This window comes from Arachis hypogaea, chromosome 11 (assembly GCF_003086295.3).
Source record: "Arachis hypogaea cultivar Tifrunner chromosome 11, arahy.Tifrunner.gnm2.J5K5, whole genome shotgun sequence".
Classification (NCBI taxonomy): domain Eukaryota; kingdom Viridiplantae; phylum Streptophyta; class Magnoliopsida; order Fabales; family Fabaceae; genus Arachis; species Arachis hypogaea.
Genome location: NC_092046.1, coordinates 105,843,655 through 105,915,743, shown reverse-complemented (window position 1 = coordinate 105,915,743; position 72,089 = coordinate 105,843,655). Strand labels below are relative to the sequence as shown.

The following is a 72,089-nucleotide window of genomic DNA, read 5'->3' as shown; positions in this document are numbered from 1 at the left end:
TATTACTTGGACGACCCAGTGCACTTGCTGGTCAGTTACACGGAGTTGTGAACCATGGTCTTGGCATCATGTTTTTGGCGCCATTACCAGGGAAAGAAAGAGCAATGAATTTTACATAATTAAAGTGTAATCATGATTCCGCGTACCAAGTTTTTGGCGCCGTTGCCGGGGATTGTTTGAGTATGGACAACTGACGGTTCATCTTGTTGCTCAGATTAGGTAATTTTCTTTTTATTTTATTTTCAAAAATTTTTTTCAAAAATATTTCTAAAATTTTCTCATCTGTTTTCGAAAATAATATAAAAATGTTTTCAAAAATTTTATTCAAAATTTTTAAGAATGAATTCGAGTGTTTCATGAAGCATGTTGAAGCCTGGCTTACAGCCATGTCTAAATCCTTTGGGAATGAGTATGTCAGGCGTGTCATGTCTGGATTACATGCTGAAGCTTGGCTGGCCATTGGCCATGTCTAGTGTTTTGGACCGGAGCTTTCATTGAAAGCTTGGCTGGCTCATGAGCCATGTCTAATTCCTGGACTGAAGCTTTAGACTAAGAATGCAAGATTCCTGGAATTCATGTTAAAAATTTTGGAATCCTTATTTTTTCTTTTTCATATAATTTTCGAAAAAATCCAAAAAAATTAGAAAATCATAAAAATCAAAAACATTTTTTGTGTTTCTTGTTTGAGTCATGAGTCATGTCATAAGTTTGGTGTCATTTGCATGTGCATCTTGCATTTTTCAAAAATTTCATGCATTCATAGTGTTCTTCATGATCTTCAAGTTGTTCTTGGTAAGTCTTCTTGTTTGATCTTGATGATTTTTTGTTTTGTGTCTTTTCATGTTTATCATATGCATTCTTGAATTCTTAGAGTCTAAACATGAAAGATTTCTAAGTTTGGTGTCTTACATGTTTTCTTTGCATCAAAAATTTTTCAAAATATGTTCTTGATGTTCATCTTGACATTCAAAGTGTTCTTGGTGTTCATCTTGACACTCATATCATTCATGCATGCATTCATTGTTTTGATTCAAAATTTTCATGCATTGAGTCTTTTTGTTGTTTTTCTCTCTCATCATAAAAAAATTCAAAAAAATCAAAAAAATATCTTTCCCTTTTTCTCTCATCAAATTCAAAAATTTGGATTGACTTTTTCAAAAATTTTAAAATCAAGTTGTTTCTTATGAGTCAAATCAAATTTTCAATTTGAAAATCTTATCTTTTTCAAAATCTTTTTTTTTCAAAAATCAAATCTTTTTCAAAATTCTTAGTTATTTTCGAAAATTCCAAAAATATTTTTCAAAAATATTTTTCTTATTTTTATATCAAATTTTCGAAAATAACATAATCAATTAATGTTTTGATTCAAAAATTTGAAGTTTGTTACTTACTTGTTAAGAAAGATTCAAACTTTAAGTTCTAGAATCATATCTTGTGATTTCTTGTGAATCAAGTCATTAATTGAGATTTTAAAAATCAAATCTTTTTCGAAAACTAATTTCTATCATATCTTTTCAAAAATATCTTCTTATCTTTTTCAAAAATTTGATTTTAAAATATCTTCTCTAACTTCCTAACTTCTTATCTTTTCAAAAGTGGTTTTCAAAATTTGTTTCAACCAACTAACTAACTTTTTGTTTGTTTCTTAACTTTTTCAAAACTACCTAACTAACTCTCTCTCTCTCATTTTCGAAAATATCTTCCCCCTTTTTCAAAATTTCTTTTTAATTTATTAATTATTTTAATTTTAAATTTTTAAATCTTAATTTTCAAAAATTACTAACATTTTTCAAAAACTATTTTCAAAAATCACTAACTCTTTTTCAAAAATCATTTTCGAAAATTCCTTCTCTCTCATCTTATTCTATTTATTTATTCATCTACTAACATCTCATCTCACATCTCTGCCATCCTCACAGTTGTGTTTCTTCCATTATATTACATTCTTTGTCTCCCCCTCTTCTTCTACTCACACAGGGATCCCTATACTGTGGTATAAAGGATCTCTATTATTATTATTATTTTTCTGTGCCCTCTTCTTTGTCATATGAGCAGGAGCAAGGATAAGAATATTCTTGTGGAAGCAGATCCAGAACCTGAAAGGACTCTGAAGAGAAAATTAAGAGAAGCTAAAATACAACAATCCAGAGATAACCTTTCAGAAACTTTCGAACAGGAAGAGGAGATGGCAGCCGAAAATAATAATAATGTAAGGAAGATGCTTGGTGACTTTGCTGCACCTAATTCAAATTTACATGGAAGAAGCATCTCCATTCCTGCCATTGGAGCAAACAACTTTGAGCTGAAACCTCAATTAGTTTCTCTGATGCAGCAGAACTGCAAGTTTCATGGACTTCCATCTGAAGATCCTTTTCAGTTCTTAACTGAATTCTTGCAGATATGTGATACTGTTAAGACTAATGGAGTAGATCCTGAAGTCTACAGGCTCATGCTTTTCCCTTTTGCTGTAAGAGACAGAGCTAGATTATGGTTGGATTCTCAACCCAAAGACAGCCTGAACTCTTGGGATAAGCTGGTCACGGCTTTCTTAGCCAAGTACTTTCCTCCTCAAAAGCTGAGCAAGCTTAGAGCTGATGTTCAAACCTTCAGACAGAAAGAAGGTGAATCCCTCTATGAAGCTTGGGAAAGATACAAACAGTTGACCAAAAAGTGTCCTTCTGACATGCTTTCAGAATGGACCATCCTGGATATATTCTATGATGGTTTATCTGAGCTATCAAAGATGTCACTGGACACTTCTGCAGGTGGATCCATTCACCTAAAGAAAACGCCTGCAGAAGCTCAAGAACTCATCGACATGGTTGCTAATAACCAGTTCATGTGCACTTCTGAAAGGAATCCTGTGAGTAATAAGACGCCTATGAAGAAGGGAGTTCTTGAAGTTGATACTCTGAATGCCATATTGGCTCAGAATAAAATATTGACTCAGCAAGTCAATATGATCTCTCAGAGTCTGCATGGAATGCAAGCTGCATCCAACAGTACTCAAGAGGCTTCTTATGAAGAAGAAGCTTATGATCCTGAGAATCCTGCAATAGCAGAGGTGAATTACTTAGGTGAACCTTATGGAAACACCTATAACTCATCATGGAGAAATCATCCAAATCTCTCATGGAAGGATCAAAAGCCTCAACAAGGCTTTAATAATGGTGGAAGAAACAGGTTTAGCAATAGCAAGCCTTTTCCATCATCCACTCAGCAACAGACAGAGAATTTTGAGCAGAATCCATCTAGCTTAGCAAACTTAGTCTCTGATCTCTCTAAGGCCACTATGAGTTTCATGAATGAAACAAGGTCTTCCATTAGAAATTTGGAAGCACAAGTGGGCCAGCTGAGTAAAAGGATCACTGAAATCCCTCCTAGTACTCTCCCAAGCAATACAGAAGAGAATCCAAAAGGAGAGTGCAAGGCCATTGACATAAGCACCATGGCCGAACCTGTAAGGGAAGGAGAGGACGTGAATCCCAAGGAGGAAGACCTCCTGGGACGTCCAGTGATCAATAAGGAGTTTCCCTCTGAGGAACCAAAGGACTCTAAGGCTCATCTAGAGACCATAGAGATTCCATTGAACCTCCTTATGCCCTTCATAAGCTCTGATGAGTATTCCTCTTCTGAAGAGAATGAGGATGTTACTGAAGAGCAAGCTGCCAAGTTCCTTGGTGCAATCATGAAGCTGAATGCCAAATTATTTGGTATTGATACTTGGAAAGTTGAACTTCCCTTGTTCATCAATGAACTAGGTGATCTGGATCAACTGACATTGCCTCAGAAGAGACAGGATCCTGGAAAGTTCATAATACCCTGTACCATAGGCACCATGATCTTTAAGGCTCTGTGTGACCTTGGTTCAGGAATAAACCTCATGCCCCTCTCTATAATAGAGAAACTGGGAATCTATGGGGTGCAAGCTGCTAGAATCTCATTAGAGATGGCAGATAATTCAAGAAAACAGGCTTATGGACAAGTAGAGGATGTGTTGGTAAAGGTTGAAGGCCTTTACATCCCTGCTGATTTCATAGTCCTGGATACTGGAAAGGAAGAGGATGAATCCATCATCCTAGGAAGACCTTTCCTGGCCACAGCAAGAGCTGTGATTGATGTTGACAGAGGTGAAATAGTCCTTCAATGGAATGAGAACTCCCTTGTGTTTAAAACTCAAGGATCTCCCTCTGCAACCATGGAGAGGAAGCAGAAAAGGCTTCTCTCAAAGCAGAGTCAACCTGAGCCCCCACAGTCAAACTCTAAGTTTGGTGTTGGGAGGCCACAACCAAACTCTAAGTTTGGTGTTGAACTCCCATATCCAAACTCTAAGTTTGGTGTTGGAGAGTTTCAACAAAGCTCTGCACATCTGTGAGGCTCCATGAGAGCCCACTGTCAAGCTATTGACATTAAAGAAGCGCTTGTTGGGAGGCAACCCAATTTTATTTATCTAACTATATTTTTCTTAGTTATATGTCTTTGTAGGTTCATGATCATGTGGAGTCACAAAATAAATATAAAAATTAAAAATGGAATCAAAAACAGCAGAAGAAAAATCACACCCTGGAGGAGCATCTGTCTGCGTTCAGCGCCAGAACAGAGCATGGTTCTAGCGCTGAACGCCCAAAATGGGCAGCTTCTGGGCGCTGAACGCCAGAACAGGCATGGTTCTGGCATTCAACGCCAGAAATGGCACACAAATGGGCGTTGAACGCCCAAAATGGCCACCAACCTGGCGCTGAACGCCCAAAGTTGGGTGCAAAGGCATTTTTACATGCCTAATGGGTGCAGGGATGTAAATCCTTGAACACCTCAGGATCTGTGGACCCCACAGGATCCACTCAGGACCTGTGGACCCCACAGGATCCCCACCTACCTCCACTCACTTCTTCTCACCACTTTCTTTCACACAACCACATAAACACTCTTCCCCAAAAACGCTTCACCAATCACCTCAAACTCTCTTCCCCATCACCTCTTCACCACTCACATCCATCCACTCTTCCCCATAAACCTACCTCATAAACCCCACCTACCTTCAAAATTCAAAACCAATTTCCCACCCAAACCCACCCATAAGGCCGAAACCTTCCCCCCTCCCTTCCCTATATAAAGACCTCCATTCTTCATCAAATTCACACAACACATCCCTCTACACTCCTCTTGGCCGAAACCACATCTCCCTCTCCCTCTCCATTTCTTCTTCTTCTTCATTTATTCTTTCTTTTATTGCTCGAGGGCGAGTAATATTCTAAGTTTGGTATGGTAAAAGCATAAGCTTTTTGTTTTTCCATTACCATTGATGGCACCTAAGACCGGAGAATCCTCTAGAAAGGGGAAGGGGAAGATAAAAGCTTCAACCTCCGAGTCATGGGAGATGGAAAAGTTCATCTCCAAAGCCCATCAAGACCACTTCTATGATGTTGTGGCCAAGAAGAAGGTGATCCCCGAGGTCCCTTTCAAACTCAAAAGAAATGAGTATCCGGAGATCCGACATGAAATTCAAAGAAGAGGTTGGGAAGTTCTAACAAATCCCATCCAACAAGTCGGCATCCTAATGGTTCAAGAGTTCTATGCCAATGCATGGATCACCAAGAACCATGATCAAAGTAAGAACCCGGATCCAAAGAACTATGTTACAATGGTTCGGGGGAAATACTTAGATTTTAGTCCGGAAAATGTGAGGGTGGTGTTCAACTTGCCAAACATGGAAGAGAACGCACGCCCCTACACAAGGAGAGTCAACTTTGATCAAAGGTTGGACCAAGTCCTTATGGACATATGTGTAGAAGGAGCTCAATGGAAGATTGACTCCAAAGGCAAGCCGGTTCAACTAAGAAGATTGGACCTCAAGCTTGTAGCTAGAGGATGGTTGGAGTTCATTCAATGCTCAATCATTCTCACTAGCAACCGGTCTGAAGTTACTATAGACCGGGCCATCATGATCCATAGCATCATGATTGGAGAAGAGGTGGAAGTTCATGAGATTATACCTCAAGAACTCTACAAGGTGGCTGACAAGTCCTCCACTATGGCAAGGTTAGCCTTTCCTCACCTCATCTGCCACCTATGCAATTCGGCTGGGATTGACATAGAGGGAGATATCCTCATTAAAGAGGACAAGCCCATCACTAAGAAGAAGATGGAGCAAGCAAGAGAGCCCATTCATGGAGCTCAAGAGGCGTATGAAGCTCATCACCATGAGATCCCGGAAATGCCTCAAATGCACTTTCCTCCACAAAACTATTGGGAGCAAATCAACACCTCCCTAGGAGAATTGAGTTCCAATATGGGACAACTAAGGGTGAAACATCAAGAGCACTCCATCATGCTTCATGAAATTAGAGAAGATCAAAAAGCAATGAGGGAGGAGCAACAAAGACAAGGAAGAGACATAGAAGAGCTCAAGGACATCATTGGTTCCTCAAAAAGGAAACGCCACCATCACTAAGGTGGATTCATTCCTTGTTCTTGTTTCTTCTGTTTTTCGTTTCTATGTTATGTGCTTATCTGTGTTTGTGTCTTCATTACATGATCATTAGTAGTTAGTAACTATGTCTTAAAAGTTATGAATGTCCTATGACTCCATCACCTCTCTTAAATAAAAAAATGTTTTAATTCAAAAGAACAAGAAGTACATGAGTTTCGAATTTATCCTTGAACTTAGCTTAATTATATTGATGTGGTGACAATGCTTCTTGTTTTCTGAATGTATGCTTGAACAGTGCATATGTCTTTTGAAGTTGTTGTTTAAGAATGTTAAATATGTTGGCTCTTGAAAGAATGATGACTAGGAGACATGTTATTTGATAATCTGAAAAATCATAAAAATGATTCTTGAAGCAAGAAAAAGCAGCAAAGAACAAAGCTTGCAGAAAAAAAAATAGGCGAAAAAAATAGAAAAAAAAAAAGAAAAAGCAAGCAGAAAAAGCCAAAAGCTCTTAAAACCAAGAGGCAAGAGCAAAAAGCCAATAACCCTTAAAACCAAAAGGCAAGGGCAATAAAAAGGATCCCAAGGCTTTGAGCATCAGTGGATAGGAGGGCCTAAAAGGAATAAAGTCCTGGTCTAAGCGGCTAAACCAAGCTGTCCCTAACCATGTGCTTGTGGCGTGAAGGTGTCAAGTGAAAACTTGAGACAGAGCGGTTAAAGTCAAGGTCCAAAGCAAAAACAAAGAGTGTGCTTAAGAACCCTGGACACCTCTAATTGGGGACTTTAGCAAAGCTAAGTCACAATCTGAAAAGGTTCACCCAATTATGTGTCTGTGGCATTTATGTATCCGGTGGTAATACTGGAAAACAAAGTGCTTAGGGCCACGGCCAAGACTCATAAAAAAGCTGTGTTCAAGAATCATCATACTGAACTAGGAGAATCAATAACACTATCTGAACCCTGAGTTCCTATAGATGCCAATCATTCTGAACCTCAATGGATAAAGTGAGATGCCAAAACTATTCAAGAGGCAAAAAGCTATAAGTCCCGCTCATATGATTGAAGCTCTGTTTCACTGATAGTTTGGAATTTATAGTATATTCTCTTCTTTTTATCCTATTTGATTTTCAGTTGCCTGGGGACAAGCAACAATTTAAGTTTGGTGTTGTGATGAGCGGATAATTTATACGCTTTTTGACATTGTTTTTAGTATGTTTTTAGTAGGATCTAGTTACTTTTAGGGATGTTTTCATTAGTTTTTATGTTAAATTCACATTTCTAGACTTTACTATGAGTTTGTGTGTTTTTCTGTGATTTCAGGTATTTTCTGGCTTAAATTGAGGGACTTGAGCAGAAATCAGATTCAGAGGTTGAAGAAGGACTGCTGATGCTGTTGGATTCTGACCTTCCTGCACTCAAAGTGGATTTTCTGGAGCTACAGAACTCGAAATGGCGCGCTTCCAATTGCGTTGGAAAGTAGACATCCAGGGCTTTCCAGAAATATATAATAGTCCATACTTTGGTTAAGAATAGACGACGTAAACTGGCGTTCAACGCCAGCTTTCTACCCAAATCTGGCGTCCAGCGCCAGAAAAGGAGCCAAAACCAAAGTTGAACGCCCAAACTGGCACAAAAGCTGGCGTTCAACTCCAAGAAGGACCTCTACACATGTAACACTTAAGCTCAGCCCAAGCACACACCAAGTGGGCCCCAAAAGTGGATTTATGCATCAATTACTTACTTCTGTAAACCCTAGTAGCTAGTTTATTATAAATAGGACCTTTCACTATTGTATTAGACGTCTTTTTGACCATCCTGGATCCTGGATTGTATTTTGATCCTGTGATCACGTTTTGGGGGCTGGCCATCTCGGCCATGCCTGGACCTTTCACTTATGTATTTTTAACGGTAGAGTTTCTACACTACATAGATTAAGGTGTGGAGCTCTGCTGTTCCTCAAAGATTAATGCAAAGTACTACTGTTTTCTATTCAATTCATCTTGTTTCACTTCTAAGATATCCATTCGCACCCAAGAACGTGATGAAGGTGATGATTATGTGTGACGCTCATCACCATTCTCCCCTATGAACACATGCCTGACAAACACTTCCGTTCTACATGCAACAAGCTAGAATGAATATCTCTTAGATCTCTTAACCAGAATCTTCGTGGCGTAAGCTAGAATGATGGCGGCATTCAAGAGAATCCAGAAGGTCTAAACCTTGTCTGTAGTATTCCGAGTAGGATTCAATGAATGAATGACTGTGACGAGCTCCAAACTCGCGATTGCAGGGCGTTAGTGACAGACGCAAAAGGATAGTAAATCCTATTCCAGCATGATCGAGAACCGACAGATGAATAGCCGTGCCGTGACAGGGTGCGTGAGCATATTATTCACTGAGAGGATAAGATGAAGCCATTGACAAGGGTGATGCCTCCAGACGATTAGCCGTGCCGTGACAGGGCATTGGATCATTTTCCCGAGAGATGACCGAAAGTAGCCATTGACAGTGGTGATGTATCACATAGAGCCAGCCATGGAAAGGAATAAGACTGACTGGATGAAGATAGCAGGAAAGCAGAGGTTCAGAGGAACGGAAGCATCTCCATTCGCTTATCTGAAATTCTCACCAAAGAATTACATAAGTATTTCTATCCCTATTCTATTATTTATTATTCGAAAACACCATTATCAATTTATATCTGCCTAACTGAGATTTGCAAGGTGACCATAGCTTGCTTCATACCGACAATCTCCGTGGGATTCGACCCTTACTCACGTAAGGTATTACTTGGACGACCCAGTGCACTTGCTGGTCAGTTACACGGAGTTGTGAACCATGGTCTTGGCATCATGTTTTTGGCGCCATTACCAGGGAAAGAAAGAGCAATGAATTTTACATAATTAAAGTGTAATCACGATTCCGCGTACCAACTTCTTCATCATTCTGCACAATCTTTTGCCTTGGGATGTTGCTGTGAATCACCTTGTTATTTTCTTCCTTTAACTGTGATTCTTCCTTGTCGAGTTCCGTATAGTCTTTCTTCTCATCACTAAACTGCGCTTCTGGTAATACTTTCAGAGTGACACTCTTATCATGCATTCTGAGAGTTAATTCTCCTTGCTCTACGTCTATGATAGCCCTGGCAGTGGCCAAGAACGGTCTCCTAAGTATGATGGAGTCACTTTCATCCTCATCTGAATCTAAAACTACAAAATCTGCAGGATATATGAATTTGTCCACCTTGACTAGAAGGTTTTCAATTACACCCCTGGGGTATACCATTGACTTATCTACCAGCTCTAGAGACATCTGTACCGGTTTAACTTCCTCTATACGCAGCTTTTTCACCAAAGAGGAGGGAATTAAGTTAATACTTGCTCCTAGATCGCACATTGCCTTAGTGATGGTTAATTCCCCAATGGTGCAGGGCAGCAAAAAGCTCCCAAGGTCTTTAAGCTTAAGAGGAAGCCCTTTTTGAATCAAAGCCCTGCATTCCTCAGTAAGCAGTATGGTCTCTTTCTCATCCCAACTTCTTTTCTTGTTGATAAGCTCCTTCAAAAACTTGGCATACAGAGGCATTTGCTCAAGTGCTTCAGCCAGGGGAATATTGATCTCAAGCTTTTTGAACGTCTCAAGGAACTTATGAAAATGTTGGTCCTTAGTCTCTTTGCTGAATCTCTGGGGATATGGCAGTAGAGGTGTGATGCTCTTTCTTATTTGCTGCCGTCCTTGAATCACTTCTTTTGAACTGTGTGTGTGTGGTTGGTTGTTCTTCTCTTTGAGTTTCTCAGTGCTCTTGTTTGGCATCACAACTTGATCCTTGGCTTCATCTGCCTTTGTTTCTTTTCATCTTCTATTGGTCTTTTGCTGCTCTCTACTTGCTTCTTTGTAGTGTCATTGTTGCTCATCAATGTTCTCCCACTCCTTAATTGTATTGCCTTGCATTCTTCCTTAGGATTTGGGATTGTGTCACTCGGCAGTGAGCTTGAAGGTCTCTCAACAGAAATCTGTTTGGAGATTTGCCCAATTTGCCTCTCTAGGCTCTTCATGGAGGCTTCATGGTTATTGGTTGTCATTTCTTGGTGTTTCCACATTTTGTCTATCAAGGTTTCCAAGTTGGTGAGTCTTTGAGATTCAGGTGATGCTTGTGGTGGGTTGTGAGATGTGGATGGTGGATGGTAGGCATTTTGGTTGGTGGGTTGGTTATTAGATTGGTAATGGTTGGGGTTAGGGTAGTTGTTTTGAGGTTTTCTGTAGGGGTTTTGGTTAGTTTGCTGCTGGTTGTGGTTTTGGTTGTTTCTTGAAGTGTTTTGGTTTGAATTCCTCTGCCATTGTTGTTGGTTTTGGGTGTGATTATCTCCCCATCTGAGGTTTGGGTGGTTCTTCCAGGATGGATTGTATGTATCACCATACACTTCATTTGGTCCTTGGTTGTGCATATACTGCACTTGCTCTTGTTGTTGTTCTTCTTGGTTCTCCTCATTCTGCCCCCATGTGGATGATGGTTGGCTTGTGTTAACTGCTGCAACTTGGAGGCTATCAATCCTCTTGGCCATCTGCTCAAATTGTTGTTGAATTTGCTGCTACATCATTTTGTTCTGAGCTAAAATTGAGTCCACTCCTTCCAACTCCATCACTCCCTTCCTCTGTGACGGTTGGCGTTGCCTTGGGTGAGCAAAGAAATATTGGTTGTTGGCCACCATATCAATGAGATTTTGGGCTTCCTCTGCTGTTTTCATCAATTGTAAAGAACCTCCTGCTGAATAATCCAAAGCCTCTTGAGATTTTAGTGTCAAACCCTCATAGAAATTCTGTAATCTGTCCCACTCATTGAACATTCCTGGTGGACACTTCCTGATTAGCGCTTTGTATCGTTCCCATGCCTCATACAAGGGTTCAGCATCCATTTGTGTGAATGTTTGCACTTCAGTCTTCAATCTAATAACCCTTTGAGGTGGGTAAAACTTGGCAAGGAACTTGGTTACTAGATCATCCCAATTGTTGATGCTGCCTCTTGGGAAGGATTCCAACCATTGAGTGGCCTTGTCTCTGAGAGAAAATGGAAATAACAGTAGCTTGTAATTGTCAGGGTGCACACCATTGGTTTTGACAGTGTCACAAATCCTTAGGAAGGTGGATAAGTGTTGGTTAGGGTCTTCAAGTGATCCTCCTCCATAGGAACAATTGTTTTGAACCAAGGTGATGAGTTGTGGCTTTAGTTCAAAGTTATTTGCATTAACATTTGGGGTAAGAATGCTACTCCCACAATGTCTAGGATCTGCACTTGTGTAGGAAGCCAAAACTCTTCTCTGTGGTGGATTATTGTTGTTATTGGCTGCTCCTTCAGGATTAGATGGATCTCCTTCCATCTCGTGATATTCTTCCTCAGATTCTTCCTCTCCAACAATATTTTTCCCTCTTTCAGCTCTTCTTAGCCTTCTAAGAGTTCTCTGGTCAGTTTCAGATAAAACAGAAGTGGTTCTCCCTGTACCTGACATACAAACAAAACAAAAGAAACACCACCAGTAACACTTCGATCTGTTGCTAGAATGAAGTTTTAGTTAGCTTAAGCAAAAATTCAAACAGTTAGTGGGTTAGTCCAAAGTTAGAGAAACAAAAAATAAAAAGTGCTTGATCTAGATCTCCACTTCACGTAATCATTGTCAATCTATTTCAATCCCCGGCAACGGCACCAAAAACTTGATGCGTATTTTCGGAAAACGAAAAATGAATTCCAAACACACAAAACTAACCGGCAAGTGCACCGGGTCGTATCAAGTAATAAAACTCATGGGAGTGAGGTCGATCCCACAGGGATTGAAGGATTGAGCAATTTTAGTTTAGTGGTTGATTTAGTCAAGCGAATCGAGAGTTGATTTGAGTGGTTTGTATTCGACAGAAGCTAAATTGCATGAAATTAAAAGGGAGAAGGGTAGATTGCAGAAAATTAAAGAGCAAAGAAAGTAAATAAGCTGAATCTTAAAGAACAAGTAATGTAAATTGCAGAAACTTAGATTGCAAGAAATGTAAATTGCAGAATCTTAAAGTGCAAGAAATGTAAATGGCTTGAATGGTAAAGGGAATTGGGAAGTGAATTTGCAGAAATTAAACAAAGAAAAGTAAATTGCATTAATCAGACAAGTAGAAAGTGACTTGAATTGAACCGGATCTCAAACGGAAATGTAAATGAACTTGAAAAGCTTTAAACAGAGAATTTAAAATGCAAACTCCAGATCTCAGGACCCAAGAGACTAGATAACCGAGTCTAGATCTCAATGCCTTCCTAGATCCAAATGTAGAATTCAATTGCAAGAAATTAAAGAACAAAACAGAAGAAAGCTTGAATGTAGATCTCAATTCTCCAATGGTGCAGTAAAAGAAACAGAAAGAGATCTCAAGGTGAGATTGAGACAGAATTTCCCCAATTCTAATCACCCAAGACTCAAGACAAGTGTAATTGAAATTGAAAACAAGAAAACTAAGAGGAAGAGAATTCAATTCTCCTCTCCGAAACTCAGAAACTCAAAATAATTCAAAACCAAAAGCTCTCCAAAAACTACTCAGCAAAACTAAAAGGAAAGCTCCCCCAAGGAAAAAAAACTTTCCTAAAACTTAAATCCTAAGCTATTTATACACTTTCTTCAAATGGTCTTCAAGCCTTGAATTGGGCCTTTGTTCTTGATGGAATTGGGTTGATAAAGGCCTTGGTTGATTGCTCTTGGAGTTGGAGAAAGATCCATTGTGAACCGGGTTGAAATCATAAAAGTTTGAGTAAAAGTTTGAGTAAAAGTTTGAGGCAAACTTTTTCTCAAACTTTTTATACCAGATGGCTTAAGCTTGCTGCTACCAACGTTTGAGCCAAAGTTTGAGGTCAAACTTTTGCTCAAACGTTGGCCCCCTTGTAAATGTGTGTGGCGCCAACGTTTGCCAAAAAGCTTGAGGCAAACGTTGGCGCAAACTTTTCTCCTCCAGGGTGTGCAAGTGTGGTGCCAACGTTTGCCAAAAAGTTTAAGGCAAACGTTGGCGCAAGCTTTTCTCCTCCAGGGTGTTGGTTTTGTGATGCCAACATTTGCCAAAAAGTTTGAGGCAAACGTTGGCTCAAGCTTTTCTCCCAAAAGTTTGAGCTAAAGTTTGAGGCAAACTTTTGCTCAAGCTTTTTTTCCTCTGGAGTGTTTTCAATTCTTCCAAAAGTTTGAGCTAAAGTTTGAGGCAAACTTTGGCTCAAGCTTTTTTCCTCTGGTATGTTTTCAACTCTTTTAAAAGTTTGAGCTAATGTTTGAGGCAAACTTTGGCTCAAACTTTTTGTTCTCTCTTGCTCCTAGCCATTCCTTCTTTCTTCAACCTTCTTCAAAACTCTTTTCACCTATCATCAATCAACCAAACACATCAAAGCTTTGCTCAAAATCATGAGTTTGTTATTCTTTCATATTATATGACAATTATAGCATAAAATCTCATGAAATTGCATTAATTCATCCATGGTTGATTAAATCAAAGGAAACATGGAAATCTACCCAATTGGCTTGCTTATGGCTCAAGAAAGTGCATAAATCAATTGAAAACAAAAGAAAAAGGCTAGTGAAACTAGGCTAAGATGACTTGTCATCAGTGGGTGCCCGAACGCTCCGTTCTCTAAATGAACGCTACGCTCTCCTGGAAGCTGCAACTCTGCTCAATTTGTCTGATTCCAAACCCAATTGAAAATTCAAAGCAAGTAGAGCCCAGTATCATCACTCAAAGGCACAAGAGATAGTTAGATTAGGAATTTCATTTGATTTGTAATATGTTTGAAATTTCATTTTCATTTTGTAAAGGTTATATAAAGGCATCAGTTTCATTTCATTAGGACGCGGATATTAGGATGCAGTAGTGGTAGGCAGCAGTAGGAGTAGGAGTAGGAGTAGAATAGAAGGCTATCTTTGATACACTTTTATTTTTCTGCACTTTCTATATTTCAGTGTTGTTTATGAAATTTCAGTTTTTGCAATCCTCTGCTACAATTTCCTTTTCTGCAATTTTACTTTCTGCAACTATACATTTGAGTTTGTTGTGATCTGAATTTACTTTTCATGCAATTTAATTATTCTGCAATTGTTTTAAGTTCTGATTTACTGCTTTTTTTAAATTCCCTGCACCCAATTCCCTTTACATTTACTGCAATTTATTTTTCTTGTTCTTTAAGCTTCTGGCAATTTACATTCTGCAATTTACAATTCTCTGCAATTTACTTTCTGTTGCTCCAATTTTCATTCAATTCATCAATGTCTGCTTGACTAAACTGACCATTCACTAAAGTTGCTTGATCCATCAATCCCTGTGGGATCGACCTCACTCTTGTGAGTTATTACTACTTGATGCGACTCGGTATACTTGCCGGTGAGTTTGTGTGGAAATTTGTTTTTCCCTCATCAATGACGCGTACGTGTGGATAGCAAAAAATGCCAAACGACGCGTACGCGTGACCCATTCGTACGCGTCGATGCTCGCATGTAACCTCATTAAAGTGAAAACGCTGGGGGTGATTTATGTGCTTCCCAAGCCCAAATCTAACTCATTTCTAAGCCTATTACATGCAGAAATCAAGAGGAGTCAAAGGGGGGGGGGGGAAGACATAGTTTAGTTTACACCATGCTTTAGTTAGTTTTTAGAGAGAGAAGCTCTCTCTTCTCTCTAGGATTAGGTTAGATGTAGATTAGGATTTTTTAGATCTAGGTTTAATTCATGCTTTGATTCATTTTTCCTTTATAAATTCTTGTTCTTCTACTCTTGCTTTCTTAGTTTTGTATTTCATTCCATGTATTTGGTTACTTTGTTGTTGATGCACTCTTGTTTCTCCTATTTTCCTTTTAATAAAATTTATGTTTGATTTCCTTTATTGTTGATTTGCTTTATTGTTGTAAATTTCCTTGCAATTAATAGTGTAGATTTATATTTCTTGCAATTTTATCTTGCTTTCCTTTTATGCCTTCCAAGTGTTTGATAAAATGCTTGGAAGGATGTTAGAGTAGATTCTTCTCCTCTTAGCTTTGGTTGAGTAATTAGAGACTCTTGAGTTATCAAACTCTTTTGTTGATTGATAATTGGAAATTACTAATTGATTTGAATGACACTGACTCTAATCTTTCCGTAGGATTTGACTAGGACTTGTGGACTCAAATTGATTATCTCTACTTGACTTTTCTTCATAGTTAGAGGTTAACTAAGTGGAGCAATGGACAATTCTCATTACAATTGATGATGATAATGAGGATAGGACTTCTAGTTCTCATCCCTTGCCAAGAGCTTTCTTAGTTGTTAGTTACTTTCTTGCAATTTATCTTTCATGTTTCTTATCCAAAACCCCAAAATACTTGTCCCATAACCAATAACAAGAATACTTCCCTGCAATTCCTTTGAGAGATGACCCGAGGTTTGAATATATACTTCGATTATTTTTATTGAGGTTTGTACTTGTGACAAACAATTTTTTGCATGAAAGTATTATTTGTTGGTTTATAAACTATACTTGCAATGAGAATTTATTTGTGAAATTCTAAACCACGAAAAATCCATTCATCAAAATGGCTTCGTTGCCGGGGAATTGCAAATATGTGCTTGTTATTGGTTATTGTATATATGTGAATATTATGAATATGTTTGCTTTTTGTCTCTTTGTTAGTTTTTGCTAGTTTTAGGATTTAGTTTTCTTTGTTTCTTATTTGCTTTTGTTTTCATTTGCTCTTGCTATCATGAATTCTCATCACTTTAGCTATGAGTTTGGTTACAATTATGTTGTAGGGAATGAAAGCTTCAATAAGGATATGCATTAAAGATGGAACAATCAAGGTTGGGAGGAGTCTCAAGCTTATGGTCAACCTTCTTGGCAACAACCTCCTTCGGTCTCTTATAGGTATAATTTCACTCCTAATGCATATCAATCCAACAGCTATGATAGATCTCCTTGTAGTTACTAACAAGCCCCACCATATGCTTATGAACCTCATCCTCAACAAAACCCTTAACCATACTCACAAGCCCCGTTTTACCAAACACCTTCATATGAACCTAATCCTTACCCACCATACCAACAACCATATGAGCCATATGAACCACACATAGACCCCCCTCCTCCATACTATTATCAAGATGAACCACCTCTAATGTATGCAAATTTTCACCCACAAGATGAATTTTTACTTCCCACCACAACCCTCCATGGAAGAATATTCATGTCCATCGATCCAAGAGCAACATGATCTTACTTATGCTAGAAATTTGGAACAAGAATCAAGAGATCGCCTTAAGGAAACAATGGACCGGCTTCAAGCATCTATCTGTCAAAAGATAGACTCATGCCACAAGCAAAACATGTTCAAGGATGATTGTGGAGGAGCAACCGTGGAGTGTGTTGTGCAACAAGTGCAAAAATTGGAGAGTGTTGAACCGTCACACCCCTATCAAGAAGAACCATCTTTCTATTATGAACCCTTTCTCCAAACTGATGAACCCTCCTATCCACCCCAAGGCCCAATGGATGATTATCTCACTTTGCTACGTCAAGGGCAAGAAGAAATGCAAAGGTAGGTGTTAGGATTCACGGCCGCTTAGATGAGGTAGTAAACCGATTAGCCTCCCAATGCTTTAACCCTCAAAGCACTCCCAAGGCCACATGTGGAGAATCAATTGAAGCACATAGCATGAAAAAGAGATTGGAAACTCCGGTGGAAAATGAAGAATGTTGCTTTGTGTTAGAATAATTGGAGGAAGCTATGATTGTTGAAGAAGAGGAAGAATTTGTTGAAGACTTAGGAGATGCGAAAACTCCATGAGAATCTAGAATCATAGAAAACCCCTCCAAGAAGATTGAATTTGACGTTGAGGAGGAAAGTGCATAACCTCCAAGGCATATTCCATATGAATAATTGGATGGGATAGAGCAAGAATTGAGTTCCCTTGGGGAGGAAGATCATGCATCAAATCTTAGTGGTGAAGAATCCTTTGAACTTAAAGAACCTTCTCCCGGTGAAGTAGAAAGCAAAGTGGAGTTAGACTTCTCTCATCCTCCCAATGATGGTTTTAATAAGGGAGAAGAGTTGGATGGAATTGATGAACAAAGGATTGAATTTGAAAACTCTTGTGGAGAAATGGAGGTCCTTAGTAAAAGGAGGACAGGAGTTGAATACGCTTTGTTAAGATCCTTGGAAGCTTCTTTAACTAGGTTGGCATCTACTCCTACATTTGAGTTGGTGAAATTCATTTCTATTAGCTTTATTGTCCCACTCGAATATGGCTTGCTTGAAACAGATGGTCAACTTAGGGAACTTCGTGGGATGAAGCGTAAAAAAAGGATGTTTCGTGGTTGGCGTTGCAAATCAAGGCTCATTTTGGTTGACATATCAAAGATGAGATACAAAGGTTGGATTAGTGCTCAATTAGAGGGGTCTAGAAGGATGTTTGGCACTTCTTCATCTTACTCACCACCCAGATAGACTAATGATGATCAACTTGAAGACGGGTGTCAAAACAAAGTGTGGGATCCCGGATCGCACAAGGATAATCAATTTTGGGAGTCATGGTTTGGGAAGAACTCCATCAAAGCTTGACGGCATTAATTTTGAAGAATGGAGCTTATTGGAGACTCAAGCATTGGTGGATGTTCAAGGATAGCTTCAAGAACAAGCCACCTTGATGAGGAGCTCCCCATAAGTCCAACTTAAAGACAATAAACAAAAGTGCTAGGTGGGAGACACCCCACCATGGTAACATCTTTCCTTTTTCTCTTTTGTAAATATTGGTAGAATTAGTTTAATTTCATGTTTTTATTGATTTTTTGAGTTTTGTTGATAGTCTAGTATGTTAAATAAGGTTTTATGGTGTTTTGGTAGCTGTTTGGAGGTTTGGAATGCTTGGTTTGGTGCAAGAACATAGAAAAATTTTGATAAACAGAACACCAACCCATGCGTACGCGTGCTCCATGCGCACGCGTGACCCAAGCTTTTTCAATCATCCACGCGCACGCGTCACCCACGCGTACGCATGGATTCAAAATTTTCACCTCCCAGCCGAAAACCTGAGAGTTGTGCGTGAAGTGTGCCAACTTTATGCCTTCACCCAAGCGTACACGTGACACACGCGTATGCGTCGCTCTCTAAATAACCCATCAATGTGCACGCGTGACCCACGCGTACGCGTCGCTTCCATTTCACCATTCCACGCGCACGTGTCGCTGCACGCACACGCATGGAAAGCCTTGCTTCACACACTTCTTTTCTTCTCTTCTTTCCATTTCTTTCCCTCTTCTGTCTTCTTCTCTTTTCTTCCCCTTCTCTTTCCATGATCCAACACTTCCAAACACCATTTATAACCATTCCTTTTAGATAATTAGTTGTTTAGTTAGTTTAATTTTTTTCAATTTTCTGTTTTTTATTATAAATGTTGGATTATTAATCTTATTTACTATCTCTTGCTGCTGATTGTTGATGCGATGTTAGTTTAACATCGTTGTTGTTATTTGTCATTGTTGGATTATTTGTTGAGGTTATAATTCATTGCTTAGTTTTGAATTTTTTCATGCTTAATGTTTGTGAACACCAAGTGAATGATATTACCTTCAAGCTTCTTGATCATTTTGAATTGCATGATTTGGCCACCATGTGATTTGAATTCTTTCCTTTGATTAGACAATTTCTTGATGGATGTTGAGCATTTACCTTAATGCGTTGTATTTCTTAATCATATGCATTCATATGTTTTTGGCTTGAATGCTTTCATGCTTCTTTATTGCTTGTTTGGTTATCTTAACCTACGAGTTTAGAGCATCTCAAGCACATTAGGATGAGTGAAGTGCATGTTCCTTTTTGTGTAAACGTGACATAGTTCTTTTTATGCTAGTGTGTGTTCTAGACCGCATGCATCTTTGAACTCACACACTTGTTTCATTAATGTCACACATTGGGTCACTCACTTGATTCTAGTGATTATTACCTCATTCCAACAATTTATGCTTCCTTGCTTTTGCATTTACTTGTTTTCTTATCTGATTTCTACTTTTCTGGAGGATGCACCATAAGCAAAAATGGAAGCGAAAAAAAAAAACACGCAGCAACCGGTTGATCCACCAGCTGAAGGTGGCTATCCGGCAAGTCGCCGTACCCCTTTGCTCATTGATAAACCACTATTTTATGGTTTATCTTGTGCTAAATTGAATGGTTTTTATCAATTCTTTGCACACTTATTCATATAATTTGCATGGTTTTACAAATCCTTCCTAATTCTGTGATATAGTTGAAAACATGTTTCCTATGCCTTTAAACTGTCAATTTTAATTACCCTTTATTACCATTTGATGCCGTGATCTGTGTTAATTGTTGTCAGGCTTTATAGGACAGGAATGGCTTGGAGGATGGAAAGGAAGCATAAAAAAGTGGAAAGAACATAAGAAAATGAAGTTTTGAGAAGCTGGCAGCGACGCGTACACGTGAGTAGTGCAGAAGACAAGCGACGCGTATGCGTGACTGATGCGTACGCGTGACAAAAAATTTTGCCAAGCGACGCGTACGCGTGACCAACGCGTACGCGTGACATGCGCCACGTGCAGAAATTGCAGAAAGCGCTGGGAGCGATTTCTGGGCTCCTTTTTGGCCTAATTCCAATCCTGAGAACACAGACTAGAGGCTGCAGAGTAGGGGAAAGCATTCATTCATTCATACAACATTGATTCACATAATTTTAGGTTTTAGATGTAGTTTTCTAGAGAGAGAGGAGAGATCTCTCCTCTCTCTAGGTTTTAGGATTCTTAGGTTTAGCTATTTTCAATTTTAAATTTCTACTTTGCTTTAATTTAGTTTCTCTTCTACTCTTATTTGTTCTAGCATCCTGGTTTATTTGGTTCCCTTATTGATTACTTTATGTTGCCACTTTAGTTTATGAATTCTCATGTTAGATTTGATTTTCTATTTAATGCAATTTGAGGTATTTCATATTTATTGCTTCTTCTATTACTTTTGAGCTATTGATGTTTGAAATTGGTTGTTTGGATTTAATATTCCTTGCTAGTTTTCTATGTTTTTATGTTATACCTTCCAAGTGTTTGACAAAATTCTTGGGAGGGTTTTAAGGTAGACTTTTATATTCTTGGCTTTGGTTGAGTAATTGGAGACTCTTGAGTTATCAAACTCCTTTGTTGATTGATAAATTAAAGTTGCTAGTTGATTTGGATCCCTCTAAAGTTAGTCTTTCCTTAGGAGTTGACTAGGACTTGAGGAATCAAATTGATTCATCTACTTGACTTTCCTCCATAGTTAGAGGTTAACTAAGTGGGAGCAATGGACAATTCTCATCACAATTGATAAGGATAACTAGGATAGGACTTCTAGTTCTCATACCTCGCCAAGAGCCTTTCTTAACTATTAGTTTATTTTCTTATCATTTACATTCCTTGTTCAACCTTTCAAAAACCCAAAAAGATACTTTTCCGTAACCAATAATAAATACACCTCCCTGCAATTCCTTGAGAGACGACCTGAGGTTTAAATACTTCGGTTTGATTTTATTGGGTTTGCTTTAGTGACAAACAAATTTTTGTATGAAAGGATTCTTTGTTGGTTTAGAAACTATACTAACAACGAGGATTTATTGTGAATTCTTGACTGGCAAAAATCCGTTCATCAGAATGGCGCCGTTGCTGGGGATATTGCAAACATGTGCCTTATTATTGATTATTGTGAATATTGTGAATAATTTTGCTTTTTCATTTCTTTGTTAGTTGTTTCTAGTTTTAGGAGTTTATTCTCATTATTTTCTTATTACTTTTCGTTTTTACTTTCTTTTGTTACTATGAATTCTCACCCCTTTGGCTATGTGTTTAGTTCAAATTATGTTGTAAGAAATGGAAGCTATAATGAGAACATACATCAAGGTTGGAATAATCAGAGATGGGAGGAGCCACAAGGATTCGATCAACCCTCTTGGCAACAACCCCCTCCAACTTACTATGAGTAAGAGCCATTCCAAGGTGCATACCAAGACAATGGATATGGTAGACCCCTTTGTAATTACCAACAAGCCCCACCATATGCCTATGAACCCCCTCCTCAACATAGCTTTAAACTACCATACTCACAAGCCCCCTACTACCAAACACCCTCATATGATTCTAACCCTTATCCACCATACCAACCACCTTATGAGCCATATGAACCATATATAGAACCACCCCAATTACTTCCAAGAACCACCACCTCCATACACTCCTTGTCCATATCCATCAACCCAAGAGGCATATGATCCTAATCATTTTATCCAAGCAGAACAAGAGTCAAGGGATCGTCTCAAGAAAACACTGGAAAAATTTCAAGCAACCCTTCATCAATTAGAGCAAGTGGAAATCCGGAAAGTACATGAAGCTCCCATGGCTAAAGCATCTTAACCTGAGAACAAGAAATTGAAGTGTGTTGTGCAACAAGTAGAAAAGATGGAGAGTGTTGACCCACCACATCCTTATTATGATGAACCAGCCTCTTATCATGAACCTTTCCTCCCAAGTAATGAACACTCATATCCACCCCAATCTTCAATGAATGACACTCTAAGTGTTCTTCTTTAAGGGCAAAGAGAGATGCAAAGGACAACACAAGAGTTCGTAGCTACCTTGATCGAGGTAGTAGGTAATTTAGCCTCTCTGCGCTTTGATACTTAAAGCACTCCCATGGCTACATGTGGAGAATCATTAGAAGAGCGTAGCATGAAGGAGACACTAGAAACTTCGGTGGACAATGAGGAACGTGGCTTTGTATTGGAACAAGTGGAGGAAGTCGTAATAGTTGAAGAGGAAGAAGTGGTTGAAGACCTAGGAGATGCTAAACCTCCATGGGAATCTAGAGTTGCAGAGTATTCCTCCAAGAAGATTGAAATTGATGTCAAGGAGGCCAGTGCACAACCTCCATGGCATATTCCTTATGAAGACTTTGATAGGATAGATCAAGAAGCAAGCTCCCTTGGTGATGAGGATCATGAATAAAGTCCTCCTAGTGATGAATCTACATCCGCAAATGAACTCCTTGAATATGAAGACTCTTCTCTGATAGTGGAAGTCCTTCGCAAGGGTTGGACGGGAGTTGAGTACACTTTGTCAAGAACATTGGAGACTTCTCCACCTAGGTGGCCATCTAGTCCTTCATTTAAGTGGGTAAGCCTTATCTCTATTCGCTTTACTATTCCACTTGAATATGGTATTCTTGAAACGGATGGCCAACTTAGGAAGCTTTGTGGCATAAAGCGTAAGAGAAGGATGTTTAGTGGTTGGAGTTGCAAATCAAGGCTCATCAAGGTTGATACTTCAAGAACTAGATGCAAGGGTGGATGATGCACTACTATTTCGTGGTACATTTTGTACTTAATTGAGTGGATTTTATCCACTAAACTCACACTTATTCATATAATTCGCATGTTTTACATTTTCCTTCCTAATTCTGTGCTATGATTGAAAACATGCTTCTTTGGCCTTAAAATTGTTAATTATTAATCCTTTCTCATTACCAATCGATGCCGTGATCTGTGCGTTAAGTGTTTTCAGGCTTTATGGAGGCAGGAATGGCTTAGAGGATAGAAAGGAAGCTTGCAAAAAATGGAAGGAACACAAGAAATAAAGGAGACAACCAGCGAGGATCGACGCGTGCGCGTACCTGATGCGTACGCATGAATTGGAGTTTGCACGATGACGTGTGCGCGTACCTGATGCGTACACGTGACTAGCGCAGAAGACAAGCGACGCGTACGCGTGACTGACGCGTATGCGTAACCAGGATTTTTGTCAATCGACGCGTACGCATGACTGACGCGTACGAGTGACATGCGCTACCTGCAGAAATCGCAGAAAATACTGGGGGCAATTTTTGGCTGAGTTTGGACCCATTTTTCGGCCTAGAAACGCAGACTAAAGCCAGGGGACAAGCAGAGACTCAATACACAACAATCATTCACAAAATTTTAGGTTTTAGATGTAGTTTCTAGAGAGAGAGGCTCTCTCTTCTCTCTAGGTTTTAGGATTTCTCTTAGTTTTAGGTTTATTTCTTCCCAATTCCAGGTTCAATGTTCCTTTAATTTAGTTTCACTTCTACTCTTATTTAGTCTAGCACTTTAGTTTACTTATTTCTCTTGTTGATTTGTTTATTTTTCCAATTTGGTTTATGAACTCCATGTTAGATTTGATTTCTTATATTTAATGCAATTTGAGGTATTTTATGTTTATTTGTTAAGTTAGGTTTTTATATTCTTGGATTTGGTTGAGTAATTAGAGACTCTTGAGTTATCAAACTCCTTTGTTGATTGTTAATTGAAAGTTGCTGGTTGATTTGGATCCCTCTAAAGCTAGTCTTTCCTTAGGAGTTAACTAGGACTTGAGGAATCAAATTGATTAGTCCACTTGACTTTCCTCCATAGTTAGAGGTTAACTAAGTGGGAGCAATGAACAATTCTCATCACAATTGATAAGGATAACTAGGATAGGACGTCTAGTTTTCATACCTTTCCAAGAGATTTTCTAGTTATTAATTTACTTCTTGCCAATTTACCTTCCTTGTTCCTTATTCAAAAACCCAAAAAGATACTTTTCCATAACCAATAATAAATACACCTCCCTGCAATTCCTTAAGAGACGACCCGATGTTTGAATACTTCGGTTATTATTTTTATTGGGTTTGCTAAAGTGACAACCAAATTTTTGTACGAAAGGATTCTTTGTTGGTTTAGAAACTATATTAGCAACGAGAGTTTATTTTGTGAATTCTTTACTAAAAAAAATTCGTTCGTCAAAAATGGCGTCGTTGCCAAGGAATTGCAAACGTGTGCCTTATTATTGATTATTATAAATATTTGCTTTTTGCTTATTTGTTAGTTTTTGTTAGTTTTAGGAATTTGTTGCTTAATTTTTATTAGTTTTTGTTTTTATTTTCTTTTGTTACCATGAATTCTCACCCCTTTGGCTACGAGTTTAGTTCAAATTATGTTGTAGGGAATGGAAGCTACAATGAGAATATGCATCAAGGATGGGAGACTCAAAGATGGGAGGAGCCACAAAGATTTGATCAACCCTCTTGGCAACAACCTCCACCAACATACTATGACCAAGAGCCATTCCAAGAGACATACTAGGACAATGGTTATGAGTCACACTATACCTATGAGCCCCCTCCTCAACATAATTTTGAATGACCATACTCACAAGCCCCTTACTACCAAACACCCCCATATGACCCTAATCCTTACCCACCATACCAAGAGCTTTACGAGCCATATTTCTAAGAACCACCACCTCAATATACACCATCTCCATATCCTTATCAAGATGAACCACCTTCCTATCATGATCCCTTTCTCTCAACAAATGAACCCTCCTATCCACCCCAAGCTCCCATAAATGATACCTTTAATGTTATTTGCCAAGGGCAAAGAGAGCGTCAAACCATACTTATCTCTACTCTCATTGGTCTCGCCTCTAAACTCCGAAATCTTATATCCCACGTGGACCAACCCTCTACCTCCAATATTCAACCCTCAAGCTTTACCACACCACCACCCTCCGTGCAAAAATACCCATATCCATCAATCCAAGAGCAACACGATCCCAATTATGCTAGTGACATGGAACAAGAGAGAAGGGATTGTCTTAGGGACGTAATAGATCGGTTTCACAAATTCATACTTCAAAAGAAGCAAGAGGAGGCCCGAAAGATAGAGGTAGGAGAGACCCTTGAAGAAAGTTGTCAAGAGGTGGAAGTTATCACGGAGGAGCCGGATTTTGTACTAGTGTGATGAGCGGATACTTTATACGCTTTTTGGGGTTAATTTCATATAGTTTTTAGTATGTTTTAGTTAGTTTTTAGTTTATTTTCATTAGTTTCTAGGAAAAATTCATATTTCTGGACTTTACTATGAGTTTGTGTATTTTTCTGTAATTTCAGGTATTTTCTGGCTGAAATTGAGGGAGCTGAGCAAAAATCTGATTCAGGCTGAAAAAGGACTGCTGATGCTGTTGGATCCTGACCTCTCTGCACTCGGAATGGAATTTCTAGAGCTACAAGAGTCCAATTGACACGCTTCCAATTGCGTAGGAAAGTAGACATCCAGGGCTTTCCAGAAATATATAATAGTTCATACTTTGTTCAAGGATAGACGACGTAAACTGGCGTTCAACGCCAGTTCCATGTTGCAGTCTGGCGTCCAGCGCCAGAAACACGTTACAAGTTGGAGTTCAATGCCAGAAACAGGTTACAGCCTGGCGTTGAATGCCCAAAACAGCCCAGGCACGTGAGAAGCTTTAGTCTCAGCCCCAGCACACACCAAGTGGGCCTCAGAAGTGGATTTCTGCACTATCTATCATAGTTTACTCATTTTCTGTAAACCTAGGTTACTAGTTTAGTATTTAAACAACTTTTAGAGATTTATTTTGCATCTCATGACATTTTAGATCTGAACTTTGTACTCTTTGACGGCATGAGTCTCTAAACTCCATTGTTGGGGGTGAGGAGCTCTGCTGTGTCTCGATGAATTAATGTAAGTATTTCTGTTTTCCATTCAAACATGCGCGTTCCTATCTAAGATATCCATTCACGCTTAATTATGGAGAAGGTGATGATTTGTGACACTCATCACCTTCCTCAATCCATGAACGTGTGTCTGACAATCACCTCCGTTCTACATCTGATTGAATGAGTATCTCTTAGATTCCTTAATCAGAATCTTCGTGGTATAAGCTAGATTGATGGCGACATTCATGAGAATCTGGAAAGTCTAAACCTTGTATGTGGTATTCCGAGTAGGATTCGGGGATTGGATGGCTGTGACAAACTTCAAACTCGCGAGTGCTGGGCGTAGTGACAGACGCAAAAGGATAGTAAATCCTATTCCGGTACGATTGAGAACCTGCAGATGATTAGCCATGCGGTGACAGCGCACCTGGACCCTTTTCACTGAAAGGGAGGATTGTAGCCATTGACAACAGTGATCTACCAACACACAGCTTGCCATAGGAGGACGTGCGTGCGTGAACATGAAGACAGAGGAAAGCAGAATTTCAGAAGACAAAGCATCTCCAAAACTCCAACATATTCTCCATTACTGCATACAAGTATAATTTGTGTTCTGCCCTTTTTACTTTTTACAATTCAACTAAAAATTATTATTGATATTATATCCTGACTAAGAGTTACGAGATAACCATAGCTTGCTTGAAGCCAACAATCTCCGTGGGATCGACCCTTACTCACGTAAGGTATTACTTGGACGACCCAGTGCACTTGCTTGTTAGTTGTGCGAAGTTGTAAGAGAGTAATGTGAACATTGACATCACAATTTCGTGCACCAAGTTTTTGGCACCGTTGCCGGGGATTGTTTGAGTTTGAACAACTGACGGTGAATCTTGTTGCTTAGATTAGGAAATTTTTGTCTTTTGGGTCAGAGTCTTTAATTTTCTTTTCAAAATCTTCTTTTTCAAAAATAATTTTTCTATTAAATCTTGTGCCAAACTTTAAGTTTGGTGTTTTCTTGTTGATTTTCCTTTGTTTTTCGAAAATTTTAGTTTGGTTTTCTAAAAATTTTAAGTTTGGTGTTCCTTCTTCATGTTCTTGTTGTTCTTGTGAGTCTTCAAGGCGTTCTTGAGTTTTCCCTGTGTCTTGATCTTAAAATTTTTAAGTTTGGTGTTCCTTGGTGTTTTCCCTCCAAAATTTTCGAAAACAAGGAGCATTAAATCTAAAAATTTTAGATCTTGTGTTATTTTATTGTTTTTCTCTTTCCTCATTAAATTCAAAAAAAAAATCATATCTTTTTCAAAACTTCCTAACCACTTTCTCTCTCCTCATTTTTTCAAAAATCTTCACCCATTTTTATTTATTTTATTTTAATTTATTTTATTTTCGAAATAAATAAAAATATTTCTTCTCTATTTTACATCATCTCCCTTTCTCCATCATGGATCTAAGAGGAAATGAACAGTCCAGAAGGACTCTGGGGTCATATGCTAACCCCTCTACTGCTTCATATGGGAGTAGTATCTGCATACCCTCCATTGGAGTCAGTAGCTTTGAGTTGAATCCTCAGCTCATTATCATGGTGCAGCAAAGCTGCCAGTATTCCGGTCTTCCACAAGAAGAACCTACAGAGTTTCTGGCACAGCTTTTATAAATTGCTGACACAGTACATAATAAGAAAGTAGATCAGGATGTCTACAGATTATTACTGTTTCCATTTGCTGTAAAAGACCAAGCCAAGAGGTGGTTAAATAACCAACCTAAGGCTAGCATAAAGACATGAAAACAGCTGATAGAGAAATTCCTGAATCAATACTTTCCTCCAAAATGGATGACACAGCTAAGGCTGGACATCCAAGGCTTTAAACAAGGAGATAATGAATCTCTTTATGATGCCTGGGAGAGATACAGAGAGATGCTAAGAAAATGCCCCTCTGAAATGTTTTCAGAGTGGGTTCAGTTAGACATCTTCTATTATGGGCTTGCAGAAAGAGCTCAGATGTCTCTAGATTACTCAGCTGGTGGATCTATTCACATGAGAAAAACAATTGAAGAAGCTCAAGAGCTCATTGATACAGTTGCCATAAATCAGCATCTGTACCTAAGCAGCGAATCTTCCATGAAAGAAGAGGCTAAAACAGTGACTACTGAACCCAGTCCTGCTGAACAAGCTACTGAATTCAATCAGCAATTGGACTTTCTAACACAGCAGTTAGCCGAATTCAAAGATAGACTACAAGAGACAAGGATGGCTAATATAAATATGGAAGAACAATTGAAGCAAACAAAGCAGCAGTTGTCAAAACAAATAACAGAAGAATGCCAAGCAGTTCAATTAAGAAGTGGGAAAACATTAAATACCCCACCTCAAGGCAGCAGGAAGCCAAAAAATGAGCAAACCACCCAAAATCCATCTGAGGACAGTAAGAGCCCAGGGAAAGATAATTCTGGCGTTAAAACGCCAGAAATTGGGTGGAAAGCTGGCGCTGAACGCCCAGACTATGCTCAGGACTGGCATTCAACGCCAGAAACAAGCAAGGAACTGGCGTTGAATGCCCAAAAGAAACACAGTTCTGGCGTTCAGACGCCAGGAACAGATGAGGAGTTGGCGTCTAACATCACTCCAGCTTCTAACTCTGGTACTCAAATGCCAGTGAGGGATGAGACACACACAAGTGCTGATGACAACCCCTCTAAAAAGGCTTCTTCAACCATTTCTGTAGGAAATAAACCTGCAGCAACCAAGGTTGAGAAATATAAAACCAAGATACCTTATCCTCAAAAACTCCACCAAGAGGAGCAAGATAAGCAATTTGCTCGCTTTGCAGATTATCTCAGGACTCTTGAAATTAAGATTCCGTTTGCAGAGGCACTTGAGCAAATACCTTCTTATGCCAAGTTCATGAAAGAGATCTTAAGTCATAAGAAGGATTGGAGAGAAACTGAAAGAGTTCTCCTCACTGAAGAATGCAGTGCAGTCATTCTGAAAAGTTTTCCTGAAAAGCTTAAAGATCCCGGAAGCTTTCTGATACCATGCATATTAGAGGGTAATTGCACCAAGACAGCCCTATGTGATCTTGGGGCAAGCATCAACCTAATACCTGCATCCACTATCAGAAAGCTTGGTTTAACTGAAGAAGTTAACCCAACCCGGATATGTCTCCAACTTGCTGATGGCTCCATTAAATACCCATCAGGCATGATTGAGGACATGATTGTTAGGGTTGGGCCATTCGCCTGTCGCACTAACTTTGTTGTACTGGAAATGGAGGAGCACAAGAGTGCTACTCTTATTCTAGGAAGACCTTTCCTAGCAACTGGACGAACTCTCATTGACGTCCAACAGGGGGAAATAACCCTGAGAGTCAATGAGGATGAGTTTAAGTTGAATGCTGTCAATGCCATGCAGCATCCAGACACACCAAAAGACTGCATGAAAGTTGATCTCATTGACTCTCTGGTGGAGGAGATCAACATGGCTGAGAGTCTCGAATCAAAGCTGGAAAACATTTTTAAAGATGTTCCACCTGACCTAGAGGATTCAGAGGAATTAAAAGAGCCTCTGAAATTTCCTCAGGGAGAGGAAAAACCTCCTAAACCCGAGCTCAAATCATTACCACCATCCCTGAAATATGCATTTCTGGGAGAAGGTGATACTTTTCCAGTGATCATAAGCTCTACTTTAAATCCACAGGAAGAGGAAGCACTAATTCAAGTGCTAAGGACACACAAGACAGCTCTTGGGTGGTCCATAAGTGACCTTAAGGGCATAAGCCCAGCAAAATGCATGCACAAAATCCTATTGGAGGATGATGCTAAGCCAGTGGTTCAACCACAGAGGCGGCTAAATCCAGCCATGAAGGAAGTGGTGCAGAAAGAGGTCACTAAATTACTGGAGGCTGGGATTATTTATCCTATGTCTGATAGCCCCTGGGTGAGTCCTGTTCAAGTTGTCCCTAAAAAGGGAGGCATGACAGTGGTTCATAATGAAAAAAATGAACTGGTTCCTACAAGAACAGTTACAAGGTGGCACATGTGTATTGATTACAAAAGGCTCAATACAGCCACCAGAAAGGATCATTTTCCTTTACCATTCATAGACCAGATGCTAGAAAGACTAGCAGGTCATAATTATTACTGCTTTTTGGATGGCTATTCAGGCTACAACCAAATTACAGTAGATCCCCAGGATCAAGAGAAAACAGCATTCACATGTCCATCTGGAGTATTTGCTTACAGAAGGATGCCTTTTGGGCTATGTAATGCGCCTGCAACCTTTCAGAGATGCATGCTCTCTATTTTCTCTGATATGGTGGAAAAATTTTTGGAAGTCTTCATGGATGACTTCTCAGTATATGGAGACTCATTCAGCTCCTGTCTTGATCACCTGACACTGGTTTTGAAAAGATGCCAAGAGACCAACCTGGTTTTAAACTGGGAAAAGTGTCACTTTATGGTGACTGAAGGGATTGTCCTTGGGCATAAAATTTCAAACAAGGGAATAGAGGTGGATCAAGCTAAAATAGAGGTAATTGAAAAGTTACCACCACCTGCCAATGTTAAGGCAATCAGAAGCTTTCTGGGACATGCAGGATTCTATAGGAGGTTTATAAAGGATTTTTCAAAAATTGTAAAACCCCTAAGCAACCTGCTAGCTGCTGACACGCCATTTGTGTTTGACACAGAGTGCCTGCAAGCGTTTGAAACTCTGAAAGCTAAACTGGTCACAGCACCAGTTATCTCTGCACCAGACTGGACATTACCATTCGAATTAATGTGTGATGCCAGTGATCACGCCATTGGTGCAGTACTGGGACAGAGGCATGACAAGCTTCTGCATGTCATTTATTATGCTAGCCGTGTTTTGAATGATGCCCAGAAAAATTACACAACCACAGAAAAAGAATTGCTTGCAGTGGTTTATGCCATTGACAAGTTTAGATCATACTTAGTAGGATCAAAAGTGATTGTGTACACAGATCATGCTGCTCTTAAATATCTACTCACAAAGCAGGATTCAAAACCCAGACTCATAAGATGGGTGTTGCTTCTGCAAGAGTTTGATATAGAAATAAGAAATAGAAAATGGACAGAGAACCAAGTGGCTGACCATCTATCCCGGATAGAACCAGTGGAAGGGGCGTCCTCCCCCTCTATTGAGATCTCTGAAACCTTTCCGGATGAGCATTTGTTCGCCATTTAGGAATTACCATGGTTTGCAGACATTGCAAACTACAAAGCTGCAAGGTTCATTCCCAAGGAGTACAGTAGGCAACAAAAGAAAAAATTAATTACTGATGCAAAGTACTACTTGTGGGATGAACCCTATCTCTTTAAGAGATGTGCAGATGGAATAATACGTAGGTGTGTGCCTAGAGAAGAAGCACAGAGGATCCTATGTCATTGCCATGGATCACAATATGGAGGCCATTTCGGAGGAGAGCGAACAGCCACCAAAGTCCTCCAATGTGATTTCTACTGGCCTACACTCTACAGAGATTCTCGAGAGTTTGTGCGTAACTGTGACAGTTGCCAGAAAGCTGGTAATTTACCTCATAGTTACGCCATGCCTCAACAAGGAATCTTGGAGATTGAGTTGTTTGACGTATAGGGAATTGATTTCATGGGGCCTTTCCCACCATCATACTCAAACACTTATATTCTGGTGGCAGTTGACTATGTATCAAAATGGGTAGAGGCCATTGCCACACCCACCAATGATACTAAAACAATACTGAAATTCCTCTAGAAACATATATTCAGTAGATTTGGTGTCCCTAGGGTACTAATCAGTGATGGGGGCACTCACTTCTGTAACAAACAGCTTTACTCCGCCATGGTCCGGTATGGGATTCGCCACAAGGTGGAAACTCCATATCATCCACAGACAAATGGGCAAGCTGAAGTTTCTAACAGAGAACTGAAAAGAATCATGGAACGGACTGTAAGTACCCGTAGAAAGGATTGGGCACGAAGCTTGGATGATGCTCTGTGGGCTTACAGAACAGCATTCAAGACTCCTATAGGGACCTCTCCGTACCAACTTGTGTATGGTAAGGCTTGTCACCTACCCGTGGAACTGGAACATAAGGCCTACTGGGCAACCAGATTCCTAAACTTTGATGCCAAACTAGCTGGAGAAAAAAGATTGCTCCAGCTGAATGAGCTAGAGGAATTCAGATTCACTACCTTCGAAAATGCCAAGCTTTATAAAGAGAAGTCAAAAAGGTGGCATGACAGAAAGCTGTCATCTAGAATCTTTGAACCAGGACAAAAGGTTCTGTTGTTTAACTTTAGGCTCAGGCTATTCCCCGGGAAACTGAAGTCCCGATGGAGGGGACCATATGTGATTACAAGTGTATCACCATATGGTTATGTGGAGCTTCAAAATATTGATTCTGATAAGAAGTTCATTGTTAATGGACAGAGAATCAAGCACTATCTTGAAGGCAATGTTGAGCAAGAGTGCTCAAGGCTGAGGCTAGATTAAAAACTCAGCAAGGTCCAGCTAAAGACAATAAAGAAGCACTTGCTGGGAGGCAACCCAGCCATGGGGCATCACTTCCTCTAAGAATTTTGCCCTATTCTTGATTTTGTTTGTTTATATAAAGTTCATTGATACTAAGGTAAAGAGTCAATTGTATAAGTTTACAGGGTTACAAAAGGATTCTGCACAGAAAACAGAGAAAAAGAGCTCACTGGCAAGAAAATGCCAGTAAAAGTCTGTTTTGGGCATTCAACGCCCAAAAGAAGCATGCACTGGGCATTGAACGCCAGTAAGGATAGCCATCTGGGTGTTAAACGCCAGATTTACAGCGTCCTGGGTGTTCAGAAAAACGCCCAGTGACAAAGGAGTTCCTGGCGTTCAATGCCAGAAAGAAGCAACAGCTGGGCGTTGAACGCCCAGGAGAAGCAGCAGTTGGGCGTTGAATGCCCAAAACATGCAGCATTTGGGCGTTCAAATGCCAGGATGGTGGGGAGGAGGTAATTTCGTTTTTACTTCATATTTTTTATTTTAATTTTAATTTTCATGTTTCAATTCATGATTTTTTGCATAAACATGTTACAAACCCTGATTTCTAAAATCCCTAATTTCTAAAACCCTACTTTAAAAATATCAAATGTATCTTAATCCATAAGCACAAATCCTTTTTTCAATCCAATTCAACTCTTTTTCAAAATTTTCAAAACAAATCTATCTCTTTTCATTCAAAAATCTTTTCAACTAATCAATATCTTTTTCAAATATTATATTTTTCAAAAATCCAAATTTATCTTTTTCAAATATCTTTCATATCTTTTCAATTTTAAATTGTATCTTTTCTTATCATACTTATTTCTTTTTAAATCATATCTTCTATCTTATCTTTCTTCTTATTTTCGAAAACCCACCCCCCTTCCCTTTTAAAAACACATTCGGCCTCCTTCCTCTCATCCACCATTCAACACTAGCTCTCCTTCTATTCCCTCTCCTTTCTTTTCTTTTTCTTGAGGACAAGCAAACCTCTAAGTTTGGTGTGTTTATCCATGATCACTAAACCATACCCACTAAGATCATGGCTCCCAAAGGAAAATAACCCACTCCAAGAGCCAAGAAAGAGAGTATTCCAAAACCACATTGGAATCAAGGGAGGTTCTTTACCAAAGAACATTTAGACCATTACTACAAAATAATGGGTCTAAGATCAGTGATCCCGGAAGTCAAGTTCGATCTGAAAGAAGATGAATATCCGGAGATCCAAGAGCAGATTTGAAACAGGAACTGGGAAGTCCTAGCTAATCCTGAAACGAAAGTGGGAAGGAATATGGTTCAGGAATTCTATGCTAATCTGTGGCAAACAGATAGGCAGAGAATATCTGGAACTGCCCTCTATGACTATCGAACTTTGGTCAGAGGAAAGATTGTTCACATCCACCCTGACAAAATCAGGGAGATCTTTAAGCTACCTCAGCTGAAAGATGATCCAGACTCCTTCAATAGGAGAATGATGAGAACAAACAAGAGCCTGGATAAGATTCTAGAGGATATATGCATCCCTGGAGCCAGGTGGACCACCAGCAGCAAGGGTGTCCCAAATCAACTCAAGAGAGAAGATCTCAAACCAGTCGCCAGAGGATGGCTGGACTTCATTGGGCGTTCTATATTGCCCACAAGCAACCGTTCTGAAGTCACTGTTAAAAGAGCAGTAATGATCCATTGCATTATGTTGGGAAAAGAAGTAGAAGTTCATCAACTGATCCCATCTGAATTTTACATACTTGCTAACAAGAACTCCAAGGATGCTAGGTTGGCTTATCCAAGCTTAATCTCTAGGCTTTGCAAAGATGCTGGAGTAAAGATAGGAATAACAGAGTATATCTCAGTGGAGCAACCAATCACTAAAATCACAATGGAAAAACAACAAATGCAGGATGACCACACCAAGAGGAGGGCGCAAGAATTCCTCCCAGAAGTCCCTCAATTTGAATATTGGGAACAGCTTGAAGCATCTGTTACCAAGTTGCAAGAATCTATGGACCAAATAAAGGAAGAACAGCAAAATCAAAACAGTATGCTCTGCAAACTGCTCAGGGAACAAGAAGAGCAGGGGCGTGACTTAAAGGAACTGAAGCGTCAGAAGTTATCTCTTGAAGAACCAAGCATTCCACAGACTAGAGGAACATCCACATCCCAAACTCAAGGTTGTTGAGCCCTAATCTTAGCCTTAACTTTGTGATAATTGTTCTTATTTGAGTTCTACCTTAGTAGTTATAGTGGTAATTAGTAGTTATTTTATCTCCAATTAAACTATAATTTATTTTTCTCATCATCATTAAACATGAATAAAATAGAAGATTTTCTTTAGGATAAGGAGGCAATATTTTTCGAGTTTTTAATACAAGAAATTCTGATTAATTACATGTGGTGGCAATGCTTTCTGCCTTCTGAATGAATGCTTGAATAGTGCATATGTCTTTGGAATTTGATGTTCTTGAATGTTAAATATATTGGCTCTTGAAAGAATGATAAACATGAGACATGTTATTGGTAATCTGAAAAATCATAAAAATGATTCTTGAAGCAAGAAAAAGCAGTGAATACAAAGCTTGCAAAAAAAAAAAAGCAAGCAGAAAAAGCCAATAACCCTTAAAACCAAAAGGCAAGGGTAATAAAAAGGATCCAAGGCTTTGAGCATCAGTGGATAGGAGGGCCTAAGGGTATCAAATCCTGGTCTAAGCGGCTAAACCAAGTTATCCCTAACCATGTGCTTGTGGCGTGAAAGTGTGAAGTGAAAACTTGAGACTGAGCGGTTAAAGTCAAGGTCCAAAGCAAAAAGAAGAGTGTGCTTAAGAACCCTGGACACCTCTAATTGGGGACTTTAGCAAAGCTGAGTCACAATCTGAAAAGGTTCACCCAATTATGTGTCTGTGGCATTTATGTATCCGGTGGTAATACTGGAAAATAAAGTGCTTAGGGCCACGGCCAAGACTCATAAAAGTAGCTGTGTTCAAGAATCAACATACTGAACTAGGAAAATCAATAACACTATCTGAATTCTAAGTTCCTATAGATGCCAATCATTCTGAGCTTCAATGGATAAAGTGAGATGCCAAAACTGTTCGGAAGCAAAAAGCTACTAGCCCCGCTCATTTAATTAGAATATGAGCTTCACTCAAAAACTCTGAGATATTATTGTTTCTTGACTCATTTGTATTCTATTTTATTTGTCTAGTTGCTTGGGGACAAGCAACAGTTCAAGTTTGGTGTTGTGATGAGCGAATATTTTATACGCTTTTTGGGGTTAATTTCATATAGTTTTTAGTATGTTTTAGTTAGTTTTTAGTTTATTTTCATTAGTTTCTAGGAAAAATTTATAATTCTGGACTTTACTATGAGTTTGTGTGTTTTTCTGTAATTTCAGGTATTTTCTGGCTGAAATTGAGGGAGCTGAGCAAAAATCTGATTCAGGCTGAAAAAGGACTGCTGATGTTGTTGGATCCTGACCTCTCTGCACTCAGAATGGAAATTCTGGAGCTACAGAAGTCCAATTGACGCGCTTCCAATTGCGTTGGAAATTAGACATCCAGGGCTTTCCAGTAATATATAATAGTTCATACTTTGCTCAAGGATAAATGACGTAAACTGGCGTTCAACGCCAGTTCCATGTTGCAGTCTGGCGTCCAGCGCCAGAAACACGTTACAAGTTGGAGTTCAACGCCAGAAACAGGTTACAGCCTGGCGTTGAACACCTAAAACAGCCCAGGCACGTGAGAAGCTTTAGTCTCAGCCCCAGCACACACCAAGTGGGCCCCAGAAGTGGATTTCTGCACTATCTATCATAGTTTACTCATTTTCTGTAAACCTAGGTTACTAGTTTAGTATTTAAATAACTTTTAGAGATTTATTTTGCATCTCATGACATTTTAGATCTGAACTTTGTACTCTTTGACGGCATGAGTCTCTAAACTCCATTGTTGGGGGTGAGGAGCTCTGTTGTGTCTCGATGAATTAATGCAAGTATTTCTGTTTTCCATTCAAACATGCGCGTTCCTATCTAAGATATCCATTCACGCTTAATTATGGAGAAGGTGATGATTCGTGACACTCATCACCTTCCTCAATCCATGAACGTGTGTCTGACAATCACCTCCGTTCTACATCAGATTGAATGAGTATCTCTTAGATTCCTTAATCAGAATCTCCGTGGTATAAGCTAGATTGATGGCGGCATTCATGAGAATCCGGAAAGTCTAAACCTTGTCTGTGGTATTTCGAGTAGGATTCTGGCATTGGATGGCTGTGATGAACTTCAAACTCGCGAGTGCTGGGCGTAGTGACAGACACAAAAGGATAGTAAATCCTATTCCGGTACGATTGAGAACCTGCAGATGATTAGCCGTGCGGTGACAGCGCACCTGGACCCTTTTCACTGAAAGGAAGGATGGTAGCCATTGACAACAGTGATCTACCAACACACAGCTTGCCATAGGAGGACGTGCGTGCGTGAACAAGAAGACAGAGGAAAGCAGAATTTCAGAAGACAAAGCATCTCCAAAACTCTAACATATTCTCCATTACTGCATACAAGTATAATTTGTGTTCTGCCCTTTTTACTTTTTACAATTCAACTAAAAATTATTATTGATATTATATCCTGACTAAGAGTTACGAGATAACCATAGCTTGCTTCAAGCCAACAATCTCTGTGGGATCGACCCTTACTCACGTAAGGTATTACTTTGATGACCCAGTGCACTTGCTGGTTAGTTGTGCGAAGTTGTAAGAGAGTAATGTGAACATTGACATCACAATTTTGTGCACCATAGTGCAAGTGGAGAAAGCCGAAATTACTGAAGAAGAGGACGTGGTTGAAGATTTAAGAGATGCGGAACCTCCATTTGAACCTCAAGTCATAGAGCCTCCTTCCAAGATGGTTGAATTTGATGTTGAGGAGGGTGTGCAACCTCCAAGACATATCATGGTTGAAAAGGAAGAGGTTACTGTTGCAGAAGCGTGTCACGAGGTGGAAGTCATCAAAGAGGAGCCTAAGAGAGTGAAGCATACATTGGCAAGGCTGCCACTGGAGGTAATTCCCCCCAAGCCATTACCATCCAACACAACATTCAAGTGGGTAAAATTCTTATCCTTCAAATGTACCTTCCCACTTGAATATGGTCTGCTTGAAACGGATGGACAACTTAGAGCTATCTGCGGTTTTAAGAGTAAAAATGAGATGGTCAGTGGTTGGCAACAGCATCCTAGGTTCGTTATGGTTGGAAGCTCAAGGCCTAATTGCAAGGGTTGGTATAATTCTCAATTGAAAGGGTCTAGGACGATGTTTGGGCTCTTAAATGGGAGTTCCAAGGCTGAACCACCCAAATGGAATCATAATGATCAACTTGAAAACGGGTGTGGAAACAAAATTTGGGATCCCGGCATACAGGAGGATCAATTTTGGGAGCTCAAAGCTTGTGAAGAACTTCATCAAGGCTTGGTGAATTTATTTGGAGATGTTAAAGCTTACTAGAAGTCCAAGCACTGGTAGAAGTTTCAAGACGAGTTCAAGCACAAGCCACCATGACAAGGAGCTCACCAAATGTCCAACTTAAGGACTTTAACTAAAAGTGCTAGGTGGGAGACAACCCACCATGGTATCATCGTCCATTTCTATTATTAGTTTTATTTCAAGTCATTGTTATCAGTGTTCATTCATACATTCTGCATCATCACCTGCATTCTGCATAAAAAAAGGGGGATCGACGCGCGAGCGTCCACGACGCGCACGTGACGTATGTGTATGCGCAAATAGGCAGAGAGTTCTGCTGGAACGACGCGAGAGGCGTGCCTGGAGCACAAGATGACCCACGCGTACGCGTGCCTCACGCATACGCGTCCCCTGCGGTTTTTCCAATCCACGCATAAGCGTCTGCGACGCGTACGCGTGGAATGAAAAATCGGCGTAATAAGAAAACTGAACAAAGAGTTGTGATGGTCTGGGGCTGGCACTATGCTAGAGGCACAAAATCACCCACGCGTGCGCATCCCTGACGCGCGCACGTCTATTCGCTTTTAGACCACTGATAAACCCCAATTTTGTGGTTTATCTTGTGCTTAATTTGGGGAATTTTATCAACTTTTCTCACATTTATTTAATGAAATAGCATGGTTTTGTAATTCTCCCTTAATTTGTGCTTATGTGTAAAAACATGCTTTTTAGACCTTAAAATAGCTAAATTTAATTCACTTTAATTCCATTCGATGCCATGATATGTTTGTTAAGTGATTTCAGGTTTAGAAGGCAAAGATTGGATTGAAGGAATGAAGAAAAAGCATGTAAAAATGGAGAACTAATGAAGAAATGAAGGAATCGCAAAGTTGTCAAGCCTGACCTCTTCCTACTCAATCGATCATAAATTGAGCTACAGAGGTCCAAATGAGGCGGTTCTAGTTTCATTGGAATGCTAACATCCAGGGCTTCAAAATGATATAAAATTTACCATAGTTTCCTTGCGTTTAGGGATGCGTACGCGTGCATCACGCGCACGCGTCGATGGATCAGCGTGGGTCCATTTCAGCAACTCGTGGCCAGCGATTTCTGAAGCATTTTGGGCCCAATCCAACTCATTTTTGATGCTATTGAATCCAAGGATTGAAGGGGGAATGAACCAAGTAGCCAAAGTTTAGTTTTCATCATGTTTTAGGTTAGAATTCTAGAGAGAGAAGCTCTCCCTTCTCTCTAGAATTTAGGGTAGTTTAGGTTTAATTTTCATAAATCCAATTTTTAATTCTTGTTTTGATTTAGTCTTCCCATTTAATTTCTTGTCATTACATCTTGCTCTTCTAGTTTTGCTTGTTAATTTCTTATTTTGCTCTCTTTTATGTTGATGAACCATTGTTGAATCTTGATTTCTTTGAATGCAATCTTATGTTTCCAAGTCTCTTTTATGTTATCTCCATTGTTATTGTTGATTTCTTGTTGATGTTAGTTGTGGGTTTTGTTAATTCTTGCATCTTGTGATGTTTCCTTCTATTGCACTCTAGGTGTTTGATGAAATGTTTTCTCTAGTTTTTGAGTAGTTTTCTTTACTCTTGGCCTAGGCTAAGGGAATTGAGTGACCTTTAGTCATTGGGTCTCATTGAATTGGTGATTTGAGAACCCTTGGTGATCAATTTGATATCCATTGACACTAACCCACTACTAATCTAATTAGTAGATAGGTTAGGACTTATGGATTGATGTTGATCAAGCCATTTGACATACTTCAAGCTTAGGAGTAAATATCACGTACTTAAGGCTTTTGGAAGTAGACTTAATGAGCTTGATTCCTCATAATTGTCAATATATGGTTTGTGGACAAGGATGGTGATCTCAATTACCTATGTCTAGCCAAGTGTTCTTTTCCTTTCTTTATTAGTTAATTGTCATTTAATTTCTTGCTTTTATATTTTCTTGCAATTATGAAATCAAACCCCCTTGTTCTTCATAGCCAATAATTGATCACTTCATTGCAATTCCTTGTGAGACGACCCAGAGTTTAAATACTTCGGTTAATTCTTATTTGGGGTTTGTACTTGTGACAACCAATATTTTTGCATGTGAGGATTCTTTGTTGGTTTGGAGCCATGCTTACAACGAAGTTCTTATTTCTATGAGAGAAATTCTAGACCACCAAAGAAATCAAACATCAACCACCCACGCGTGTGTGTGCCAGACGCGTACGCGTCGCATGGCTAATGCAGTTTTCACGTGCACGCGTGCCCTGCGCGGGTGCGTCACGTCCCGTTTTTCATTCCTTTCTCATTTCTTATATCTTTTCTCCTTCTTTCCTCCTCCTCTCTCACCTTATCCTCCTTCATTCCTTTACATTCTCATCCATACTCTCTTTCCAATTCTTCTACTTACTGCATTTGCATATTATTCTTCCTTGCATTTTAATTTTGTTCATGTTTTTATTTTCTTTTCTACGTTTATTGTTTTCTTCATTGGTGTTAAATGTTCTTATCCAACCATTGCATCTTTTCTGGTATTATTTTGGTGCTTAGTGACTTGTTTTACACTGTTGGGTGATATGATTTATCCGTCAATGCCCATCTTTTATGATACCTGTATTCCTTTTGCATTGACATGACTTTATATCATCCCTCATTACCTACTATCTCTTTTCCATTGTTGCAATTTTTGCACTATTGATATGCCATGTGCTTCTACTGTTTTCTCATTTGCATGTTGTAGCTACCATGTACTTGAGACCATCATTATTTGGCATTAACCCACCCATATTTTCTTTGTTTTCTATCTTTGTTTTTGGTTACTTTTCTTCCCTTTTTCTTTCAGGATGGCCACCAGGAAGGGAAACGGAAAACTTTTACATAAGGCGACAGACAAGTCCATCTGCACAATCTTTGGAGAAACGCATCAGTTGGAGCAACCCGTCCACTTGCACATCTTAGCATGCACCAAGGACGGTGCAATCTTTAAGTGTGAGGAGGTCGATACCGACTTCCGTGGGTTAGTTAGTTCCTATTTCAACGCCAATGTTTAATTTTCTATGTTAAATTAGTTGTTGCATTTGCATGTTTGATTGCATGTTTGTTGATTGTGTGCATGTTCTTCTACCACTGCTTGGTTAAAGTAATGATTTTCTTTTTAAACCCTTTTTATAGTATTTCACTAATTTAAATTGATAATTTGTGTTAAACTTGTTTGAAGACTATAAATTGGAACATGAAATATAGCTAAGAACACACAAACCTGCGAGATTTGAGCTTAATTACATGGTTACACTATTTAACCATAACATTCCATTCTTGTGTGTTTCTTATCTACGATTGCAATCTTTGCTTTGTTTCACTCTCTATGTCCATTTTTTAGTGTTTTTACATGCTTGCATATGATTGAGGCCATCATTTGTTATTAGCTCACTCATCCCAAATAGCCTACCCATTCAATTACCCTTGTTTGCCACTTTGAGTCTTTTAATCCCCTTTTGTTCTATATTTTACCACATCACTAGCCTTAAGCGGAAAAATAATTAATTACCCCAATTGAATCCTTGGTTAGCTTAAGTTAGAGATTGTGTATCAATTAAGTGTGGGGAACTATGGGAACTTGGGTTTATGAAAGTGTACAGTGTTCTATTGACAAAATATTGGGAATTTGGGTACCTACACATGTGAGACCAGAAAAATTAAAAATCCATGTGCATTGATATGCTATGTTTACTTTTATATTTTTAATAAAAAAAACCAAAAATATTCAAATAAATAAGTAATTAAATAAGGGGACAAAATTACCCCAATGTTAAGTTTAATAAAAAACTAATGCATATGTGATAAAATTAAGAAAAATTTGGTACATGAGTATGTGATACAAAAGTGGGAAATATGGGTAGCTAGGCATGATTTTGGAATTACATAGAGTGTGTGTGTGTGTGTGTGTTAGGTGAGAGCTTAGGTTAGTCAAAGATTCATATTACAGCTCACTTGGCCATACATATATCCTCACCTTCACCTTAGCCCCATTACAACCTTGAAAAGACCTCATGATATTTGCATTGGTATACTAAATTTTTGTTGATTGGTTAGATGAAGAACATGATGCACGGAAACTTGTCTCTTAACAAATCTCCCTCGGCAAGTATACCAAATTGTCGTCAAGTAAAAACTCACAATAGAGTGAGGTCGAATCCCACAGGGATTGATTGGTCAAGCAACTTTAATTGGATGAATGTTCTAGTTGAACTAAGCAGAATTTGGTTTGAGAGTTGCAGGAAATTAAATGGCGGGAAAGTAAATAGCAGAAAATGTAAATGCTGGAAATAAAGATTTGAAAATAGATGACGGAAAATAAATTGCAGAATCTTAAATGGGAATGGGGAAGACGATCATAAAAGTAATTGGCAGAAATTAAAGAGAATGGGTAAGATCAGAAATGGAGAGTTCATTGGGCTTAGGAGATGTTGCATCCTCCGGATCAAGTTCATTTTCATCTCTTCCTCAATCAATGCATTCATTGATCTCCTTGGCAATCTTAAGTGATTGAATTCCAATTCCTTGGTAATTCAATCTGTCAAATCTTGATCAATAGCCAATTCCTTGGTCCAATTGCTCATGAGAAGAGATGAGGTATGGTCACTGATTATACCACATGTATTTCCAAATCAAAATGTTGGTAGGATTATATGTCACTATATCCATCCAAACCCCAATTTGGTCCAACATGAGAAAGCATTTCTAGCATGATCTCTTCATTCCTCATCCAAGGTTCCGAAGAGATCCAAGTATGAATAGATTCTTTTCCAAGATAACTACTCAATTGGATGAAGATTGAAAGCTTTCTAGTAAAATCAAGAGAAAACAAAGAAGGAGAATAATGAAAACTATTATCGATCCATCAAATTACAATAGAGCTCCCTAACCCAATGAAAGGGGTTTAGTTGTTCATAGCTCTGGGAATGGAAAACAAAGATGGAGAATGCATTCTGAAAAGTTAAACTAGAAGTTGCAGAGAAAGTAAAAATATAGAGAGTAATTCTAAAAATGCCAAAAGCTCCTTTTCTAGTTCAAAGTTCTCCCTATTTATACTATTCTTCTGATCTTCTAGTTGCTTCTTCAAGTCTTGGATATGGGCCTTTGGATCTTGAGTTGAAGCAGTTATCTTCTTCAGTGGGCTCATCTTTACTTGCAGAGAAAGTGTGCAGTAGGTATGGACTTTAGATTGGGGCGTTAGTGGTGTTAACGTTAAGTGAAACTGTGGGGTCGAGAACGTTAGTGACAATCACCTTTTTCACTAACGTTCCTAACCCAAAAATGGTCCACGTTAACTTCAACGTTAGTGGCACTAACATGACCACTAATGTTGCTTCTTGGCCCTTCGCAAACGTTACTAGGGTTCACCTTTTCCAATAACGTTGAGAGTACCCCTTTCTCCCTACGTTAGAGTTCACGTTAGTATAGTTAACGTGGCCTTTAACGTAGGCTTGCCAAATCTTCGAGAGCGTTAGTGACACTTACCTTTGTCACTAACGCTTCAAAACGCCCCTACTTCCCATGTTAGAGTTCACGTTAACTAGGTTAACGTGACTTCTAACGTGGTATTGATAGCCATCTCCAACGTTAGTGACAAAGGTGAGTGTCACTAACGTTGGCTCATCATCCCTCTTCTCCATGTTAGCTTCCATGTTAATGTAATTAACGTGGCAACTAACGTGGCTCATAGTGGCTTAATCCAACGTTAGTGACAAAGGTGAGTGTCACTAATGTTGGTGATTCCTTGCTCCCTCCATGTTAGAGTCCACGTTAACTAGGTTAACGTGACTCTTAACGTGGCAAATATGAGCTTAGTCCAACGTTAGTGACAAAGGTGAGTGTCACTAACGTTGGCATTATCTTCCTCATCCACGTTAGAGTTCACGTTAACTGAGTTAACGTGACTCTTAACGTGGCCAGCTGCCACTTTGGAACGTTAGTGGCACTTACTTTTACCACTAATGTTGGAGTTTTACTTCTCTTCCACGTTAGCTTCCACGTTAACATAGTTAACGTGGCAACTAACGTGGGCTATGATGGCTCACGAAGGCGTTAATGGCGATCATTTTTCTCATTAACGTTACAAGCTAGCCTCCATTCCACGTTAGTGGTCACGTTAGCTAGACTAACGTGGCTACTAACATGGTTCTTCCTTGCTTCCTTTATCCTGAAATCAAGCAATAAAGTGCATCAAAGCTCTAATCCAAGTTATGAGAAATGCATCATTCAATTTTGTCATTTAATTCATGCATAATTCTCATGAAATCATGTAAAATTCACAATGTTTACTTGAATCAAGATGTAAGTGATTATTTACCCAAAACTTGCTTATTTCCTAAGAAAATGCATGAAACTACCCTAAAACCATAAAGAAAAGGTCAGTGAAACTGGCCAAAATGCCCTGGCATCACAACACCAAACTTAAAGCTTGCTTGTCCCTAAGCAAGTACTGGAACAAGAGAATGATGAATGAAATGACAAGATGAATGAATCATTCTTGTGGAAGTCATGTTCTTGGTTTTATGGGGTTTCATGCATAGCAACTTAGGTTCATTCCTTTACTGGCTTTCAGACCTTTATCATGCCTTGGAATACTCACTTGATGGCACCCTTTGAGACTGTTATTTATTGATCCCTTTGTCTTTCCAAGGTTTATTGCATCCTTAGGCTAAGTGTTCTGTGAGAAGGCGACTCTTTAAGATAAGTTTTCAGCTAACACTCCCGAACCAGTTAGTTCAAGGTGCTAGGTGTTGAAACACCCCTAAGGACTTATGATAAACCCATATTTTATGATATATTTTGTGCTTAGTTTGAGTGATTTATTCAATCCTTCACCCACTTATTCATGTTAATTGCATGGTTTTACTTTCCCTTCCTTATTATGTGATGTATGTGAAAAACATGTTTCCTATGTGGTGCGCAGAAATTGTGATTATACTTTAATTATGTAAAATTTATCGCTCTTTCTTTCCCTGGTAATGGCGCCAAAAACATGATGCCAATACCATGGTTCACAACTTCGCACAACTAACCAGCAAGTGCACTGGGTCGTCCAAGTAATACCTTACGTGAGTAAGGGTCGAATCCCACGGAGATTATTGGTATGAAGCAAGCTATGGTCACCTAGCAAATCTCAGTCAGGCAGATATAAAATAGTAATGGGGTTTTCGAATAATAATTAGATAAACATAAAATAAAGGATAGAAACACTTATGTAAATCATTGGTGAGAATTTCAGATAAGCGAATAGAGATGCTTTCGTTCCTCTGAACCTCTGCTTTCCTGCTATCTTCATCCAATCAGTCTTACTCCTATCCATGGCTGGCTTTATGTGATACATCACCACTGTCAATGGCTACTTTCGGTCTTCTCTTGGGAAAATGATCCAAATACCCTGTCATGGCACGGCTAATCGTCTGGAGGCATCACCCTTTTCAATGGCTTCATCTTATCCTCTCAGTGAAAATGGTCAACGCACCCTGTCACGGCACGGCTATTCATCTGTCGGTTCTCGATCATGCTGGAATAGGATTTACTATCCTTTTGCGTCTATCACTACGCCCAGCAATCGCGAGTTTGGAGCTCGTCACAGTCATTCAATCATTGAATCCTACTCGGAATACCACGGACAAGGTTTAGACCTTCCGAATTCTCTTGAATTCCGCCATCATTCTAGCTTACACCACGAAGATTCCGATTAAGAGATCTAAGAGATACTCATTCAATCTAATGTAGAACGGAAGTGGTTGTCAGGCACGCGTTCATAGGGAATGATGATGATTGTCACGTTCATCACATTCAGGTTGAGGTGCGAATGAATATCTTAGAAGCGAAATAAGATGAATTGAATAGAAAGCAGTAGTACTTTGCATTAATCTTTGAGGAATAGCAGAGCTCCACACCTTAATCTATGGAGTGTAGAAACTCTACCGTGAAAATACATAAGTGATAATGGAGTTCATTGGTCTCGGCCCCAGAGGGGAACCGGAGTAACCAAGACTCTATGATCCGAAGATAAAACTCAGGATGTCAAATACAATAGTGAAATGTCCTATTTATAATAAACTAGCTACTAGGGTTTACAGAAGTAAGTAATTGATGCATAAATCCACTTCCGGGGCCCACTTGGTGTGTGCTTGGGCTGAGCTTTGAGTGTTGCACGTGTAGAGGTCCTTCTTGGAGTTGAACGCCAGCTTTTGTGCCAGTTTGGGCGTTCAACTCTGGTTTTGGATCCTTTTCTGGCGCTGGACGCCAGAATTGGGCAGAAAGCTGGCGTTGAACGCCAGTTTGTGTCATCTAAACTTGGCCAAAGTATGAACTATTATATATTTCTGGAAAGCCCTGGATGTCTACTTTTCAACGCAATTGGAAGCGCGCCATTTAGAGTTTTGCAGCTCCAAAAAATCCACTTTGAGTGCAGGGAGGTCAGAATCTAACAGCATCAGCAGTCCTTCTTCAACCTCTGAATCTGATTTTTGCTCAAGTCCCTCAATTTCAGCCAGAAAATACCTGAAATCACAGAAAAACACACAAACTCATAGTAAAGTCCAGAAATGTGAATTTAACATAAAAACTAATGAAAACATCCCTAAAAGTAACTAGATCCTACTAAAAACATACTAAAAACAATGCCAAAAAGCGTATAAATTATCCGCTCATCACAACACCAAACTTAAATTGTTGCTTGTCCCCAAGCAACTGAAAATCAAATAGGATAAAAAGAAGAGAATATACTATAAATTCCAAACTATCAATGAAACATAGCTTCAATCATATGAGCGGGACTTATAGCTTTTTGCCTCTTGAATAGTTTTGGCATCTCACTTTATCCATTGAAGTTTAGAATGATTGGCATCTATAGGAACTCAGAGTTCAGATAGTGTTATTGACTTTCCTAGTTCAGTATGATGATTCTTTAACACAGCTATTTTATGAGTCTTGGCCGTGGCCCTAAGCACTTTATTTTCCAGTATTACCACCGGATACACAAATGCCACAGACACATAATTGGGTGAACCTTTTCAGATTGTGACTCAGCTTTGCTAAAGTCCCCAATTAGAGGTGTCCAGGGTTCTTAAGCACACTCTTCTTTTTGCTTTGGACCTTGACTTTAACCGCTCAGTCTCAAGTTTTCACTTGACACCTTCACGCTACAAGCACATGGTTAGGGACAGCTTGGTTTAGCCGCTTAGACCAGGATTTTATTCCTTTAGGCCCTCCTATCCACTGATGCTCAAAGCCTTGGGATCCTTTTTATTTCCCTTGCCTTTTGGTTTTAAGGGTTATTGGCTTTTTGCTCTTGCCTCTTGGTTTTAAGAGCTTTTGGCTTTTTCTGCTTGCTTTTTCTTTTTCTTTCTATTTATTTTTTTTTCGCCTAGTTTTCTTTTTTTTTTCTGCAAGCTTTGTTCTTTGCTGCTTTTTCTTGCTTCAAGAATCATTTTTATGATTTTTCAGATTATCAAATAACATGTCTCCTAGTCATCATTCTTTCAAGAGCCAACATATTTAACATTCTTAAACAACAACTTCAAAAGACATATGCACTGTTCAAGCATTCATTCAGAAAATAAGAAGCATTGTCACCACATCAATATAATTAAGCTAAGTTCAAGGATAAATTCGAAACCCATGTACTTCTTATTCTTTTGAATTAAAACATTTTTCATTTAAGAGAGGTGATGGATTCATAGGACATTCATAACTTTAAGACAGAGTTACTAACTACTAATGATCATGTAATGAAGACACAAACATAGATAAGCACATAACATAGAAAACGAAAAACAGAAGAAATAAGAACAAGGAATGAATCCACCTTAGTGATGGTGGCGTTTCCTTCTTGAGGAACCAATGATGTCCTTGAGCTCTTCTATGTCTCTTCCTTGTCTTTGTTGCTCCTCCCTCATTGCTTTTTGATCTTCTCTTATTTCATGAAGGATGATGGAGTGCTCTTGATGTTCCACCCTTAGTTGTCCCATGTTGGGACTTAATTCTCCTAGGGAGGTGTTGATTTGCTCCCAATATTTATGTGGAGGGAAGTGCATCCCCTGAGGTATCTCAGGGATCTCTTGATTTGCAGCCACATGTTCTACCACTGAGCTATAGACCCTTGAGATGAATCTTTCCATCTCCCATGACTCAGAGGTGAAAGCAATTGTCTTCTCTTTCCTCTTTCTTGAGGTTTCTCTGGCCTTAGGTGCCATTAATGGTTATGGAAAAACAAAAAAGCTATGCTTTTACCACACCAAACTTAGAATGTTGCTCGCCCTCGAGCAAAAGAAGAAAGAATAGAAGAAGAAGAAGAAGATATGGAGGAGATGGAGGAAGGTGTGTATTCAGCCATATGGGTGGGATTGGGTGGGAAAGAGATGTTGAATTTTGAAGGTAAGTGGGTGTATGGATGTGAGTGGTAAAGGGTTAATAGGGAAGAGTGTTTATTGGGAATAGAGGATGATTGAGAAGAGAGAAGAGAGTGAGTGGAGGTAGGTGGGGATCCTGTGGGGTCAACAGATCCTGAGATGATCCTGTTGGGTCCACAGATCCTGAGATGATCCTGTGGTGTCCACAGATCTTGAGGTGTCAAGGCATTTACATCCCTGCACCAATTTAGGCATGCAAAATGCCCTTGCACACAACTCTGGGCGTTCAGCGCCAGGTTGGTGCCCATTTTGGGCGTTCAACGCCCATTTGTTGCCATTTCTGGCATTGAACGCCAGAACCATGCTTGTTCTGGGCGTTCAGCGCCAGGATGCTGCCCATTTTGGGTGTTCAGCGCCAGAACCATGCTCTGTTCTGGCGTTGAACGCCAGACAGGTGCTTCCTCCAGGGTGTGATTTTTCTTCTGCTGTTTTTAATTCCGTTTCTAATTTTTTTTGTTAATTTTGTGACTCCACATGATCATGAACCTAAGAAAACATGAAAAACAAAAATAAAATTAGATAAATAAACATTGGGTTGCCTCCCAACAAGCGCTTCTTTAATGTCAATAGCTTGACAGTGGGCTCTCATGGAGCCTCACAGATGTGCAGAGCATTGTTGAGACTCTCCAACACCAAACTTAGAGTTTGACTGTGGGGGCTTTGTTTGACTCTGCTTTGAGAGAAGCTTTTTCTGCTTCCTCTCCATGGATGCAGAGAGAGATCCTTGAGTTGTAAACACAAGGTTGTCCTCATTTAATTGAAGGATTAATTCTCCTCTGTCCACATCAATCACAGCTCTTGCTGTGGCTAGGAAAGGTCTTCCTAGGATGATGGATTCATCCTCTTCCTTTCCAGTATCCAGGACTATGAAATCAGCAGGGATGTAAAGGCCTTCAACCTTTACTAACACGTCCTCTACTTGTCCATAAGCCTGTTTTCTTGAGTTGTCTGCCATCTCTAATGAGATTTTAGCAGCTTGCACCCCATAGATTCCCAGTTTCTCTATTACAGAGAGGGGCATGAGGTTTATCCCTGAACCAAGGTCACACAGAGCCTTAAAGATCATGGTGCCTATGGTACAAGGTATTATGATCTTTTCAGGATCCTGTCTCTTCTGAGGCAATGTCAGTTGATCCAGATCACTTAGTTCATTGGTGAACAAGAGAGGTTCATCTTCCCAAGTATCAATACTAAATAATTTGGCATGCAGCTTCATGATTGCACCAAGAAACTTGGCAGTTTACTCTTCAGTAACATCCTCATTCTCTTCAGAAGAGGAATACTCATCAGAGCTCATGAATGGCATAAGGAGGTTCAATGGAATCTCTATGGTCTCTAGATGAGCCTCAGAGTCCTTTGGTTCCTCAGAGGGAAGCTCCTTATTGATCACTGGACGTCCCAGGAGGTCTTCCTCCTTGGGATTCACGTCCTCTCCTTCCCTTACAGGTTCGGCCATGGTGCTTATGTCAATGGCCTTGCACTCTCCTTTTGGATTCTCTTCTGTATTGCTTGGGAGAGTACTAGGAGGGATTTTAGTGATCCTTTTACTCAGCTGGCCCACTTGTGCTTCCGAATTTCTAATGGAAGACCTTGTTTCATTCATGAAACTTACAGTGGCCTTAGATAGATCAGAGACTAAGTTTGCTAAGCTAGATGGATTCTGCTCAGAATTCTCTGTCTGTTGCTGAGTGGATGATGGAAAAGGCTTGCTATTGCTAAACCTATTTCTTCCACCATTATTAAAGCCTTGTTGAGGCTTTTGATCCTTCCATGAGAAATTTGGATGATTTCTCCATGATGGATTATAGGTGTTTCCATAAGGTTCACCTAAGTAATTCACCTCTGCTATTGCAGGGTTTTCAGGATCATAAGCTTCTTCTGCATAAGAAGCCTCTTGAGTACTGTTGGATGCAGCTTGCATTTCATTAAGACTCTGAGAAATCATACTGACTTGCTGAGTCAATATTTTGTTCTGAGCCAATATGGCATTCAGAGTATCAACTTCAAGAACTCCCTTCTTCATAGGCGTCCCATTACTCACAGGATTCATCTCAGAAGTGTACATGAACTGGTTATTAGCAACCATGTCAATGAGTTCTTGAGCTTCTGCAGGCATTTTCTTTAGGTGAATGGATCCACCTGGAGAAGTATCCAATGACATCTTTGATAGCTCAGATAAACCATCATGGAATATATCCAGGATGGTCCATTCTAAAAGCATGTCAGAAGGACACTTTTTGGTCAGCTGCTTGTATCTTTCCCAAGCTTCATAGAGGGATTCACCATCTTTTTGTTTGAAGGTTTGAACATCCACTCTAAGCTTGCTCAGGTTTTGAGGAGGAAAGAACTTGGCTAAGAAAGCCGTGACCAGCTTATCCCAAGAGTTTAGGCTATCTTTAGTTTGAGAGTCCAACCATATTCTAGCTCTGTCTCTTACAGCAAATGGGAAAAGCATGAGCCTGTAGACTTCAGGATTTACTCCATTAGTCTTAACAGTATCACAGATCTGCAAGAATTCAGTTAAGAACTGAAAAGGATCTTCAGATGGAAGTCCATGAAACTTGCAGTTCTGCTGCATCAGAGAAACTAGCTGAGGTTTCAACTCAAAGTTGTTTACTCCAATGGCAGGAATGGAGATGCTTCTTCCATGTAAATTGGAATTAGGTGCAGTAAAGTCACCAAGCATTCTCCTTGCATTATTATTATTTTCGGCTGCCATCTCCTCTTCCTGTTCGAAAATTTCTGAAAGATTATCTCTGGGTTGTTGTAATTTAGCTTCTCTTAATTTTCTCTTCAGAGTCCTTTTAGGTTCTGGATTTGCTTCAACAAGAATGTTCTTGTCCTTGCTCCTGCTCATATGACAAAGAAGAGGGCACAGAAAAAATAATAATAATAATATGGATCCTTTATACCGCAGTATAGAGGTCCTTGTGTTAGTAGAAGAAAAGAAGAAGAAAATCTGAACTCAGAGAGAGAGAGGGTTCGCATTTTTGGTGATGTGAGAAAGAGATGTTAGTAGATGAATAAATAAATAGAAGGATATGAGAGAGAAGGAATTTTCGAAAATAATTTTTGAAAAAGAGTTAGTGATTTTTGAAAATTGTTTTTGAAAAATGTTAGTAATTTTCGAAAATTAAGATTTAAAAATTAAAATAATTAGTTAATTAAAAAGAATTTTTGAAAAAGAGGGAAGATATTTTCGAAAATTAGAGAGAGAGAGAGAGTTAGTTAGGTAGTTTTGAAAAAGATAAGAAACAAACAAAAAGTTAGTTAGTTAGTTGAAACAAATTTTGAAAAGATAAGAAGTTAGGAAGTTAGAAAAGATATTTTGAAGTCAAATTTTTGAAAAAGGTGAGATAAGAAGATATTTTTGAAAAGATATGATAGAAATTAGTTTTGAAAAAGATTTGATTTTTAAAATCACAATTAATGACTTGATTCACAAGAAATCACAAGATATGATTCTAGAACTTAAAGTTTGAATCTTTCTTAACAAGTAAGTAACAAACTTTAAATTTTTGAATCAAAACATTAATTGGTGATGTTATTTTCGAAAATTTGATATAAAAATAAGAAAAATATTTTTAAAAAATGTTTTTAGAATTTTCGAAAATAACTAAGAAAATTGAAAAAGATTTGATTTTTGAAAAAGATTTTGAAAAAGATAAGATTTTTAAATTAAAAATTTGATTTGACTCATAAAAACAACTAGATTTTAAAAATTTTTGAAAAAGTCAAATCTAATTTTTGAATTTTTGAGAGAGAAAAAGGGAAAGATATTTTTTTGATTTTTGAATTTTTATGATGAGAGAGAAAAACAAGTAAAATGATGCAATGCATGAAATTTTTAGATCAAAACAATGAATGCATGCAAGAATGCTATGAATGTCAAGATGAACACCAAGAACACTTTGAATGTCAAGATGAACACCAAGAACATGTTTTTGAAAAAATTTTAATGCAAAGAAAACATGCAAGACACCAAACTTAGAATTCTTTAATGCTTAGGCACTAAGAATTCAAGAATGCATATGAAAAACAAGAAAAGACACAAAACATGCAAATACAAAGATCAAACAAGAAGACTTACCAAGAACAACTTGAAGATCATGAAGAACACCATGAATGCATGAATTTTCGAAAAATGCAAGATGCACATGCAATTGACACCAAACTTATAATATGACTCAAGACTCAAACAAGAAACACAAAATATTTTTGATTTTTATGATTTTATGATTTTTTTTGGATGTTTTTCGAAAATTATTTTAAAAAAAAAGAAAAATAAGGATTCCAAAATTTTTAATATGAATTCCAAGAATCTTGCCATGTTAGTCTAAAGCTTCAGTCCAGGAAACAGACATGGCTCACTAGCCAGCCAAGCGTTCAATGAAAGCTCCGGTGCAAAACACTAGACATGGCCAATGGCCAGCCAAGCTTTAGCGTGTAAATCAGGAACAGCAGCAGGTGGATTAACAACAACTAGCTTGCTCTTGATAACAAATTGCAAACCTCAGTCCAAATGAATTTAGACATGGCTTTACAGCCAGCCAGGCTTCGCATGCTTCGTGAAACACTAGAATTCATTCTTAAAAATTTTGAAGAAAAATATATTTTTGAAAACATTTTTTTTTTCGAAAACACAAGAAAAAAATTTTTGAAAGATTTTTGAAAAATTTTTGAAAACAAAACAAAAAGAAAATTACCTAATCTGAGCAACAAGATGAACCGTCAGTTGTCCAAACTCGAACAATCCCCGGCAACGGCGCCAAAAACTTGGTGCGCAGAAATTGTGATTATACTTTAATTATGTAAAATTTATCGCTCTTTCTTTCCCTGGTAATGGCGCCAAAAACATGATGCCAATACCATGGTTCACAACTTCGCACAACTAACCAGCAAGTGCACTGGGTCGTCCAAGTAATACCTTACGTGAGTAAGGGTCGAATCCCACGGAGATTGTTGGTATGAAGCAAGCTATGGTCACCTTGCAAATCTCAGTCAGGCAGATATAAAATAGTAATGGGGTTTTCGAATAATAATTAGATAAACATAAAATAAAGGATAAAAACACTTATGTAAATCATTGGTGAGAATTTCAGATAAGCGAATAGAGATGCTTTCGTTCCTCTGAACCTCTACTTTCCTGCTATCTTCATCCAATCAGTCTTACTCCTTTCCATGGCTGGCTTTATGTGATACATCACCACTGTCAATGGCTACTTTCGGTCTTCTCTCGGGAAAATGATCCAAATGCCCTGTCACGGCACGGCTAATCGTCTGGAGGCATCACCCTTGTCAATGGCTTCATCTTATCCTCTCAGTGAAAATGGTCAACGCACCCTGTCACGGCACGGCTATTCATCTGTCGGTTCTTGATCATGCTGGAATAGGATTTACTATCCTTTTGCGTCTGTCACTACACCCAGCAATCGCGAGTTTGGAGCTCGTCACAGTCATTCAATCATTGAATCCTACTCGGAATACCACGGACAAGGTTTAGACCTTCCGGATTCTCTCTTACACCACGAAGATTCCGATTAAGAGATCTAAGAGATACTCATTCAATCTAATGTAGAACTGAAGTGGTTGTCAGGCACGCGTTCATAGGGAATGATGATGATTGTCACGTTCATCACATTCAGGTTGAGGTGCGAATGAATATCTTAGAAGCGAAATAAGATGAATTGAATAGAAAATAGTAGTACTTTGCATTAATCTTTGAGGAACAGCAGAGCTCCACACCTTAATCTATGGAGTGTAGAAACTCTACCGTGAAAATACATAAGTGATAATGGAGTTCATTGGTCTCGGCCCCAGAGGGGAACCGGAGTAACCAAGACTCTATGATCCGAAGATAAAACTCAGGATGTCAAATACAATAGTGAAATGTCCTATTTATAATAAACTAGCTACTAGGGTTTACAGAAGTAAGTAATTGATGCATAAATCCACTTTCGGGGCCCACTTGGTGTGTGCTTGGGCTGAGCTTTGAGTGTTGCACATGTAGAGGTCCTTCTTGGAGTTGAACGCCAGCTTTTGTGCCAGTTTGGGCGTTCAACTCTGGTTTTGGATCCTTTTCTGGCGCTGGACGCTAGAATTGGGCAGAAAGCTGGCGTTGAATACCAGTTTGCGTCGTCTAAACTTGGCCAAAGTATGAACTATTATATATTGCTGGAAAGCCCTGGATGTCTACTTTCCAACGCAATTGGAAGCGCGCCAGTTTGAGTTCTGTAGCTCCAGAAAATCCACTTTGAGTGCAGGGAGGTCAGAATCCAACAGCATCAGCAGTCCTTCTTCAACCTCTGAATCTGATTTTTGCTCAAGTCCCTCAATTTCAGCCAGAAAATACCTGAAATCACAGAAAAATACACAAACTCATAGTAAAGTCCAGAAATGTGAATTTAACATAAAAACTAATGAAAACATCCCTAAAAATAACTAGATCCTACTAAAAACATACTAAAAACAATGCCAAAAAGCGTATAAATTATCCGCTCATCACTATGCTTTTAAATTAATTATTTTAATTACCTTTTATTTCCATTCGATGCCGTGATTAGTGTGTTGAGTAGTTTCATATCTTCTAAGGCAGGAATGACTTAAAGGATGGAAAGAAAACATATAAAAATGGAAGGAAAGTGCAAAACGGAGTTCTGAAGAAACTGGCTTCCACGCGATCGCATGGACAACGCGATCGCGTGCCAAGCACGAACCAACAGCGACGCGGCCACATGACTGATGCAACCCCATGCCTTAAGCAGAATGAATATGACGCGGTCGCATGACTGACACGACCGCGTGACAAGAAAAGCTCCGAATGACACGACCGCGTGACCCACGCGGACGCGTGATAGAGGCCACGCACCAGAAATTGCAGAAAACGCTTCCAGCAATTTCTGAAGCCCTTTTTGGCCCAATCCAAGTCCAGAAGGCATAGACCAGAGGTTATAAAGTGTGGGAACGCATCCATTCAGGAGGAGCTTGCCAATTTAGTTACTTTCCATGATTTAGATCTAGTTTTGAGAGAGGTTCTCTCCTCTCTCTCTTAGGATTTAGGACTTCTCTTAGTTTTAGGAGTGACTCTCAATCCCAGGTTCTTTATTTTTATTTATTCTTCCAATCTAGTTTATGAACCCTTCATGTTAGATTATAATTTCCCTTATTAATGTTACTTGAGGTATTTCAATTCGTGATTGCTTTCTTTAATTTATGTTATTATTGCTTTACATCTGAAGGCATTTTTATTCCAGCAAATTTACTTTTTCCTCTTTTGGTCTTGGTTAAGAAAGCAGTAACTCAGGAGTTATCTTATCTCAACATAATTGATAACTGTTATCTTTGCTAATTGAAATGAGCTTCAATAATCCCAACATTTTCTCAGGAAATAAATAGGGTTCGAAGATCAAACTAATTAGTCCCTTGACTTTCCTTTACTTTAGTAAAGGTTGACTAAGTGGAATTAAGATTCAACTTTCATTGTTATTGATAAGAATAACTAAGTCTGGACTTCCAATTTCTCATATCTTGCCAAAAGTTTGCCTTGCAGCTATTTATTTATTTTAATTGCCATTTAATTTACCCGCCATTAAGTTACTTATTCCTTATTCTTGAAACCCCAATTTACAATCTCCATAACCAATAATAAGAACATACTTCCCTGCAGTTCCTTGAGAAGACGACCCGAGGTTTAAATACTCGGTTATCAATTTTAAAGGGGTTTGTTACTTGTGACAACCAAAACGTTTGTAAGAAAGGTTGATTGCTTGGTTTAGTAACTATACTTGCAACAAGTATTTACCATAACTTCTAAACCATCAATCTTCCGCTCTTTCAAAATAGTGCCGTTGCCGGGGAACTGCTAATGTGTGCCTTATTATTGGTTATTGTACATATTTTTCTTTTACTTGTTTATTTATTTCTATTTTTCCTTTTTAATTTTATTTGCTACTATGAACTCTCACCCCTCTCGCTTTGAGTTTGGTTCTAACTTTGTTGAAGGAAATAGAAGTTACAGCAGGAATATGCATCAAGGTCAGACCAATCAAGGATGGATGGAGCCAAGAGGATCTAATCAACCCTTTAGGCACCAACACCCTCCAAGATATCATGGACAATGACCATTCTACAATGCATACCCAGCTGATAGATATGGTGGACAACCTTGTAACTACCAACAAGTCCCACCCCGTGCCTATGGACCATCCTCTCAACATAACCTCGAACCACCACACTCACAAGCTTCTCTTCACCATTCGCCACCACATGATCCCTATTTACCCCAATTCCAATCCAATCACTCCCAAGCACCACCACTTTCCTATGTAACATGTCCAAATCCATCACCCAGAGAATCAGAGGTTCGCCTCAAGGCAACAGTAAATAAACTTCAAACAACCATTCGACAACTGGAGCAAGCAGTAATTCAATTAGCTTCTAGACGCGCAAACATTCAAGGACCAACCACAGCCCCATGTGGACAATCTAATGAAGAGTGTAGCATGAAGGAAATATTAGAAATTGCAGTGGACAAGACAGAGCATGAATTCGTACTAGAATAAGTAGAAGAAGCTGTCATTGTACAAGAAGAAGAGTTGGTTGAAGATCTAGGAGACGCTGAACCTCCATGGGAATCCAGAGCTGAAGAGAAATCTGTCAAGGACATTACAGTTAATGCTAAGGAGGATAGCGCACAATCCTCAAGGCAAATCGTTTATGAAGAATCAGACGGAATAATCCAAGAAGCAAATTCTCTTGATGATGATAGTCACAAATCAAGTTTTCTTAGTGATGAACTTGCATCCGCAAGTGAATTCTCTGAGATCGAAGTATCTTCCCTGAGTGAATACGAAGATGATGCGGAGGTAGATTTCTCTCAACCTCCAATCTATGACTCGAGTGATGAGGAAGACATAGAAGACTTTGATCAGGGTGATGAAGCGTTTGAAGACCCTTGCAAAGAAGTGGAGGAATTCACAGAATATTACCAGGGAGCAGAACTTACAGAACCACCAGAAACACCTTCCCCAAGGCCATTACCACCCAATACAAGCTTCAAGTGGGTACAATCCTTAACTTTTAACTTTACTTTTTCACTTGAATACGGTTTGCTTGAAACAGATGGCCAGCTTAGAGCTCTCTGCGGCTTTAAGAGTAAGAGGGAAATGGCTCGTGCTTAGAGCTGGTGTACAAGGTTCAATAAGGTCCCACACTTCAACTCGAAGTGCACGGATTGGTATCATGCTCAATTGAACGGATTGGTATCACTATGGTGAGAATCTACTTTCTAAACCGCCCGGATGGAAAATATAGATCAAGACAGAGGCAAATTTAAAAACAAGGCTTGGGATCATGGATTCTATTCTGACATTCGTCACCCCGGGAGCCTGAGACTCTGTTTGAAGCTGTTCAGAAGCTTTACATGCCTAGTTTGGGACCGCGGAGGCTATTGGCATTCCAAGCATTGGTAGAGATTTTTGGATGAATTTAAGCATAAGCCGCCATAACAGGAAGCTCCTCCAATGTCCAACTTAAGGACTTTAACTAAAAGTGCTAGGTGGGAGACAACCCACCATGGTATGATCGTTCCTTTTGCAATTTTAATTTTATTTAGTTTTGTTTATTTTTGAATTTTATTTTATTTTATTGAACCTGGAATCATGCATAGCATTCACATTAAGCATTGCATTCTGCATACTGCATTCTGCATTCTAAAAAAAAAAAGGTGCGCGATGCGACTGCATGCCCCATGCGATCGCGTCAAATAGCGAACTACACTTCCCACGCAACCGCGTCATCCACGTGGCCGCATGACCTGGAGATCGGCGTAAAGATCCAACGTCCAGAAAGTTAGGCTGGAATCGTGCGGCCATTGTGCGTCTAGCACAAAATGGCCCACGCGATCGCATGCCCCATGCGATCGCGTCACTTACACACAATCAATCCCACGCGACCGCGTGAGCGACGCAATCGCGTCGCATGGATTGCACAAATCCCAAAAGGAGACAGAGAGTTAGGCTGGAATGACGCTGGATTCGTGCGTTTAGCACAAATTCAAGCGACGCGATCGCATGCCCCAGGCGATCGCGTCCTACCCTTTTTATCCCTTCCATGCGATCGCGCGATCCACGCGATCGCGTCAACCACCTTTTTCGCTCCAGCCACGCGACCGCGTGCCCCACGCGGCCACGTGGATTCAAATTATAACCCCCTAGGTCACGCGAAACCCTATTCTTGCGCCCCCCCTAAACCACACCCCCCTCCTTCTCTCCTCCTCCAAACCACAACCACCACCCAGCCACCTCCGCGCCACCACCCAGACGCCGCCGACCACCCAGGCGCTGCCGCCACCCACCTCCTCCCCCCTTCCCCCTTCTTTCTTCCTCTTTCTTCTTTCTTTCTCCTCCTCCGCCACTGCTCCCGTCCGCGCCACCACCCACCGCCGCCAACCATCCCAACCGCAACCCCCCTTCTACCAGCAACACCACCCCTTTCCACCCCTCCCTTCCCCTACCCCCATTACCCTCTCTTCCCACTGCCCCGAACAGCCGCGCCGCCGTGCTCACTACCGCCAGCCACCGTGCCCAACACCGGACGCCGCCATCATCACCACCACTAGCCACCTTTCTGCCTATTCTCATTATTCGGCCTTCCAGATTCCGTAACACGCAATCCCTTTTATCCATTCGTAGTTATTCTTATTTTCCCGTTTATGTTCCTGTCTAGGCTAGTTAGATATGCATGTTGTAGTGGATTTTAGGTTGTTAGGTAGCCTAGGATGTGGTTAGTGGATTTAGGTCTGTTTACTTGCACTATTCTTGTTTCTGTTTTATCAAATTTGCAAATCTGCTGCTGCTGTAATCTTGTTCATATGCTGTATTTCTTGTATATTGCTGCTCTTTACACTGAATTTTCATGTTTACATTCATTATATATAACTGCAGCTTGATTTTTTTAATTCATATGAACTGTTTGATTGCTGTTTATTTTCCGGGAGAATCCAATTTTAGCCGGAATGCTGCCCAAATTTTTATAAATATTTTTTACTTTCATTCATGTTTTGATTTTGGAATCTTGAACTCTATTTTCCTCTGCTTTAACCAAACCATTCATGAATGCCAGGGCATGCATTCTTATCCTCTTTGATTTCCTGGTTCCTAAACTGCAATTTTGATGTTTGATTCCTATTTTTGCTTTCTTTATCTCTATTTGAATCATCATCAAACTGTTTTACTTGTTTGAATATGAGTTACCTATAGCTTCTACCTGTGATTACTTGTTACTTGGACTATTTTCATTATGCCTCTTACTTTAACCCATTTTTCACTAACTCACTAATTTTAAATCTAACCAACCTAACCTTTTCAAAACTTCTTTTTTTTGCTTTTCTTTCACTTTCTTTTAACATTCTAACCAAGGCATGATGTTAATTTTTCTATTTAACTTGCATTCAATTACATTTTGGATTGTGATTTCTTCTTTTCAGACTTTTCACTCCTATACAATCCTAAATGCACATTTTACTTAACTCATATTCATTATCCTATTGCTCCTTTGCCACTTTGTGTTTTCTTTGATTATTTGCCTATTTTACTTTCCTATTTTTATTATATCCTGGTTTTCTATTTTTCAGGATGTCAGATTCCTAGAGAAAGGGAAAAGGCAAGGCCACTACTGGCAAAAGGAAACGAGGAGAAGCCTCCATGTCTATCATCGACCTCATGCATGATGCCTCCTTGCGGGAGAAAGCCTTTACCCCACAGGAGAAGGCCGACCAGCTACTTCCCGCCAATGACCCAGTAAAGTTTGCAAACCGATACTGTGAGCTGAATTATCCGGTGTTTGCAAACTCCAGGAACCTATACCTGGAGCGGACTTTGAAGATCCCAGAAGAACTCCAGCAATACACCTCTGATCAGATCAAACAAAGAGGCTGGTTCTTTCTGGAGAGACCTCTGACTGAGGTTAGTGCATCTTGGGTTAGGGAATTCTACTGCAACTACTTCAAAACTTCCCTAGATGCAGTGAACCTCAGAGGGAAGCAGATTCTGGTTACTGAAGAGGCAATAGAAGAGGTTCTGAAACTTCTGCCTAAGACTGATAAGACAGATGGCTATCAGAAAGCTGATGAGGATATGCGCTATATGCGATTTGACTGGGACGCAGTAAAGGCGAGGATCGCCCTTGACCCGACAGTTCCTTGGATCATGGGTCAGAACACCACCATGCCGAAAGGGATCAAGCGGATTTACCTGAATGATGAGGCTCGGCTATGGCATCAGATATTCAGCAACTACATTATGCCGAGTACTCACGAGACTGAGATACCAGCCGCTATGATTACCCTCCTTTGGTGTGTGATGGAGGGCAAGGACCTGTACCTGCCACGCTTTATCTGGTACTATATGGCCAGGGTCCACGTCCGAGGCACTCTTCCCTTTTCCTATCTGGTTACACAGCTGGGCCGTCAAGCTGACGTGCCATGGGAGGATGCTGATGAGAGGCCACCTGCTGCGGAATGCAAGAAGATTATCCCGCACAGCAGGAACTTCCTGGCCTTGCACTACAGACCTCCATTCCTGACTGCCACTGCTGATGATACAGCTACACCATCTGCCGGTCCCTCTTCCTCCACTGTTGCACCACCTACCCCTGCCACCACCATTGCACCTCCACCTGCCACAGAGCCTGTCTATCATCTGGTGCACCGCTTGTTTCGATGACTTGACCAGATGGAGCGTCGCAACAAGCGACGCTATGAGCACCTGAAGCTGATGATACGATCTGGCGACATCCCCTCCGAGCCTGACACACCATCCGAGGCATCTGAGGAGGAGGCGGATGCGCCCGAGGCAGAGACCCATCCCCAGGGAGAGGCAGCGCAGGCAGACACCCAGCAGGCAGCACCCCAGCAGATCCAGGCTGCAGATCCTGAAATCCCCATTCAGACAGCCCCTCCTCTCCAGTAGCCGGACATTCAGCCAGCCACCACAGAGACCCCAGCTACCATCCCTTCAAGTGATGACACCCCTTCATACCCGACTTGAGTGAGCATCGGGAACGATGCTACATTTTAAGTGTAGGGAGGTCGCCATCTCTGGCATATTATTTTGGTGAACCACTACAGACTCTTTTTTTCTTTTATTTTGGATATTTTTCTGTATTTTTTTCTTTATTTTTATTTTTATTTTCTGAGTTCTTATACATTGCTACTTTCATGTATTTTTACTCTATTTCTGCATTTTGCATTTTTAGTTCATATTTTAGCCACTTAGTTCAGTTGCAATTCTAACTTATTAGTTATAGAAATTGTGGATTAATTAGTATAATTTACCCTTTTTAGCATAAGATAGCTTAGTTTAAATTGGAAAATATAAAAAGGGAAGTAAACTAGAGACTTTAACAGAATCAAAACAACCCATACCTTGTATATATAGCATTACATGTTAGTTAACAACACTTCATCAAGGAGAAACACTAGAACTTTAAAGCCATTCAATATAAGTTTCACATTGAGAATAATGAGAATTTTTAACTAAACCTGCATGACATACATAAGTGATAAATGATTTTTAAGCTAGAGAACATATAGCCTGTGAGTTTTGAGCTTAATTGTATGGTTACATTCAAACCATAATTTTTTATTCCTGTGTGTTCCGCCCTTCTTTTATATTCTGGTATTCTTTACTTTGTTTTAATCTATATGTCCGATTATAGAATATAGAATATAGAATATAGAATGTAGATATATACCAAGAGAGTGATTGAGGCCATTATTTGATTTTAGCTCACTTATCCCAAAATAGCCTACCTTTTACATCACCCTTGTTAGCCCCCTTGAGCCTTTAAATCCCCTTTTATTCTATTAGCCACACTACTAGCCTTAAGCAGAAAAACAAAATAAAATCTCAAGTTGAATCCTTGGTTAGCTTAAGATAGAAAATTATGAATAGTTTAAAATGTGGGAAACCTATTGGGTACATGGATGATAAAAACAAAAGGTAGAAAAGTTGAAAGGAATAAAATAACTCAAATTAAGAAATTTTGGGAAGCATGCTCATGAGAAATCAAAGTGATCAAATTACCATGTGCATTTAAAAAAAGTTATTTTTCAGTATTTAATAAAGGGGATACAAAAGAATTCCCCAAATGCAAAATAAAAGCAATGCACATGGGATAAAAATAAAAATTGAAACATGAGCATGTAACATCAAGTGGGAAAATATGGGAAAATAGGTAAAGAAGTTTTGTTTTACTAAGTATGTATGTTAGGTGAGATCTTAGTCTAATTAAGGATTCACTTATTAGCTCACTTAGCCTTATACATATATCCTTACCTTTACCATTGGCCCCATTATAACCTTAATTAAAGACCTCATGATTTTTGGTATGACTGTATTCTATAATTGTTGATTGGTTAGATGAAGAACAAAGTTATAGAAAGGAAGAATAAAAAAGAGGAATAGAGTGATTAACCTAATAAACACTGAGTGACTAGAGAGTAAACACAAATCCAGTGAGGGTTCAATAGCTCATTAACATTTATCCCTGTTTGAATTATCTAATTGTCTTGCAAGTTCATAAAATGCTTTTTCTCCCATCTCAATTGTAAAAGTGCTTATTGATTATCTAAGGCTTGGCTATATATACATATATGACTCCTTGAGAATGTGAATTAATTTAACTACCTGTAAGCTTTATATATGAGTGAATAAATTAGAATTGCATGATGCATTTAGGTAGTTGCATTTAGATTAGGTTGCATTGCATGACATTCCATCACTTTAACCTTACTTATTACCTTGGATTTAGCATGAGGACAAGCTATTGTTTAAGTGTGGGGAGGTTGATAAACCCATATTTTATGATATATTTTGTGCTTAGTTTGAGTGATTTATTCAATCCTTCACCCACTTATTCATGTTAATTGCATGGTTTTACTTTCCCTTCCTTATTATGTGATGTATGTGAAAAACATGTTTCCTATGCTTTTAAATTAATTATTTTAATTACCTTTATTTCCATTCGATGCCGTGATTAGTGTGTTGAGTAGTTTCAGATCTTCTAAGGCAGGAATGACTTAAAGGATGGAAAGGAAACATATAAAAATGGAAGGAAAGTGTAAAACGGAGTTCTGAAGAAACTGGCATCCACGCGATCGCATGGACGACGCGATCGCGTGCCAAGCGCGAATCAACAGCGACGCGGCTGCATGACTGACGCGACCGCGCCTTAAGCAGAACGAATATGACGCGGTCGCATGACTGACGCGACCGCGTGACAAGAAAAGCTCCGAATGACGCGACTGCGTGACCCACGCGGACGCGTGACAGAGGCCACGCACCAGCAATTGCAGAAAACGCTTCCAGCGATTTCTGAAGCCCTTTTTGGCCCAATCCAAGTCCAGAAGGCATAGACCAGAGGTTATAAAGTGTGGGAACGCATCCATTCAGGAGGAGCTCGCCAATTTAGTTACTTTCCATGATTTAGATCTAGTTTTGAGAGAGGTTCTCTCCTCTCTCTCTTAGGATTTAGGACTTCTCTTAGTTTTAGGAGTGACTCTTAATCCCAGGTTCTTTATTTTTATTTATTCTTCCAATCTAGTTTATGAACCCTTCATGTTAGATTATAATTTCCCTTATTAATGTTATTTGACGTATTTCAATTCATGATTGCTTTCTTTAATTTATGTTATTGTTGCTTTACATCTGAAGGCATTTTTATTCCAGCATATTTACTTTTTCCTCTTTTGGTCTTGGTTAAGAAAGTAGTAACTCAGGAGTTATCTTATCTCAACATAATTGATAACTGTTATCTTTGCTAATTGAAATGAGCTTCAATAATCCCAACCTTTTCTCAGGAAATAAATAGGATTCGAAGATCAAACTAATTAGTCCCTTGACTTTCCTTTACTTTAGTAAAGGTTGAATAAGTGGAATTAAGATTCAACTTTCATTGTTATTGATAAGAATAACTAAGTCTGGACTTCCAATTTCTCATACCTTGCCAAAAGTTTGCCTTGCAGCTATTTATTTATTTTAATTGCCATTTAATTTACCCGCCATTAAGTTACTTATTCCTTATTCTTGAAACCCCAATTTACAATCTCCATAACCAATAATAAGAACATACTTCCCTGCAGTTCCTTGAGAAGACGACCCGAGGTTTAAATACTCGGTTATCAATTTTAAAGGGGTTTGTTACTTGTGACAACCAAAACGTTTGTAAGAAAGGTTGATTGCTTGGTTTAGTAACTATACTTGCAACGAGTATTTACCATAACTTCTAAACCATCAATCTTCCGCTCTTTCAACTTACTCCCTCAAGTCTCTCTCCCCCATACATGCACACCACAGGCACATGGTTTGTTATTTTCTTTCCTTGAGGTCTTGGTGTCCAGCACCTCTTTGGGTTACTAAATGTTCTGTAGCAAGGTTGCTCTTGATAGTGGATTTTCAGTTGATAATCCCGGGTTAGTTAACCCAAGTTACCAAGTGATGAAGCACTCCTAAGAACTTATTCATCCAAGCAGATCCTTGGTACAAGAGCACCACAGACACATCCCTCAAGGTTCAAGCCCTTGGTGCCTAACCTTATTCTTTATTACCTTTCTTTCTTTTTCAACTCTTAGTGTTCTTTTCCTTTTTCTCACTGGGATCTTATTATTTAGCTAGTCTCATGGGGTGTGTTTCAAGCATATGATTCAGGACAGATAGTTGCCTTCCCACCTTGTTGGTGAACTAACTTAGCTAAGTGATTACTACACCACAAATTTAAGGACTTACTCCACAAATTGAACTCCACTCTGGTCTTTCATAACATCTCTTTTTATTTAGCTTAAAAGGACAAACATACAATAAGCAAGATGCAGATGAAGATAGGTAACTTGAACCAACACACATATGAAAAAGCAATGAAAATACTAAAGACAGAATTGAAAATTCCTAAGCTACTATGGAAGCATGTTCTATCTCATACATAATTTTCCTTATTTAAAACTTGAAAAAAATGGGATAATGAGGGAACTCCACCACCTTTTACTCATGGGATCGCTCATGCTCTCCCTCTTGTTTGTCCTCTTTGTGTTTTTATTGAGTGCTTGAACTCCCACTTCCCTTTCCTTTTCCAATCAACTTTTTCCAGAAGCCAGCATCTTCCATCTTCTTTTTCAATGTTTCCTTCTGCTATTTCACCTTCCTTTCTTCTTGTTCTGTTAGCTCTTTTTGGACTTCATCATACCTAGGGATTGCAGAGTGCAGATTATGCATATGACCAGACATATAGTTCAACTTGGCTTGAGTGTTTATGTAGAACTCCTCCCTATGTAGTTGCCGTCCTTCATTCAGTACGCTGAACTCATTGAATGCCTTCGTCTGAGCTAGCTGTCGTTGGTTGAGTTCTTGAAGGCGTTTGTCTTGACGCTCTTGCCTTTCAGTCACTTGATTGATGGCTTGAGTGAGCTGGGAGTAGTGTTTCATTTGTTGTTTCTGCCACTCCCCTTGTTGATTCATCCAATTAGAAAGCAGTTCTTCTTGACGATCCATCCTTTGGGCTTGAATGTTCAGTTGTTGTTCTTGTCCCTCCATGTAACTCCTTGCTAGCTCCTCAATGGCTCCGTGAATGTGATTCAAGTTGATGTTGGTTGGATCATAATACTCTTCTTGCTGGTATTCTTCTTCATGAGATTCTTCTCGGTGAGGCCCCTCTGGTGCTGTTCTTTTCCCTATTTGAGGTCTTCTTTGTTGTTGGGCGGGTGCCACATAAGTTATTCGCTGTAGCATGACTGACCTTCCAGGGTTCACCCAACTTGGATTGCTGTCCTCGAAGACTACCTTGGCTTTCGTGCACAATCTAAGGATGGTAATGGGGTACCAAAGTCTAGCACCTGGATCATTCTTCTTGGCTGACTCTTGAATCCCCTCAGCTATAATCTCGTGCACATTGATGCCTCTACCCTTTATTAAGCAATGTATCATAGTATCTCGAGAAGTGTTAACCTCCGAATTATTTGCAGCTGGGAGGATAGATCTCCTCACGAGCTCAAACCATCCCTTGGCTTCCGGGATGAGGTCTCCTCTCCTGATGAACCGAGGTCTTCTATCCGAATATCTTTTCCAGTCAGATCCTATAACACACATATCATTCACAATTTCTTCAAGTTCATCATTGTCGGGGCCATTACTTATTCTCACGTGATAACTGGGCTCATCAAAATGTGGCAATTTCAGCTGAAGAACCCTCGTTATGGCATTGGGGCTGAAGTCCACCTCTATTCCTCTCACATAACTTTTGAAGGTGGGGGCCTTAGTTTTGTCTTCTCTGACCATATTTGCATAGAATTCTTTGATGAGGTTTGCATTTATCTTTGGTTCTGGGTTCGTGAGCCTTTGCCAACCCCTTTGTTCGATCTTCTCTCGAATCTGTGGGCATTCATCCTCGTTGAACTGGAATGTTAACTCAGGCAATATCTTTTTGAGCTTTATCCATTCAAATTCAAGTTTATGGAATGCAGTTTTGAATTTTCCTTCATCAAAAGGGCTACCCTCAACCAGTTCCTTTCTCTTTTGCCTCTTGGAGCTCGATGATGCCATGAGTAAGAGTTGATGTGTGAAAATGTTGAGGGGTTGTGGATAAATGGTGGAATTCGGTTGGGTTTGGATAGGGTGAGATGAAGGGATTTAGGTTCCGAAGGTGTGAAGTATAAAGAATGGGAATTGGAATGTGAATGGGAGTACGGACTAGGAATCACTTATATAGAAAAGTGATGAGTGAATGAAAGGTGTGGATTGATGGGGTGGTTGTGTGATGGACAGATGGGGTTTAGCAATGGATGAGCACAAGGATCATCAACTTTATGATGGGGTTGGTTCAGTTTCCAAGCTTGTTTTTCTTCCAATGTTGCATGGCAACAATTCCCAATGCAATCCCCTTGAAGATACGTGTATAGTCCTCTGTTTTTGTGGTGGCCGAATCCTCCTTCAATTGTCCCATCAATTCTCCTACAAAATAAAAGAAATATGATTAATAAAATTGTGGAAAGTGGCGGCAAAATTTAAAAAAAAAAGAAGAGAAAGAGTAACTACTTTTTAAAATTTTTGTTTCTAGTTACTAATTGCTATTCATGAGTGCAAACCAACTAACCAGCTAAATGTCCATGTATGCAACATTGGTGACACCAAACTTAGTTTGTGGCACTATGGTGTAAGAAGATTTGTCCAAGGTGCTAAGAGTGACATGCTATGAGTTGCATTCATGTTCTCTTAGTGAGCCTTGAACACCAAACTTGTTCTTCACTATATGTTGCATTCAAGGATATGTCAAAGTTGATTTGAATTTCATGAACCTTGTTTTATTAACTACTTTAAAAGCATGTAAAACATGGGTTGCCTCCCATGAAGCGCTTCTTTAGCATCACTAGCTTGACGTTCTGCCTTTTGTCAGGGTGGCTGGTAGTGCTTCAGATCTTCTCCTCTTACAGTAAACCTATATCTATTGGCTTCATCAAGGATCTCTACATGTTCTAGGGAGAGAACTTTGTTGATGGTGAAACCCTTGGGTAGCTGAGATGAGATGGTGGGGAGATGAGGTGGGATATTTGGGAAGTAAGCTGAGATCACTTTATCCCCTGGAGAGAAATCTTCTGTAGGGATCTTCTTGTTCCTCCATCTCTTTGGTGCCTTCTTCTTTGTTTCTTTTGCTGTTATCCTACTATTTGTGGTCTCTTTTCCTAGGGAGATTTTTTTGCTGGTCTCATATGATTCTGGTGGTTTTGGCTCCACTTGAGTTTCCTTTAGCTGTGACACCTTCTGGCTGTTTTGCTTATCAACCAAGGGGATTCCCAGGTGTACATTTTGTGCTTCAGTGCTTGTTTCTTCCACCAGTGCTTTGTTGTGATTTTCCTTTGGTTCCTTGTTTTCCTGGTCTGCTTCTTGTGAGGGTTTGAAGACATTGAATGCGAGTTGTTCATCATGTATCCTCAGTATTAGCTCTCTTCGCTCCACATCTATGAGTGCTCTGGCTATAGCTAGGAACGGTCTTCCCAATATGATTGGGTGGATGGGACTCTCTTCCATTTCCAATATGACAAAATCTGTGGGGAGGAAATAGTTTCCCACTTTCACCAACACATTTTCAACCACTCCCACTGCTTGTTTTTGAGTTTTGTCAGCCAGCCTGATGACTACGTCTGTGGGCATTAGCTCATTGATCTGCAGCTTCTTCATTAGAGATAGAGGCATTAAGTTGATGCTTGCTCCCAGGTCACAAAGTCTCTTATCAATCAGTGTTTCTCCTATGGCACAGGGGATGTGAAAACTCCTTGGGTCCTTCCTTTTTGTAGGAAACTCTGTTTGAATGAGAGCACTGCACTCCTTATTCATCACTATTGTTTGTCCTCCCTTGAGTGAGCTTTTTCTGGTTAGCAGCTCCTTCATATACTTAATGTATGAGGGCATTTGTTGGAGGGCCTTGATGAATGGTATGTTTACATGGAGAGATGCACACATGTCAAGGAACCTTGAGTATATTCTCTTCTCTACACCACCATTGAGTATTTGGGGAAAGGGTGCATAGAGTCTCAGCAACTCCTTCTGTGTGATTGTGGTTTCTTGATGATTCTCTTCCTACTTTCCTGCTGATGTATCTTCAGGTTGTTCTAATGGTTTGTTCGGCTCTTCTTCAGTCTCCTTATCACTTATAGTAACCATCTTGCAATCTTCCCATCTGACCTTCTTTGCTTCATATCTCAGATTTTTCTCTGTGTCACTTGGGAAGCTATCAGTAGGTTTAGGGATCTTCTCAGAAAGATATCCCACTTGAAACTCCAGCCTCTTGATGGTGTCTCCCTGGTTCTTGATATTGGCTCGCACATCCTCCTTGAACACCTTGTTATCTTGGATTTCCTTACATATGCCTTCAAGTAGAGTTTTAATCCTTGAGAGTCTTTCTTCTGATGATGGAGAGTTGAGATTGGAAGGATGAGAAGGGCCATTTTGACTTTGGTATGGATGTTGAGAAGTGTTATTAGGTGGGTGTTGATATGACCTCTGTGTGGAGTGTTGGTGAGTTGCATTATTGTTGGGGTTGTGGCATCTCTGATCTTGGCCTTGATCCTGTTGGTTTCCCTTCCCAAAGTTTGGGTGGTTCCTCCAACTGGGATTATATGTTTTGGAGTATGGGTCATGGTGCTGCCTAGGTGAATTTCCAATGTAGTTGGCTTGTTCCTGATCACCCTCTGCTTCTTCATTCACTCCTTCTTGAGCTGCTGCTGAGGTGGTGATTGCTGCCACTTGATTCCTCTCCATCTTTTTGGTAAGGTCAACCAACTGCTTGGTAATAAGCTTGTTTTGAGCTAGCAGTGCATTCACATTGTTCAGCTCCATCACTCCTCTAGTGTTGCCTCTTTCAGAAGCATAGAAGTAGTCATTCTCTGCTACAGTCTCAATGACATCTATGGCTTCTTCAATGGTCTTCTTCTTGTTCAAAGATCCCCCGGATGAGTGGTCTACTGCCTTCTTTGATTCATACGAAAGGCCTTCATAGAAAATGTGCAACTGCACCCATTCATTGAACATATCTGGCGGGCATCTTCTTGTCAGGTCCTTAAACCTCTCTCATGCTTCATATAGAGTCTCACCATCTTGCTGCCTGAAGGTTTGTACCTTAGCTCTCAACCTGTTAATTCGTTGAGGAGGATAGAATCTGGCCAAGAATTTGTTCACCACGTCTTCCCATGTTGCTAAACTCTCCTTTGGAAAGGATTCCAACCATTTAGATGCTTTGTCCTTAAGTGAAAATGGAAACAGAAGTAGTCTATAGGTGTCAGGGTGAACACCATTAGACTTCACAGTATCACATATCCTCAGGAAGGTGGTTAGATGTTGATTGGGGTCTTCTTGGACACTTCCTCCGAATGAACAATTGTTCTGAACAAGGGTGATGAGCTGTGGCTTTAGTTCAAAGTTGTTGGCATGTATGGTTGGCCTTTGGATGCTACTTCCACAGTTGCCTGGATTTGGGTTGATGTAAGAACTCAGAACTCTTCTCTCTTGTCCAGCCTGATGCGCTGGACCTTCTATGCCATGGTTGTGAGCCTCTTCTTCATGATGGTTCTCCATATTCTCATCCATGTCTGGTTCAAAGTACTCCTCCTCTTCCTCAGCACCAACTACTCTCTTCCCTCTTGCTTCCCTCCTTAATCTAAGGAAGGTCCTCTCAGGTTCAGAATCAAAGGAAGTTGAAGCCCTGCTTCTTCTACCTGTCATACACCCAATAAGGTACAAGCAAGAAAGATAGATGCAGACAATATTTTCTGCAGAAATGCTGTTAGTGTGAGTGATGCAATATATCAAACAGTTAGTGGGTCAGTGAAGCAAATATTAAAACAAAATGCAGGTAACACCACTAATGGGTGAAAGGTAAAGGGAAAGAAATAACTAAAACTGAAAGTAAATTACTCAGATGAAATTAAATCAAACAAAAGGAAAATGCTTAATCTAGTTATCCACCAATTTAATCATTGTTGATATAAAATTAATCCCTGGCAACGGCGCCATAAACTTGATGCACGGAAACTTGTCTCTTAATAAATCTCCCTCGGCAAGTATACCAAATTGTCCTTAAGTAAAAACTCACAATAGAGTGAGGTCGAATCCCACAGGGATTGATTGGTCAAGCAACTTTAATTGGATGAATGTTCTAGTTGAACTAAGCAGAATTTGATTTGAGAGTTCCAGGAAATTAAATGGCGGGAAAGTAAATAGCAGAAAATGTAAATGCTGGAAATAAAGAGCTGAAAATAGATGACGGAAAATAAATTACAGAATCTTAAATGGGAATGGGGAAGACGATCATAAAAGTGATTGACAGAAATTAAAGAGAATGGGTAAGATCAGAAATGGGGAGTTCATTGGGCTTAGGAGATGTTGCATCCTCCGGATCAAGTTCATTTTCATCTCTTCCTCAATCAATGCATTCATTGATCTCCTTGGTAATCTTAAGTGATTGAATTCCAATTCCTTGGTAATTCAATCTCTCAAATCTTGATCAATAGCCAATTCCTTGGTCCAATTGCTCATGAGAAGAGATGAGGTATGGTCACTGATTATACCACATGTATTTCCAAATCAAAATATTGGTAGGATTATATGTCACTATATCCATCCAAACCCCAATTTGGTCCAACATGAGAAAGCATTTCTAGCATGATCTCTTCATTCCTCTTCCAAGGTTCCGAAGAGATCCAAGTATGAATAGCTTCTTTTCCAAGATAACTACTCAATTGGATGAAGATTGAAAGCTTTCTAGTAAAATCAAGAGAAAAGAAAGAAGGAGAATAATGAAAACTATTATCGATCCATCAAATTACAACAGAGCTCCCTAACCCAATGAAAGGGGTTTAGTTGTTCATAGCTCTGGGAATGGAAAACAAAGATGGAGAATGCATTCTGAAAAGTTAAACTAGAAGTTGCAGAGAAAGTAAAAATATAGAGAGTAATTCTAAAAATGCCAAAAGCTCCTTTTCTAGTTCAAAGTTCTCACTATTTATACTATTCTTCTGATCTTCTAGTTGCTTCTTCAAGTCTTGGATATGAGCCTTTGGATCTTGAGTTGAAGCAGTTATCTTCTTCAGTGGGCTCATCATTACTTGCAGAGAAAGTGTGCAGTAGGTATGGACTTTAGCTTGGGGCGTTAATGGTGTTAACCTGTAGTGAAATTGTAGGGTC

The 72,089-nt window shown here is 39.5% G+C and overlaps 3 non-coding genes across 3 annotated transcripts; 2 read left to right on the top strand and 1 right to left on the bottom strand.

Moving 5' to 3' along the window:
• Positions 1-2,581: 2,581 nt before the first annotated feature.
• Positions 2,582-2,689, bottom strand: LOC112724640 (small nucleolar RNA R71). Its single transcript, XR_003163795.1, has one exon. It is a non-coding gene; the product is annotated as a small nucleolar RNA R71 (small nucleolar RNA).
• A 47,892-nt stretch (positions 2,690-50,581) lies between these two features.
• On the top strand, positions 50,582-50,689 carry LOC112724759 (small nucleolar RNA R71). The gene has a single exon (XR_003163906.1). It is a non-coding gene; the product is annotated as a small nucleolar RNA R71 (small nucleolar RNA).
• A 19,244-nt stretch (positions 50,690-69,933) lies between these two features.
• On the top strand, positions 69,934-70,040 carry LOC112725529 (small nucleolar RNA R71). The gene has a single exon (XR_003164632.1). It is a non-coding gene; the product is annotated as a small nucleolar RNA R71 (small nucleolar RNA).
• The last annotated feature ends 2,049 nt before the right edge of the window (positions 70,041-72,089 follow it).